This window comes from Pinus tabuliformis, chromosome Q, assembly GCF_031772625.1.
Source record: "Pinus tabuliformis cultivar Carrire ecotype Pingquan chromosome Q, CPIR1, whole genome shotgun sequence".
NCBI classification, from domain to species: domain Eukaryota; kingdom Viridiplantae; phylum Streptophyta; class Pinopsida; order Pinales; family Pinaceae; genus Pinus; species Pinus tabuliformis.
In genome coordinates this window covers 284,266,561-284,338,649 of record NC_142296.1, presented here as the reverse complement: position 1 = coordinate 284,338,649, position 72,089 = coordinate 284,266,561, and positions in this window count along the sequence as shown.

Sequence of the window (72,089 nt, the reverse complement as noted above, 5' to 3'; positions counted from 1 at the left end):
CTAACAATTGGCGTGTGGATGCAGGATATGTTGATATGAAGCCTAAGGATGAAGTTGCTAATGAAATGAAAAATGATCATTAAATGAATGAGTCAAATGTCAACATGAGAAATATTGCAACAGAACTAAAGTTCTTAGAAGAATGGTTGGACAATCCAAAGCTAGAGTGTGATGCAAAGCAAATTATGATGGATTACAACATGCCTTCAAATTGACAAATTTGGTGCAACAGAAGCGTAGAGATCGACAACAAAGTTCAATAAACAAACAATAATGTGCAACTAAAAGACAAATTAGATATCGAAATTAAAGAGATGAAGAAGTTGATGTTGAAATAATCTCAGGAAATATTCATTAAAGAAAGAAAAAGAAAATATGACCATAGATTACTAATGACTGAACAATTATACATCATCAGAGAGGGAGGACAACTACAACATAAAGTTTGGAAGCCGTGAAAATTTGCGATCTAGAAGGTTTTTTTATCATCACTGATGGTCGGGAGACCATGATTTTCTTTTACCCAGGGAATCTAATGCAGGTGCGTCGAACCTAGATCAATTGTTTCTTAGAGGAGTTAGTTTGTAAAGTTAAGATTTAATTAATTAAAGTATTTTCCTATAGTTTTCGGGAGAAAATGATAGTTCTTGTCAATAGGAGAAGATTCGAGAGTATTTTGAAAGGTTTGAGAGATTTAAAGGATAGTTGGCTTTTATTTAGGGATAAGGGATTGGATGAGAGACTTTAGGGATCAAAAGAGAAATTTTGGGAGTTAGTTTAGAAATCTAGAACCCATTTTGTGTTCTAATCCATTTGTATAAATGGAAGTGAACTATGAACCATGTAAAGATGTATTGTGTGAATGAGTATGAAAAATGAAAAAACCAATCATTAAGGCAATAATTATTTTGTAATTATTTTATTTTTTAATTAATTATTTCAAAGATTTGGTGCGCATTTATATTATCTGGAATTTTTAAAATCATACGTGTGTGAATTAGAGGCAGAAAACATTTCAAAGAAATAGATTCGTTGCTGCTCGTATTAAAGTGGCTGCTAGCTCAATTACTCGATATGCTCGATATTGGATCTTTTACTCGATATGCTTCCGTTATTGGATCTTTTCAACCAGGAGAATGCTTGAAATGGTGGCCACACTAAAAAGCTCTCGTGTGGTCATTCACCAATATATCGTTGATAGTATGAAGGACAACGGGTCTACGAGACCGTCACTAACCTAACATGGCATTTGTATCAACTTTTTCATATATATCTCCTCTTTCTAATACTATATATATATATATACTTACTTTCTAATTCGATGTCACTATCCCATGCGTCTCCTCGCAGTTTTAATACGAATCCCTGTCTCTACATTGTACTCAAATGGGTATATGGTGGTTTTATTTTTCTTACGTTATTGCTTTCTTTATCGGATCAAGGCAGGGATTATGTTTATTTTGGATTAAGTATACAAAGGATTTTTTATTTTAGTTTTCTAGTTTTGTGCTTTTATCATTCCATCTTCGGCAATTAGGGTAATTATGTACTTAGTATTAAAAAGAAAACATATATAATCTTAAAAGTGGGAATATTTGGAGTAATCACTATATGAGTAATCATTTTAGGTATATTTCATCCTATTAAATTTGATTATTTATTATATATATTCAATTTTTTTTTAAAGAAAGTGTTGATGCTGAATTTTTTAATAATAAATTATATAGCGATGAAATTATTTCACTAACACACATATATATAATTTATTGTTTACTTTTATTTTATTTAAAAATACTATATATTAAATTCAAATTAGATTTATGTAGTTAAGCACATCCAAAATCCAACACCGTTTGTTTGGATTCAACAATAAACCCAAAAATAATATACCATTTTCATATATGTTGTTATATATTTTTAGTTGTTGCATTTTTACTATAATATAATGAAGTAGTTCATATTTATTAATAAGGTTAATAGTTGTGATGCAACATACATCAAGTAGAACCACATCTAGATCTACTTCATGAATAAAATAATCACTGAAAGCAAACATAATTTTACACGGTATTGTTACCTTCATCTTTGCATCCCTATGTACCCATCCTTGCATCCTTATGTACCTATCCCAGTGGATATGGATTTGGGTGATCAAAAACTTTCAACCCCAACTTCTTGACTAGATTTACTGCAATGATATTTTCCTGTGATCCTATGTCAAATAGAGGAGTACATCTGAGTTCTTTGGAGAGATACCCAACATTATAACCATATTTATGAATTTTGTTGTGTACTCCTGTACGCTTTGGCCCAAATTTTACCTAAAGTAATGCCATTGGATCCACTGGTCTTCCACATACTTAATGGGATAAAATTATGACTTAATGAGGGCCTTGAAATCCTCCCACGTAGTCACTAGAGGTTCTCCCTCCAACCTTAGGGTTTCTGTGTGGCTGTACCACCAAGTCAGTGCATGGCCCTCCAATTTCAGCCGCACGCAAGAGATCTTTTGCCCTTCCTCTATCTGATGGACACTAAAATTAACTTCCAGTTGTTGCAACTAGTGTTTCAGCTTTAGAGTGTCAATCGTGCGGTGGTATGGCTTGATATTGACTTTTTATTCCACTTTAAAGAGGGATTGGTTCACAACACTCGAATTAGGTTGATCTTTTCCAAGTTCTTTCTTTAGTTGGTTAACTGTGTCTTCTTGATCTCCTGATCCCCCTTCTCAATTCTCCTCTGCATTTGAACCCCCTTCTTCTCCAACTATCCCCAACTTATTTCTTACGGCCACCATGAGAAGGTTTACATTGCGGTTTATATCCGCGACTTGTTCTTCGAGCCACCAAAACCTCACCTCTGCAAGATCATGAAGTTCATTTACAAATTTGTCGCCCATGATAAGGGTTTACGATTTTCGGCCTCGCCAATATAGATCCCTGCAATCGCCACATGATACACCAAAGAAACCAGCTCTGATACCAAATGATCTGTAAACTGCCATGGATATTCCACTAGATAGTTCCTCACAACATGTTTGATAATATTATATTAAAAATCTGAGATTCTACATTATTATAGTTTTATTTAATTTCTATATCTATAAAATTCACTGTAATTAGTGCATGAATGTAAAATTAAATCAAACAGAAAAGTATAGAACGACAAAATAAGCTCTCACACACATAATACACAAGATATGCTCTCTGGGTAACCCTTTCGGGAGAAAACCCAGCTGGAAGGTGAGGCCGCTTCGCTCTCCTTCTCTATCTGGAAATATGGCTACAGATATAAAGAAGTAACATCTGTGGCCCATGGCCTGCTATCATGCACATATACTCTCTATGTGCTCTTCCTCCTATCTCTACTAACTATCTTTTCTAAACTATGGAATAAAATATTCTTGAAAGAATGGAATATCTCTTCCTCCTAGTGGCCTGGTTATAACACAACTCGATAGCCGACTAGTTGTTAATTTTGACTACATCAAGTCTTAACTAGAGTCACAAATAGACTCTTTTAGAGTCTTTTACATCAAAAACATGTAGCTAGCCCCTTTTACATGAATAATTGGGGTTGACACGACATCCTCCCGAGCTATGGTGTGAAAACAAGAAGGTCAACTTCTAAGTGGCATAACGTTTGCATACAAACTCCGATTGATGCGATTCTTGCACCATTGGAAAGATTTATGTGTGTAGAATAGCATGAAAAGGTGCAGCACCTAAGCGGAAAAATTTTACCCCAAAAAAACATCATTTGATGCCTCAAATGATCTCAAAAGTTTTTAGACTCGTTTTTCCAAACTGGGTCCCGCTAGTAAAAATATTCCTGTGAGCTGATTCCTCCACTTTTTCCACTCCAAATGCATCATGATGGATGACAAAAAATATAGTGATCCAATTTCGATCGATGAATGGTTTATGAATGCATGGACTAAATTTCTTTATGGAATCTATTATGAGAGGGAATTTCACCTTCTTGGTGATTGTAACATAAGTTTCAGACTCCTATGATCATATATGCATTCATGACCTATAGCATACATGTTCACCATATGTTTGATGAAATGAATGTCATGGCTAGGCTTTGTGATGTCAATTTCTTGTTCAATTTTTGTATGTTTAGCATCGTCCTTGTGTTATTTATGATACTGAGAAATTTTAGGAAGTTATGAGTAGTGATCTAGAGGCTAGCCAAAACTTTGGCTCATATCTCGAGACATTAGGAATGGAGCTGCAAAATTTGGGTCAAAACTGCATCCATGCAAGCTTATGACTATGGTTGGATGCACTCAACCACACGGAGCCCTTGTCATGCATTTGGTTAGGGGTCAAGTTGCATGAAAAATAGCCCCAACTTAGGGTTTGGTCACCTACGGTGGTTCTATGGCCCCCGAGAGTCATGTAGCCATGAGGGATGAGGTGAGCTGTCAATTTTTGGTTAGTTTTTCAACCCCACTTACTTAACTGGAGATGGAAGGTCGGGTCATGTCATAGTAACTCTTCATCTCATGTTTCTCTGGAAGGTCAGTGAAATTGGGTAAATGTGGGAGGGGTGATTATAGATTGGTATCAGATCATCTAGGGTTAATACTTAGACTCGATGGGTGGAATATGCTTGTTATGAATGCATGTACATTTTCCATGTGTTTGTTATGCATGCATGTTGATAGTTATTGTTGCAGTTGTGTCATCATGTAGGGGTTGATGATGTTTATTTTATGATGATTTATATGTTGATTTCTTTTACATATGTTGTGCTAATACAGATTGGTTGTGTAAACAAGATAGCCTCCCATGGCCTTCACTAAGGTATGTTGATTACGTTTATATATCATTTATCTAACATGGTATGTTTGTAGGAAGAAGAAGATCAAGATGACTAGTAGAATGGAGGAATATAGTTCACATGATTCTCCCTATAGATCAAATGAGAAACATGGTGATGAGTACTCCCTTGACATAGAAGATACATTGAGAAGTTTGAAAGAAGAGATCAGAAGTTGCAAGGAAGATAATGATAGAATCATTCAGTCACAAGAAACACTTTTCATAGCATAGGAAAATCAAGAAGAATTTAATTCATTCATCCTTCAGAGTCTATGAAATTTGCAGAGACAAGGATCGCTTAGTATCAATGAAGGATAAGAGGAAAGGACCAATGGGGAATATAGAAGTAGGTCTCAATCAAAATACAAGTTTGAAATGGGTGAAACAATCAGAGATGGTAGGCTATTGGATACACATGATAGGAGGGGTAATGACCATGGGTTCTATTCTGGTCCTGGTTTAGAGATAAATCATCATCATCACTTCCACCATCCATATAGGAGTGAGAAGTAGTACTTTCCAAAGGAGTTCAAGAAAGAAAATATTCCTACATTTGATGGAGAAATGAAGAAGTCACAAGCTTGAGAATTTTTGTTTCTTGGGATGAATAAGTTTTTTAGATTGCATGATTCTCAAAAAATATGAAAGTGAGGATAGCTACCTTTCGTCTTAAAGGAAAAGGAGACATTTGGTGGGAATATGTAAATAATGGCAGAGGCATTCGTGAAAAGGAGATAACTTGGACTAAGTTCTAGAGACTTTTTAGGAATAATTATCTATCTAAAAGATACTATGATGACTAGGAAAAGGAGATCTATGAGTTGAATATGGGATCTATGACAGATGAGGAGCATACTAGTAGATTATTGGAGTTGTTGAGATATGTGCCTTATCTTAAAGAGAAGGAAGCAAATATTCAATGTATCATCAGTGGGTTGTTGATATCATTCAAATATAGATTTGAGTTTCATGACTCTAAATCATTGGAGGAAGCCATCAGAAAGTTGAAACAATATTATGAGTAATCAAAGTGAAATATTGAGTATAAGCATGATTGGAAAGGTAATGATAATAATAAAGAAAAGTGGGCTAAGAAGAGAGAAAAACCTCAAGATACATGTGACAAGGAGAATGAAGCATTGTACGTGAAATTCAATGCAGTTGACAAAGGACAGGGATTTCAAATTAAGCAGAAGAACAAGGGTGATGGAAATAATCATTTTCAGTGTTGGACTTATGGAAAGGATCATCACAAGAAATATTTTCCACAGCATCAGGGTGGTAGACCACAAATTTATAATTCTTAGGAGGAACAAACAATTGGGGATGTTGGATAGATAAATCCTCAGATTTATGCAACATTGGATAATAGGCATGCACATCATCAGGAATCTATTATCAATATGCAAGGTATGTTTTGTAATCAAATTATTTCTATTTTGATTGACCCTAGATCTAAGTATAGTTGTATTTGCCTTGACCTGGTCAATAAATGTTTATGGAGTAAATAAGTGCATGCAGATTCTTCGTTGGTGTAGCTAGTTACAGGTACCAAGAAAAGGGTTCATCATTGGGTAAGATCTTGTGAATTTGAGCTTAATGGTATGTCTACATCAATGCATCTAAATTTTCTTTCGCTGGGATCATACAATATGTTTTTGGGTATGGATTGGTTGCATATTCACAACTCTAAGGTAGATTGGTATGATAAGCCTATTGAGTTCTTGGATGATGATGGAGAGAAGAGAATATTACAGGGTAAGAAGAAGACTCCATCGATGACAATCGTTACAACTATGCCGCCAAAGTGCAGTAGCGGGATAGGGTTTGTATTGTTTGCAATTCATATTTCCAGTGATAAAGGGAAGGATGTTGAGGATGTTGAAGTCTTGAAGTTGTATCTAATTTTTAGGATGTATTCCTAGCAGAGATTTTAGAGCTACCGACTCATAGCGAAGTAAACTTTTCTATTGAGTTAATGCTAGGAGAAACACTAGCATCAAAGGCACTGTACAAGATAAGTACTCTGAAATTAATGGAATTAAAATTTCAGGTTAAGAAAATTCTTGAAATAGGATACCTTAGGCCATGTGTATCACCTTGGGGTGCATTAATGTTGTTTATGAAGAATAAGGATGGTATTCTCATGATGTGCATTGATTACTATTAGTTGAACAAGGTGACGATCAAGAATACGTACCCTTTTCCACAGATTGACAATTTGTTTGATTAGTTGAAGGGAGCAACAATTTTCTCAAAGATTGATTTCAGATCAGGATATCACCAGGCACGCATCAAGGAAGATGACATTTACAAGGCTGATTTTTGGACTAAGCATGGGCATTATGATTTTGTTGTAGTTCCTTTTTTCTTGACTAACGCTCCATCTACTTTCATGTGTTTGATGAATAATGTGTTGTGTCCTTATCTGGACAAGTGTATGATAGTATTCATTGATGACATATTCATATATTATAAGAATCTGAAAGAGCATGCAATACACCTATCAAATGTGTTAACATTGTTGAGAGAGTGCCAATTATATTCCAATCTTAGTAAGTGAATTTTATTTCAAACAAAAGTTCATTACTTGGTACATGTTGTTTCCAAGTGTTACAAATCCATTTGAGCACATCAACCCCAACTTACAGATCAGTAATATTAGGGCCCATCAAACCCTAATTCAGTTGTTACATGCCCTAATGAATTCAACCATCAGAATGCCTCCTTCCTAAGAGATTCCATGATTGAAATCATCCAAAAACTGCCTCTAAGAAGATCAGCGTAGGCAGGCCTTTATCAGGGTGCAATACAATGTAGCCTAGTACACTGCCAAGGTGCATTGCAACATACTTGAGCCCTCTTTGGCTTGCGCTGGGAAAATTTGAGCGAAATATGCATTAGGGTTTGGAATATTCTTATCTATAGGATGATTCTAGAAGTTTCCCAAGGCTATCCACTCCTTTGGGCTTGAAATTGGACGAGGGAGGAAGTTAAGGAACATCAATCCCTTTATCCCTTCCTCCATGGAACTAAATCCTATGTTTGGGAAGGCATTCATTGTCATCATTTATGGCATAAATTCCTTCATTCACCTATAAAAAGACCACTCATCTAAGTGATCAAGGGCTGGAAATCATTAAATTATAAGGAGATGTTGTTAGTATGAGACTTGAGTTGGTTTTAAGTATTGTAATGATGTCAAAATGTATTGCTTGTCATGAGGAGAGGATGGGATTGAACTTGAGGAGTGGCACTAAATCAAGCAAATTAGGTTGTAACTCTTCCTTTTTCTAATAAAGTGTTCAAAGCTTTTTCCATATGTTTGTATTGCTTATTGATGCTTTCGTATGTGTATTATGCACTTGATTCCATTTTATTTTTGATCAATAGAATATTATCATATGCTTTTATTGGTTTTCGTCTTCTGTCTGTGTGTAGGTACTTTTCAAGTAGATTAAGTATAGAGAGGAGAAATAGAATTGTTCAAGGGAGATAAGGAGTAAGAGAAAGCTTTAGGTAGGCTTCTTTACTGTCTTATTTAATCCATTGGTTATAGAAAAAGTAGAGAATGCTTTGCACTGTTGTTCTAGACTTAGCTAGGGGTTTAGGCGTTTATCCATAGACACTAAAACTTCTCAAAACAAATTGGTGACTCTGCTAGGGATCGATTATCCATCTTAGTAGCTGATCAGCCTCTTAAGATATTTTTTACATACTGTACTTGTGGTCGTTGATTGAATTTCAGTCCTATTTCATTGAAAATTGAGTCAAAACTGTGTCAAATTGCCTTCAGAAATGGATTACTGTCACCAGTGCAGCCCAGTGAAGGACATAGTGCATTGCAATGCACTTCCCACATATATCCACTGCACTAAAGTGCACTGTCTCTCACTGCAGCCTGCGTTGATCCCTTGAGCGTCAGTTTCCCATCTAGGAGCTAAAGTTTTTTGCCAATTTTCTCCTGTTTTGAATGATTTGCTGAATGCAAATGATGTCTTGTCTTTGAAAATAGTTTTTCACCTCCTTAGCTGGCCCTAATTAGACTAGGATTTATAAATGTTTCTTATGTATTTACTTTGTCATTTTCAATCTATAGTCGAAATTTAGTTTTTTGGTCGATTGGTCTTTGTCGAAAGAAAGTGTCGTAAAATTATCTTTTCCTTCGAAAATTGAATTGTCGTAAAGTCTTCATTCATGAAAGATCAATTGATTGATGTGTGCATATGATTAGTCTTTTCGTTGAAAGTGTCGTAATTCCTCATTTCTTTGAAAACGAAAGTGTCGTAAAGTCTTCATTTCCTTGAAAAGAAATTGTTACAAAATCGTCATTTTTATGAAAAGAGTTTATTGATCGATTGTGCATTAGTTTTCCTTTTTGTTCATTCACATTAAGGGAAATCAAAAAGAAATACATGCATGTTGCATTGAAAAATTTTGTGTGTGCTGATAGGAATAGTGTAGGGAATTTGCATTTAGATTGTGCTCTTTTCTCTTTGATCAAAAGGAATCTGATTTCTCTATCCCTAAGTAGCTAGGATTTTCATTGTTAAATTGAATGGAAAAAATGCTTATCATGATAGTTGCATTCCTAGGAATTTCAGAATACATCACGTGGTGAGATTGAAAGGAAAAATCCTGAGCAAGATCAACTTAAAATAAACATCAATTTACCTAATGAAGCATTGTCATTAACGAGAACATTTAGTGGTTCTAGGCTAGAGACGTGTTCAGGCGTGGTAAAACAAAGTAGTTGTCACTAACATGTCTGCAATACATCCCGAGTGTGATACCTCATTCCACGTACGTGAGTATATTGTAGCTCGTCCATGTACCTTCAAGTATATAGGGCGGTGTTACAATACGTAAACTATATGGGAATGCTCTCACTGTGTGGTTTTGTATTAGAAAATGCTTATATGGATTGGGCCTCCACGTACTTTCGGGTATATATGGGAGGACAACACTAGGTTGCTATCCATCCTTAGGTAACCGAGTTAGACACCTTGTACATTGTGATACACCGAACACAGTATTCGGGGAGATTGCCTGCCCGTACTTCTTGGTTTGCCACGAGGTATTCTACAGTTCACAGTTGCTTAGTAAACCTTTTGCCTAGATTATCCTTATTTTGTTTTGTTATGTTACTTTGATTAAAATAAAATTAATTGACCGCGGATAACATCCTCAAAGCTCACTCCTTAGTTGGTCTTAGGTTGAAACATATGGCGACAAATCTGGAGTCCACTGATAAAGGAATTTTTTTTGATGGGAATCTTAGTCCTTTTCTGCCTTTTGGAAATATTGGTGCTCCATATATGGCTACATTGTTCCTTCCAAGATTTACCATTGGCTTGCCAGTATGGTTGTTTTCAACCTCCTTGGTTCAAAATGTTGTGATTTCTCCGCAATAGAGTACTCCTCCAACTGGAAAAAATTAACCTCCAATAATGATCCTAAAGTTGACCCTTTGTCTTCTTCCTCGATTGTTTCTTCCTCCCCTTCTTCCTCTTCGCCTGGTGAAAGTATTGGTACTAGTAGCTAGGTGGCTAAGAAGAAGAAGAAAAGGAAGAATAAGACGAAGAGGCAAATTCATCAAAGGGGAAACCAAGCAACCATTGCTTTGAATGCAAAATCTGATGAGAAATCGTCCATCAAGACTCACAAAGTTCGATATCCATGAAAAATTGTGCGGGATACCATCTTCTTCAAAATTGTCCCGATATTCTTCAGATCTTTGAAGAATGGTCTTCTCGTTCACATCATCCTATGTCATTAACTTCTAGAAATCATGTTGGTTACACACCATCAACTAGTGGTAGTAAAGATCATGGAAATAAGGGTAGAGTTAAGTTTCCTTGTAGGTTATGTGAAGGGAATCACCCCATTCACCTTTTTCCATATCTAGACAAAGCCAAAAAAGTGTTGGATAACCGTCCTACTTCACCACAACGACTTCCATCTGGTTATCGGAAACTCTCCCTAAATCCTTCATTAATTGATGAATTTACTGACTCAAATCAACCATCGGTCAAAGCAACTCTCTCTGAAAGTGAATCATATGAGTCTATACCCGACCCAAATCAACAAGTAGAGGTAATAGTTGACCCAATTTCACCTTCAGCTAACCGTACCTTTCCCGAAGAGAGTGAATATGATACCACTGAAGTTCTTTTTGTTTCTTCATATTCAGATTCTAATGAGCTTGGGGGCAGCCCTCGTGTTCCATCAAGATAGGAGGACAATCCTCCTACTCTCATAACTCAAGGGGTTAATTCTCCCATTTCTACGGTACCCCCTCCACGTAATCTGGTCACTTCCTTTGATTGGAATCGACTGGCTGGATTCCATCTTCCTTTTTATGTGCCTTTCCAGATCATAGTACAAGTTTGTAATATGATTGTATATGGCACTATTATATATGAAGGTGCATCAGTGAGCATCCTTTCCTCAACTGCTTGGCAAGCGCTCAGTTTGTCGTCGCTTGTGCCAGTTACCTAGAATCTATTGGCTTTTATTAGAGGAACCAGTCAACCATTAGGGATCCTCCCTCGGTTACGCATTACTTTGGGAGGAGAAATTGTTTATCTGAATGTGATGGTAGTCCCAGGCCCATTAGATTACAATTTACTTCTAGGGCACAACTATGTTTATGATATGGGAGCTATTGTTTCAACACTCTTTCGAGTGATTTGTTTCCCACATGAAGGAAGAGTTGTCACCGTTGACCAAATTTCATTTCCCAGTCCAAATATGGCTTCCAACCAACCATCTTCCCTAAATGGTCCTTTTTTACCAATGGTATCATCCCCGCCATGGGTCAATCATGTGGCAACATGTTCCATTCCTACATCAAATAACAATCAATTCAGTGATGTTGTACATCATGTACTGGGGGAATTGGAACCAAAGCTCTCCTTCATGACCACTTATGAGTTGTGATCGAAAGAATATGAGGATAGTTCTTTTACTGTGTCAACCTCATTAAAAAATGAAACAGGCCCATGAGGACAGTTCCTTGTCTTGTGTCAACCTCGTTAAAAAATGAAACAAAGGATTAGGAGGACAATTCCTGGTCTTGTGTCAGCATCATTAAAAAATGAAACCAAGGATCTGAGCATAGTCCCTTGTCTTGTTTCAAGCTCATTAAAAAATGAAACAAGGTCCCAAATGAGCATTTGGAACCAGATATCTCTTTCATGACGACTTATGAGTTGTGATCGAAAGAATACGAGGATAGTTCTTTTACTGTGTCAACATCGTTAAAAAATGAAACATGCCCATGAGGACAATTCCTTGTCTTATGTAAACCTTGTTAAAAAATGAAACAAGGGAGTAGGAGGACAGTTCTTGGTCTTGTATCAACCTCATTAAAAAATGAAACCAAGGATCTAAGCATAGTTCCTTGTCTTGTGTCAAGCTCGTTAAAAAATGAAACAAGGAATCAGAGCAAAGTTCCTTGCCTTGTGTCAAGCTCTTTAAAAAATGAAACAAGGAATATGAGTATAATTCTTTGTCTTTTGTCAATCTCATTAAGAAAAGAAACAAGGTCCCAAGTTCCAAGTCGAGTCTTTGATTAGATCTCGTAAAATCCCAGTTGAGTCTTTCACTTAATCTCGTAAAACAACCTTCATTCCATCCACCTGATAGACATGAGTAGTCTACTTAGGTGAATGTAATGAAGCTTGGGGGGCATGCACCTAATCGTAAAGTTTCCCTGTAGGTTATGTGAAGGGAATCACCCCTTCACCTTTGTCCCTATCTGGATGAAGGCAAAAAGGTGTTGGATAACTGTCTTCCTTCACCGCAACGACTTCCATCTGGTTTCAGGAGACTCTCCCTTTCATCATGCTAGGGGCATGTAAGCCAATCTCAAGCATAGTTCTTCACTTTGAGCTTGTGTAAAGATGAAATTGAATCCAAGCATAGTTTTTCCTCATTTCAAGCTTGTGTAAAAATGAAACTAGTTCCAAGCATAGTTTGTCATTTCAAGCTTGTGTAAACATGAAACTGAATCCAAGCATAGTTCCCTATGGTTCAAACTTGTGTAAAACTGAACTCATCTCCATTTTAACCCTCATGATTGCCGTTCTATCAACCTCTTTCGTTAGATAAGCCTTGGTTGTTTTGATTCTATTGCCACCATCCCTTTGATTGATCATACACTTTCACTTGGTTGTTTTACCCTTTTTGAGGAACAGTTGCAATGAGTGGTCTTATTAGCCAGCCTCTTCACATAAATCAACATGTTTTGAGAAGTTCCAAAATCACCAGAACTAGTTGCTATCCTAGACACCACTCGTTCCTCAAAATGGAGTCCTCTTTAAGCTCTTTTCACACTCTCTAAATATGAAAAGATTATCGAGCGCTTGTCCTTTCCAGCTCGTTAATGGATTGGAAACGATATCTCTCCTGTATTATTTTAAGCTCTTTTTGGCTTGAGAGATTAATTTATGAAAAATAACTTGTGGAATTTTCCTTTTGTACCTTCTCAAACTATCTAAACATGAAAAGGACCAGGTTATCTTTGTCGTTAAACTCGTTAGAAACATCAAATAGCGACAAACTTGTCCATCTAGACAAGATCGAGTTTCACCTTTGCTAGACTTGTTAAAGCATCAAATAGCAATGGATTCACTCGAAGGGTGGAGTTATACAACAAGCATATGTTATCCTCCTCAATCTTGATAAAAATAAAGAGGTACTAGTCAGCAATGACAGGGGAAAATGGGAAAAAGGGGAGAACACTTTATGGTAGCAAGTCGCTCTTGAACATGACACGTTCACCTCATCACCATGACTATGTGGGTTGGGTCATCTAGCTTGATGGTTATCACACCATTGGTCTATCATACCATCCATTACTTTGTTTTGGGTCAATGCTACCAATTCATTTTAGTGTCGTCGACATGTTCAAGAGAAGTCATTCAGTTCAAACTTCATCCTTTTCAATACCGTAAACCTTCATTTTCATGACCGTCATTCCTGAACCTTCTGTCGTCAATCAATTTTCATCTCCAAAATCATTTACCTCATTTCGTGTCGTTGATGTGGGATACATCAAGGCCTTCCTACAACGTGTCGCTTCTTGTCAACATCAGCACATTATCCAAGAAGTTTACTTAGAAACACCCCTTCAGTACCATGAGGCTTGCATACATCAATGCCAGGTTTCTCGCTTATGGCGATAGGCTGACATCATTGGCCTTCGACCAAAAGACTTTGTATGGTGTTCGACATCAAATCATTTTTTCATACCATGTGAAATGTACTATAGTACTTTGAGGGTCATTATCATTATCGGTGATTCCTCTCGCATCTATTAATGGATTACATCATTGGCTAGTAATCAGACGATATCTTCCCATGTTTGACTTCAGATCATCTATTCACATGGTTAGACTTGTACTTGAGCGAAAGGTTGAATGAGATTGAAGACCCCAGATCTAGTTTCATCCATCCGGGCTGCGATATTTTCAGGAGTACTAAATCAAATGTACAATGGCTTTACATTCATGGTCATCCATTCATGGGTCTATATTTGTAGACGACTATATTTGTACATGTAATGAAAGTTTATAAGTTGAGCATGGGAAGGCCTTCCCTCAGTAAGTTCATGAGAAAAAATCAAATTATCATGATATATGTATTGTAGTTGAGCAGGCCACCTTCCACTTCGAAACCTCCTCTCCAGATAGTAAAGTATTTCACACGACATACATATTTATGACTTCATGCTCTAGGGGGAAACTATTACAGATCCATTAGGGCCCATCAAACCCTAATTTAGTTGTTACATGCCCTAAGGAAGTCAAGCATCAGAATGCATCCTTCCCAAGAGATTCCATGATTGAAATCATCCAAAAACTACCTCTAAGAAGATCAGCATAGGTAGGCCTTTATTAGGGTGCACTACAGTGCAACCCAGTACCCTGCCAAGGTGCATTACAACACACTTGAGTGCCTGCACTAGCTGAATCTGAGTGAAATATGCATTGGGGTTTCAAATATTCTTATCCATAGGATGCTTCTAGAAGTTTCCCAAGGCTATCCACTCCTTTGGGCTCGAAATTGGATGAGGGAGGATGTTAAGGAACATCAATCCCTTTATCCCATCCTCCATAGAACTAAATCCTAAGTTTGGGAAGGCATTCATTGTCACCATTTATGGCATAACTTCCTTCATTCAACTATAAAAAGACCACTCATCTAAGTTATCAAGTGTTGGAAACCAATGAATTATAGGGAGATGCTATTATTATGAGACTTGAGTTGGTTTCAAGTATTGTAATGATGTCAAAATGTCTTGCTTGTCATGAGAAGAGGATGGGATTGAACTCGAGGAGTGGCACTGAAGCAAGCTAATTGGGTTGTAACTCTTCCTTTTACTAATAAAGTGGTCAAAGAATTTTACATATATTGTATTGTTTATTGATGCTTTCATATGTGTATTATGCACTTGATTCCATTTTATGTTTAATCAATAGAACATTATCATATGCTTTGATCGATTTTTGTCTTCTGTTTGTGTGCAGGTACTTTTCAAGCAGATTATGTATGGAAAGGAGCGACATAATTGGTCAAGGGAGATAATGAGTAAGTGAAAGCTTCAGGTAGGCTGCTTTACTGTCTTATTTAATCCATTGGTTATAGAAAAAGTAGAGAATTCTTTGCACTATTATTCTAGACTTAGCTACTAGTCTAGGGGTTTAGGCATTTATCCATAGACACTAACACTTCCAAAAACACCAGGGAAGGCATAATAGTGGACTGAGAAAAGATTAGAGTTATAATGGAATTGATAACTCCTAGGAATGTGGATGAGGTTAGATCATTCATGGGTTTCATAGGTTACTATAGGAGGTTCATAATGAATTTCTCATAGATTTCCTACCCTCTTACATCATTCCAAGAAAAAGTGAAGAAGTTTGAATGGATAGAGGAATGTGCTACTAGTTTTGAGACGTTGAAGCAATTTCTTACAAATGATTCAGTTCTAAAGATTTTAGATCTAGATAAAGTGTTTGTGGTGTGTACATATGCTTGCAAGAGAGGACTTGGTGAAGTTATAATGTAGGAAGGATAGGTAGTATGCTACAAGTCAAGGAAACTAAATGAGAACGAGCATAATTATATGACACATGATATTGAGTTGAAAGCTATCATTCATGCACTAAATATGTGGATGCACTATCTTCTTGACTGGAGGTTCATTTTGATGAGTGATCAAAGTGAGCTGAGATACTTGTTTGACTAACCTAATTTGAATTTTGGGAAAGCTATGTGGTTAGCTATGATCAATGAGTTTGATTTCGATATAAGGTACATTAATGGTAAGGCGAAAGTGGTTGCATATGCTCTTAGCAGAAGAGTGCAGATAAATCAGTTGGATAGTTGGCATCGTCTAGATGGCTAGTGGCAACAAGTGTGTTGGAATTGATGTTAGAAATCACACTAGGAGATATGTTGGGCATTTGGAATTGTCTGATAGTTTCGAGGATTGTTGGCATTGATGTCAACCAAACTAGCATGGATGTTTGTGGTAAATGATGTTGGCTATGATGTCTACTAACCTAGATGTGATTGTAACTGGGATAGCATTGATGTGCTTGATGTTTGAATCTAAAGGGGAGTCCCATGGTTGTTGTAGTCTCTTGTAGAAAATCATCATAGCAGAAGACTTATTAAAGACGCCATAAAATGATGACTACGGTCCTTGGGAGTCCCAGACTTTCAAGGAGGTTCTGCCTCAAGAGATCAACTCAAATGCTCTTAGAAGTGGCATGATTGGATAATGCTTGGAAATATGTTTTGAAAGGTATGCTAAAGTTTTGAAATGGCCCCCTAGATCAAAAAAATTTTCTAGTCAAAGTTGAGGTGCCCAAAAGTTATATGGAAGAGTTAAATGTGGCCTTGGGTAAAAGTGGTGACCAAGTTTGGTAGTCAGGTAGAGCTCGCGGAGCCTTGTAGCGAAGTTGTTAAACGAGACTTGGGTGGATCTGGCATAGAAAACAAAGAAGTAGAGAAACCGTTTCATTGTTCATGGGCAGAGCCCACCTAACAACTTGGCCCAACGGAGTTACCCCAACGGTATAGTTACGGTGCATAAGTTAAAGCATAGGGATGAAATTGAATGGGCTGATAAGGAGCACAATAAGTGTAGTGAGAAGAATTTTTACTATCCAGCAGAGGCCCAACTTGATAGCCTGGCCCAACGAAGGTAGCCTGATGGTACAACCTCGAAAAATCCTTAAGAATTACAAAGCAAAAGTGCTAAGAGATATGGCGTCGAGACATAGTGGCAGTAAGGTTGGCAACAAAAGCCTGTGATAAAGGCACCAGGAGGTCCCCACAGTGACAAAAAATCCTACAAAAGCTGGCCCGAAGGAAAGTTAAGCAAAAAAAAATGGAAGCACCAGGAGATAGATGTCGGGCCATGCCACAAAATTCTGACATACTGATAGAGGGATGTCTTATGAGGCCTCGAGGTGCGAGAAGTGTTTTCCCACATAATTTATCACACAAATCAATGATGGAGAGCTACTCTAAGGGTATCCCTCCTAGAACCATAATCCGTTCAGGACTGGTGCAAGAGCCAGAATTTGCAACCTAGTAGTTTTTTATTATAACATAGGTTGGTTGCAAAACAAGGCCTCGGAGGACACCTTCTCTCTCCTCTGAGAGGACAAGTGGCATAAATTGACTAGCCTGGTTGAAAGTGGTAGATGATGTTATCATAATGTGGTTGTACAGGGGACACGTGGTAGAAATATTTGATGTTTTTGGGTGGCCTAATGGGCCAAATGCGGTGACATGTGTCACCACTCATGGGGAGCCACTTGAGACAGATGATGTAGGAATGACATCATCCCAAAAGAGCTATCCTAGAAGGTTTGAGAGGTGTACGCAAAGGAACCAGTAGGCTAACTGGGCATCAGGAAAACATGGTCGTGTCAATGCACAGGAAAATGAAAAAAGCGTCAAGCGGACCCCACTTGGACAATTCCTCCTACTAGGAAAAGCCCAAAAGTTTATTAATCGTGCATAGAGTGAATGCACCGGGAAATATGAATCAAGACACGTCATTCAGGGAAATCATCTCAATGGGGCATTTGATTAACCAGAGAAAGTGTGGGTAGATGTTACCGAGAATAGTGTTTATGCAAAACTGCTAATCCCACTAAGGCTGGTAGCTATCTTAGAAACAAACAAACTTAAAACTACTTTCGTTTTCCTTTATGAAATATAGATGAGAGAAGAATAAAGGAGACCAACCTCTGTCTTGCACTTGGTTCCTTTCTTGATTCCTCTCTCTTCTGATAGTCCTTTGCTACTTGCTTGCCTGTATACCCAGCTTCACAGAGTACCTGTAGAGTCAAAGCAGCATAACACTATACGAGAACACATATCTATTATCATAAGAAATATAGGATCAAATGTATATTAACCATACAAATGCATAAAACATAAATCACGCAAGAGTATGGAGGAAAACTTGAATAGCTTTATTGATAATCAAGAAACACCCAAGAGAATTACAACCAATTGTTCTGACCCAGCATCATCCTCTCAGCAAGAAGCCCTTCTTCACCTCATGAAAAGCTTAGATCACCCAACACTATGATATTGCACCAATAAACCAGCAGCACTTCCTTACAAGATACAAAATTCCAGCCTCTGGATCTCTGGGATGAGGGATCCATATATAGATGTCTGCAAGGGAGGTGAGTCAGCTTTTGAGATTTGACTAGTGTCTCCCCTCTGATAGTTCTTGATTCCACTTGGAGATTGATGATCTCTTACTCATCCCTGGTCGACTTCAGAGAGGCAAGTGTCACAGGAGAAGTTCCTGGAAGATTCCATGCTTCTCCACCTTGCGGATTGACCCTGCCATTTGTCCCTTCTCGCCATCGCACCCCATAGAAGGGCTTTCTGAAATGCAACGCACCTATTGTGTGTATTTAGGTGGGATGCAACGCACTTTGCCTATGGAGCAGGTGAAATGGTCTAGTTTAGACTAGTTCTGAGTAGTTTTTCATGGAGAACTTCTGGGAGATGCTGTAATCAGTTGACCTTGTTATTTTAGGGGTTCGAACAACACCTTTAGGGACTTAGGAGCCCTTGTTTTAGGGGCATTTATGCTTGGGGCTGCAGTGCCCAAAAATGTCTATAACAGTTGCCCCTAAAGCATGAGGTCATTAATCTTTTTGATGTCGGGCGAAATGCTTTATCATGAGGATCTGAAGTTCTTTCAAGCTGGAAGGAGACCTGTAATAAGATACAATACAATACATTATCTTCATAATATTTTCATGATCTAGCTTAGGTGGGCATTCCCATGCTCAGCTTTATAAATTCATTTTCCATGTACATGAGACAGACAATCGTCTGAGTGTAGACTGATGATTCTGGTAGAGCCATCATCCCTTATATTGGATTATTATCTGTGCAGCAATGATGTACATTTGATGTCTTTATTTTCCTAAATATATATCGCAGCCTGGATGGATGAAACTAGGTTCGGGGTCTTCAATCTCATTCGATCTTCACTCAAAGTACAAGTTGATCCATGTGAGAGATGTTCTCGAGTCGAACATGGAAAGATATCGCCTGATTACCAGCCAATGATGTAAGCTGTTAACAAGCGCGAGAGGAATCACCAATAATGATAATGATCCTCAAGGTACTGCAGTACATTTCACGTGGTGTGAATAAGGGACTTGGTGTCGAACACCACACAAAATCTTTCGATCGAAGGCCATTGATGTAAACCTATCGCCAGAAGTGAGAAACTTGCCATTGAGGCATGCAAGCTTCAAAGTACTAAAAGGGTTGTTCCTAGATCGACTTCTTGGATAATGAGCTAATGTCGACAAGAAGCGATCCATCATAGGAGGGCCTTAACGAATCCCACATCAATGACATGGAATGGAGCAAATGATTTTAATGGAGGTGAAAATGATCTGGTGATATAAGGTTTAGGGTGGCGGTCATGAAAGAATGGAGCGTAAATGTATTGCAGTGGGTGAGACACAGGTGAATTGTCTAAGTGAATTCTCTTGAACATATTGGCGAAACTGACACGATGGATCAGTAGCATTAACCCCAGATGTGGATGGTGTGGTGGAACCATGGTGATGTGAATAGTGAATGGAACAACCCAAGTCAACTTGGATGCGGAGTGAAAGTGTCATGTTCAAGAGCAACTTGCTACCAACAAAGTTTCTTCAAGTTTTCTTCCTAATTTTTCCCGAGTCATTGCTGACTAGTACCTCTTTATTTTTTTCAAGCATGAGGAGGATAACATATGCTTGTTCGATAATTTTCCCTTCGGCCAAACCCATCGCTATGTTTTAACGAGCCTAGCGATAGTGAAACTCGTTCTTGTCTGTTATGGACAAGTTTGTCGCTATTAGGTTTTAACGAGTTCAACAACAAAGATAACTCGGTCCTTTTCAATTTTAGAGAGTCTGAAAAGGGACGTAAAGGAAAATATAAAAATCCTTTTTCGTCATCTAATCTCTTAAGTCCGAAAAAGTATAAAACAATACAGAAGGGATGAACTTTCGGTACTTTTGACGAGCTGAACAAAACAAGCGCTCGATCTTTTTGTGTAATAATCCCTCACGTCCAAAAAGATTAAAATCTAAAGGAGGGATAGCACTTCCGGTCACTTTAACGAGCTGGAGAGGCCAATGGCTTGACAATCTTTTCATATTTTACGAGTCAGCTGAAAAGAGCTTAAAGGAGACTCGTCTTTGAGGAATGAGTGATAAATTCGGGTAGCAGCTGATTCCAGGTAGGGTTTGGAATTTTCCTATCACGGCAGTGTCACAAGGATGGCTAACAAGATCACTCTTCGTAGCTATTCCTAAAAAGGGGTAAACAATCAAGTGGAGGTGAATGATCGGCCAATACAGAGTGGAGGTGATGATGAGAACACGACCAAGGCTTTCAAGGCTGAAGTACTACATTCACAATGGTTATTTACCGGAAATTGGTTCATTTTTTAATGAGCTTAAATGCTAGGGAAAACACTTGCTCATTGCTTATGTTTATTTTTTAATGAGCATGAAGTCCACGTTAAAACTGCTCGATCCAGTCGTATAATAAGAATATCTCATCTAAAAACGGCATTTTTCAAAGCTTTGCCCCGCATCCTTTCTTTATGCAAGTTAGGAAATGACCAATCCAAAAAAAAAGATAAATGGTCGCTCTTTGCTTGCATGCCAAAAGGTTTGCATGCCCCCTGTATAGTGAAATAGAGTTTCGAGGTTACCCCTCAATTTGTAGACAAAACATTTGTTTTATCGAGAAAACCCTACCTCTTTCAGGTTACCAAAGATTGTTCTATTCGTACCACAAAGAAAACACTTCTTCGGCGATGTCTACCAAAATAGAAAAAGGTGAGTGGCACAGATGCCTCCACTCACATAACTTTGATGAGGGAATCTTATTCCAGTCTAACCCCCTTTTCCTAGACAGACGGGAGGGTCAAACTAGTCAGATATCCTTCGCGGAAACCTATCCTATACCTGAAGTTTTCCTGTTGAAACAGGCTAGGGCACATGCCCCCTGGGTTTAAGTCATATCCTCTGAATCACTCGCGCTCATCAGGAAGATGGATTGGGGATTGATGAGACATTCCTTGTGTGAAAAGACCATTCAGGGTTGGTATATGACTATTTGCTATGCGTGAACTAGGGAATGAAAGCTGGTCTACGAGCTTGACCACTCTTCCTTCGTGCAGAAAACACATTACTCTAAAGAGTGAGGAGACAATGGCCTCCATAAAATAAATATAGTCTCGTCCAAGGAGTATATTATAATCCAGGGGTCCTTGGACTACCATTACGTTCATGTGAACGGTTTTCCCTCTCAATGTTATGGGCACATTGGGAAGGATCCCTAATGGTCGACTAGTTCCTTTGTCAAAGCCTGTTAGATTTCTCATTTCAGGCAAAAGCGATGGCGAACCAAGCGCTTTCCAAGCAGTTGAGGAAAGGATACTCACAAAAGCCCCTTCATCTATCATGGTACCAGCCATAACCATTCTATATATTTGAGCAATGATTCAGAATGGTACACTAGCCAGTAAACGAGGTCTGCCTAGTAGATTCCAGTCAAAGGAAACAACTAGGTTGCTTGGAGGTGGGACCGAATAGATGGCCGGGTACGACTCTGACAAACTTCCTTCCTGCGGTAAAGGAACGGGTAGACTGCCCCCATGTTCATCGGAGTCTGTGCTTACGAAAAGAATTTGGACAGTGTCATCCTTGTTCTCTTCGGTGACTGTATCATCTGAAGATGGAACCTCTGAAGGCAAGACAGGGTCAATTGCCGCCTCGACCTTTTGACTTTCATCTGGTATGGATTCAGATGGTTTTTCTTGAGTGATAGATACTTCGGCCGACCACAAGGGCGTGTCGGTTGGATTTTCAACTAGTGACGGACTCGGCAAGAGTTTCTTATATCCAGGAGGAAGCCATAACGGTGAAACCGGACGATCGTCCAAAACTCTTTTAGCCTCATCTAAGAAGGGGCAACGGTGGATGGTGTGATCGCCTTCACACAGTTTACAAGGAAATTTGCATTTTCCTTTTTGTCCAGGGGCTTCACTTTCACTAGTTGACGGTGTGTTTTCAACGTGATCATCAGAGGTTGACGACACCGGGTTGTGCAAATGAGGAGACCAGTCCCTTAAGATCCGAGGGATGCAAGGACAATCTCGATGATAGTGGTCTCCTTTGCAAATGACACATGGCGAATTAGGCCTGGTCGGTGCAGTGTGTGGATTTTCGCTAGACGACGCTTGGTTGCCCCTTTTCGCCTTTGGCTCCTTCTTCTTCTTTTCCTACTTCTTCTCAGGTACTTTATTTTTGGCTTTACCAGCTTCATCAAGCGAAGAGGAAGGAGGAGAGGAAGAATTAGACGAAGTAGAGGGTTGGGGGGTAACTCTGGAATCATTTAGTTGCTGACTCGATTGTTCAGGAATCACGGTCTTCTGAATGATGGAGGTTGAGAAAAGCCATACGGGCAAGCCAATTGTCAATCCTGGAAGTGACAATGTGGCCATATGGGGTGCACCAACATCTCCCGAAGAGGAGAAGGGACTAGGATTTCCTCCAAGGGGAACTCCTTGGTTGGTGGACTCCATTTTCCTCAACCTAAGACCAACGTAGGAAAGGTGATAATTATTCCGTTTAAAATAAATTTTAGACGCTTTGAAACAACTTTTTTTTTCAATTTTTAAGAGTCGAGAAAAAACAAAAGATGACTCTAGTCGCCTTTGATTTTTAATGAGCCTAAAGTGACAAGTGCTCAGATGGACCTTTTCCGTTAAGGAGTCTGAAAAGGAACGAAAGGGACTTCTCTGGAAATCTAGACAGAGGGATTACCAAACCAATCGCAAAACTGGAGAATATTTTTTACAGTACGGCAGTCAATCTTCCCAAATGCTACGTTCAGTGCATTGCGATCGATGGGGCGGCAGACACAGCTTCCTATGGATAAAGGATTAAGCCTATTGTGGTCTCCTAAAATATACTCGACGGTACGTGGGAGCACAAGTATGTACTGGAACTTATCGTCTCAAAGTGGAGGAATCACCCAACCAATAGTGAAAACAATAGTTAGCAGGCTTTACGACACTGGAATACGTCTCTAGCCTAGACTTCTAGATGTTGTGTGTTAGGTTCCAAAGCGTTTTTAGATTCATTAAATTTGTTTTATAGTTGATCTTGCTTAAGAAATTTTCCTTTCAGGTTCACCGCGTGATGTAGATGTACAATTCATAAAATTCAATCTAAGATGATAAACAGTCATTTAATCTTCTTTTCTGCAAATGAAAATCCTAGCTACTAAGGAAAGAGAGATGGCGTTCTTTCAACAAAGAGCATAGAGCACACACTATATGCACTGTCCTAAACCAAACCAACAAATAGTCTAAATGCAAATGCACATGCATTTATTTGTTTTCAACCTTCTTAATGTGTAAATGATAGAAAGAAAGCTAGTGCACAAATCTGAATTATTTTTCAAAGCGACAATTACTAACAAGCTTCTTTTCAAAACAAAATGAGGACAATGGCAACACTTTGCGATTCAGAATTGAAAACTTTCTTTTTACACTAGAAAAACTACTAATTCAGATCAAATACAAGAGTAACAGGGTAATCGACTATCAAGAACAATCAGATTCTCTTCTATGACTGAAAATGACACTTGCGAGACTTTCAAATCAAGAAACGACAGTACAATTACGCTACTTCTTTGTAAAGGAGAACTAAAAATGACTCAAAAAATACATAAAAACATTTACAATTCTTTGCACAATGGAGGCAGAATATCAGATCAGAAAAGAGTGAACACAGAAACAGAAATTTAGGAACAAGGCCTTGTCTAATGAGCACACCTGTAACACAGTGAAACTGAAATGCAACGCACCTACTACACTCGGGAAGTGCGATGAATTTGAAGTTCATAGAACAGACAGTGTGCTGGACTAGGGACGAGACTTTGATTGGGTTCCGAGTCACAGTTTGCAGTTCAATTCAGGGATTTTGGCCGAGCAAGTGGTAAACAGTAAATCAATCACAGGGGTAGATCTAAGGAGGTTACTAGAGCCACTACAAGGGCAATTAGAGAGTTTGTAAATCAATTGTTTAATTCATAAACAAAACCCAGAGATTGACTGAAGCAGCGTTGATCTACTTTGCACTTGCATAGCAAATGCAGTTCGAATGCTAGCTGGCTTGACATCAGGCTCCGTCTATAAGTTTATAAAGTAAACAAATGTATATGAACAAAAAATCTACTCGTTCCCCAGTGGAGTCGCCATTTTGTTACTGGGAATAGTGTCTATGCGGAACTGCTAATCCCACTAAGGCTAGTAGCTACCTTAGAAACAAACAAACTTAAAACTACTTTCGTTTTCCTTTATGAAAGATAGATGAGAGAAGAATAAAGGAGACTAACCTCTGTCTTGCGGTTGGTTCCTTGCTCGATTCCTCTCTCTTCTGATAGTCCTTTGCTACTTGCTTCCCTGTATACCTAGCTTCACAGAGTACCTGTAGAATCAAAGCAGCATAACACTATACTTGAACATAGATCTATTATCATAAGCAATATAGGATCAGATGTATATTAACCATACAAATGCATAAAGCATAAATCACGCAAGAGTATGGAGGAAAACTTGAATAGCTTTATTGTTAATCAAGAAAGAGCCAAGAGAATTACAACCAGTTGTTCTGACCCGGCATCATCCTCTCAGCAAGAAGCTCTTCTTCACCTCATGAAAAGCTTAGATCACCCAACACTATCATATTGCACCAATAAACCAGCAACACTTCCTCACAAGATACAAAATTCCAGCCTCTGGATCTCTGGGATGAGGGATCCATATATAGATGTCTGCAAGGGAGGTGAGTCAGCTTTTGAGATTTGATTAGTGTCTCCCCTCTTATAGTTCTTTATTCCACTTGGAGATTGATGATCTCTTACTCATCCCTGGTCGAATTTAGAGAGGCAAGTGTCACAGGAGAAGTTTCTAGAAGATTCCATGCTTCTCCACCTTGCGGATTGACCTTGCCATTTGCCCCTTCTCGCCCCTCACACCCAATAGAAGGGCTTTTTGAAATGCAACGCACCTACTGTGTGTATTTAGGTGGGATGCAAGACACTTTGCCTATGGAGCAGGTGAAATGGTCTAGTTTAGACCAGTTTTGAGTAGTTTTTCATGGAGAACTTCTGGGAGATGTTGTAATCAGTTGACCTTGTTATTTTAGGGGTTGGAACAACACCTTTAGGGACTTAGGAGCCCTTGGTTTATGGAAATTTATGCTTGGGGTTGCAGTGCCCAAAAATCTCTATAACAGGAGATCCCACGGGATAGCTAAGCACGCCAAGAGGATCCCAAAGGCTTTTAAAGAGAAGGCATGGAAAGGCGTTAGCTCTTGGGAGCTCTCGCCTTAGTGCTAGGCCTTTGTCATTTCATGTAGAATTGAGACTAATGGCACAAACTTGTTAACAAAGGGAATTCATCCCGCGAAGGGAATCAAGGGACTTAGTTCCCAAAGGCCTAGTTAATGGTCATAAAGACCTAGACCTATGGTGGAAAAATAGTTAAATGGCCTAAGAAAAAGGGGCTATAATGAAGAATGACTAAAAAAGCATAGGTTGAGCTAATGAAGTCATTATTGGCTGTAGAGATAATTGGATCAAGGAAATGAGGACCACAATTTGTAGAGAGAATTAATGGAGATCAGATCAAGCTCAGAAAGTTATTCCTACAATATACTTTGATCTTAGTGGGAAATTAAGAAGGAATGGAGAGCCATGTTATGTGTACAGGTTTAATAAAGAATTAATTCTCAATATAGGAGGAACACACAGGTGTCCATCCTCATGTCTAATGCAAATGTATTGACCAAGAAAATTACTGTTACATCAAGAAGCACAGAGAGCCTTGTTGTACCCTGCATGTTGACTAAGAATTAACTCCTAGTATGGAGAAATGCTCAAAATCCCATTCTCAATGTTTAATGTGGGTGTAGTCACCAATTCTTAGATGCAAAAGAAGAATGGAGAGCCATATTGAGAGTACGCTCTCGGGCAGTGTTGATAGAAACAAAGAAAACACCGTTCCATATGTAGTAGAGGAACAAAAACCATCATTTCAATGGAGAAAGTGGGGGGAAATGCAACATTGTTGAGAGAGCAAAGTGAAGAAATATGTGTGTGAGTGATGCTAAGAAGAGGAAAAGTGTGCATGGGTTGCAGAGAGAGGTTGGGAGTGCCTATGCTAAGAAGAGGCCAAGTGTTACAGGGCTACAGAGAGAGGTCGAGAGTGCCAATGTTGAGGACAAGCCATGTGTGCCTGCATTGAAGAAGAGGGTTGAGAGTAGAAATATTTGTGTGAGGGCTTCAAAGAAGGTGGTGAGTGAGCCTATCCTACAAGGAAGAGGTCAACAGTTGAGTGTATGTTGTTGAGTGCAAAGGGCTAAGAATAGTGGGGTGTTTCATAGTTAGAAGATGACAGAGGGTTGTGTGGGCTAAGTAGAAGAAATGCTACAAAAGAGAACAAATATGATATTAGGTAAAGTAGTTGCTAGTTACAATGAAAATTAGTTCCCTTTTGAGTGTGGGTTGGTTCCTACATACAAGAAGTTTGTGGTTCCATATTAGTAGGTGTGTAAGGAAGAATTTGGGTTGGTGCCTCCTGCAAGTCAATGCTTGCATAAATCCAAGGAGATGAAAGTTGGTGATTGCAACAAAGTTGGAAAGTTGGTGCTTCACATGGTGCTTTTGGTAAGTTTAACAGGTATCTACAAAAGGATGGATTTAGTGCTTCCTACTAGTGGGTGGTAGAAAAAAATCAAGGGGGGTTGGTGATTCCTATGAGTGGTGGCTAATAAACAAAAATTTATGTAGTAAAGTAGGTTCTCTTATTTACATCATAATAACAAACAAGATTTGGTGAGTTTTCTCCTAGAAGGATTTCCATGTTAAACCTTTCTGTCTCACATGATTGTTGCTCATGATGTGTATGCTTGTATTCATTGATATGGCTATTGTTATGGTTTTTTAATGGTTTCTCTCACATAATGGACTCCAAGTCTAAATGAGTAAAGATAAATTGGCATAAAAGCTTAAATTAGCCTTAATATTGATTCACCCCCCTTCTCAGTATTAATATTGTTTCCAACAAAATCACATTACAGTTGTGATTTCATATGTGACAGATTTACAAGGCTGAATCTTGCAGACGGGACAACAAGATGACATGTACCAAAAAATTAAGCACATGTTACAACATTAGGGTACATGTGATCAAGATGTGGATTATCATCTCACTGAAGATGGTTTGGTGATATTTAGGGGCAGGATCTACGTGTCAGACAACAATGAGATGAATAAGCTTATCTTGAGGAATTTCATGTTATGTCGTATTCAGGTCACTCGAGATATCAAGAGAGTTTGAGAGTTGTGAAGAAGTTCTACTATTGGGTAAATCTAAAGAAAGAGGTGGTTTAGTTTGTATCAAGGTGCTTGGATTTTCAATAGGTAAAAGTAGAGTGAAAGCATCTTGGTGTTTTATTGAGGCCGATTCTGATTCTGGAACAAAAATGGGAGGTAATTTCCATTGATTTCATTATAGGTTTCTTGAATACATATAGGCAGCATGTTTACATTATGGTTGTGGTTAACAGGTTGATAAAGGTATCTCACTTCATTCCAATTAATTCTACTAACCCAGCTAACAAGGTAGCTCATACTTTCATTAGGGAGATAGTGCGATTACATGGTGTTCTTAAGAATATTATACTTGATATAGATGCCAAGTTCTCTTCTAGGTTTTGGAAATAGTTGTTTGCAAGTTTGGTGCCAAAATTGGCTTTCAATATAAGTTATCATCCACAAACAGATGGACGGACAAAAAGGGATCACATGATTCTTGAGGAGGTTTTTAGGATGTATGTCATGCATCAACAATAGAAGTGAGAAGAGTATCTACGACTAGTTGAGTTTGCGTATAGTAATTGGTATCATGAATCTTTGAAGATGTGTTTATCTGACACATTTTATGGGCAGAGTTGTAATACTCTAACCACCTGGACTGATCCAGTGAACAGGTTCTTGATTGGACCGAACATGTTGTAAGAGATGGAATAGGAAATATAGGTTATGAAGAAGAATATAAATGCATCACAAGACATGAAGAAGGCTTATGGAGATCAACACATGGTATTTAAGGAGTTTTAGGTTAGGGAGGATGTGTCATTGCACATCAATCCCAAGAAGAGCTCCTTGAGGAATGAGCCATGTGTGGAGATAGCACCTCATTATTATGGACCTTTTGAGATTCTTGAGAGGATTGAACTAGTGGCCTACAGACTTGCACTCCCTTTGAGAGTGAAAGTCCATGATGTTTTCCATGTTTCATTGCTTAAGAATTATGTCCACAATGTTGATCATGTGATTGCATTAGGGGAATTTTGAGGTCTAAAATGGGCCTCCTAAGAAAAATTCACAACCAAAATCAACTTTATAAAAACTAATAGGATTTAGGATGATGATGTCAACCATGGGGGATGATTCATCATTTTGGAGTAAAAAGGTAAAGAGATTAAAAAATAATAAAATAATAAAACTACTTTTTCAACTCGTATTTTCATCTTATCTTTGTAAATTTTTACTCAAATTTCAAGTGGCAGTACTCATTATATGAAAAATTTAATTCCTCATCCAAGGAGTAACCATGTTGCATAATTTTGATGGACGATGCTACATGAAGAAAGAGAAATACATGAAAAAACATTATTGCAATAAAAATTTTTCATGTATTTCTCAGTTTTTGTGTAGCAGGTTCCATCGAAAGTATGCAACATGGGTACTCCTTGGATGAGGAATCAAATTCTGCATCCAACAAGTGTTGTCACTTGAAATTTGAGTAAACCCATAAGGAGATAATTTGAAAATACGAGTTGAAAAAATAGTTTTTTTTTTTTTCCCTCTAAAATTTGATGATGTAATCTAATCTTATTTTATTATTTCCACTATTATTTTATAATTTCCTTAGGAAGCCCATTTTAGACTTCGAAATTCCCGTAATGATTGTTTTGTATTTCAAGTGGAGCTAGAGGGAGAATTCCAACCAGAACCACAATGTATATTGTAGTGGAAACAACTCATGCTCGAGAATAGAGCAGTCGATAGTGTTAAAGTGCAGTGGAAGCACGTTGGGCCCAATGAAGGTACATGGGAGATCATTTATCATATACAAGCTATGTATCCTTCTCTATTCGATAGTTGAGTGAATGTATTCTGATATATGTGTTTTATGTTATGTTATGGTCATGTCTGTATATATGTTGTAAATACCACATCGAGCTGTGTTATAAAGCTCCATGGGTAGCATGTGCTTTTGTTGGTTTTATAGGTGTCTTTGAACATCAAGGACAGTGTTCCACCAAGGGGGAGGGTTTTGTAACATCACCTAGTTTATTTTCCATGTAAATAAAATAAAATGAAGGTCACGGAACACATATTCCAAGCTAAATGTTGAGGAAAACATAGTGATGGGTAACAATAGTGATTAATTAATGGCTATGGAAATTTGCAAAGTCATTGGCAAAGGAAAAGTGAAAATAATTTGGATTTTATTTATGAAATAAAGGAAAATAGGAGAAAAGGAAGGTGAATACTCAGATATTTTCATCAGAGAAAAAATGAGGGAAAAATGAAGGAAATAGAAGAAAATAGAGGCCTCAATAATAAAAGGGCTTCTGAGGATTAATTTCTAGCCTTTTGAAAATATTTGGGTGGAGTTCTCTCCTATTCTCTCATTCTGTCATACTCCTTCACACTTAGATAATTCTTGGAGCATCCTGGGAGAACTCTAGCATTCACTTGGATTTGGAGAAAGAAGGCAAAAGAAAGTAGGAAAGTGCAAGGGAATAGGTGGAACAACAACTATACCTAGATTTCCTTGAAGATGATACATTGCATGTGTGATTTCATTGTTGATTTATTGATGCATGGTATATGCATGTGATCTTTTGGTTATGAGTTATCACTTGCATGGAGATTTGCCTAGATTTATAGTGGTTTTAGCCTTGCCTTGCCATTTCCTAGATAGCCATGGTGTTGTGGGTTTTTCCACTTGATTGTTTCTGATTGGTGATTATAGTTCCTTATCGCTATGGGTTATAACACACACTCTGGAAGCCCTGGAACAACTTGGGTCAAGTTACTAGACCTAGATCCTAGGTTGGGATAAACACTCTAGAACCCTTTATGGGTTTAGTTACTAGTCCCTGGAGCCAGGGTGGACAAACGCTCTCGAGTCGTGGAAGGTTGTGGGTTGACTTACTAGTTCCTAAAACCCTAGAAGAGTTTCATAGAGACCGATCTGGTTCGTGTTAGTGATCTTTGATTGTGAGTTGGAATCACTGGTTGAGGGTTGAGGTGGTTGGGCCTATGGAAGCCCTGATTTGGTTTTATTTTATTTATTCCATGAGATCCCACATTCATGCTTGAAATATGGCACAGGGGTGATTGACTGAAAGAGAAATTTGGCTCAGCCAAATCTATGGTTGGGTGGTACATCGAAGTAACTGACTTGATTGGTATTTTTATATGTTAATAGGAGTTATTATTTGATTCTGATTCATGTATATTTGTAGCGATTATGTTTGCAATTATATGATTGAGTTTCCATGGTTTCTATGTTCGTTATTTTCTAGTTATATGCTATTTATGTGATGTATATTAAGTATTGCTCTAGACATGCTTTGATGAATGTATGAATGTTTGATGAATGCATGGACTAAAAAATGTTATGGAAACTATTATGAGAGAGAATTAGATCTTCTTGGGGATCCGGATAAGTTTCAAACTCCTATGATTAGATATGAAATTATAACTTTTAGCTTACTAGTTTGCCATATCTTTGATGAAATGACTATCACAGTTAGGCATGGTTAGTTCAAGTTTTGTATGTTTAGCATCATCCTTATGTTATGTTTCATCCTGAAAAATCTCATGTACTTATGGGAAGGGGTCTGAACGCTAGCCTAGAATTGTGTTTTAGATCTTGGGACTGCAGGCACCAAAATTGAGCAATTTGGGCCATAACGACACCCAAGCATGCTTCTAATTGCAGTTGTAGTCCTTCAACCGCATGGATGTTAGCATCACTCTCTTAAAAATCAATAATAAATCCAATTATTAAATTAAATAAATAAAATCATGAGAATTCCTCAAACTAAAGATTCTAGTTTGGATGAGAGATTCTCTCCAACTAGCTATCCTAAATTAGTGTGTAAGTTGAGGAATTGTCTCTACCAAGTGAGTCTCAGTTAGACGCACTATCTTAAGACAACTTACTCATGTATTTAAATATATTATTAAATTTTTTGAATAATGAGAATTACATGAACATGAGAGACCACATGATGGCTCTCTGCATTTTCCGCCAGTTTAATTTTTGTGTGTTAATTTGTTGTCCATATGGTTATATGGCTTCGTGGTTCTTCTTCATGTGGCTTTTCAGGTTTTGACCTCTACGTAGAAAGGTATGGATATCTTCTCTTGAAGGGGTTGAGGTCGATTTGAATCCTTTGTTTTATTTCTTAGCAGAGAAATATTGTTCATCAGCTGTGGTTCCATCACTTCCCTTGTGTACTACTACAGTCAAAGGCGACTCTTGATTAACATTACTTTTTGGAGAGAACAGAACAATATTTAATCGAGCATTAAGTCTCACGCTTCTCCTAACACTTCTTGTTATGGAACCACTTGTGGGAGCCAACATAACATCACCACTCTTTGATAACTGCTCACTTCTCTGCAATTTATTGATGGAGTTTTATCTTCAGAACGTGAAAGTGTTAGTGTTTACGCTGAAAGCAAAGGCCATATAAATGCTCTGTCAATGAATTCTGTGAAGAAAAATAAGAAGGTTGGGAATGCCTTTACATTGTTATCGTCAAAAGCTTGATACCAACTTCATTTGAATTGCTGGAAATTTAAATCGGATGCTGTGCGACTAGACCACGTTTAATAATTTTCATCCATAACCTGATAGCAAGGGCTGAAAATAACAAAACTTATGTTGCCGTTTAGAATTCTCCAGCTTTCATCAAGCTCAGCAAGAGTTGCATCTCTTTCCAATCACTGTTGCGGCTACAAGGCATGCAAACATGCTAATTGCCCCTCTAGTGAATCGAGAGTGTCTCGAATGTTTATGAGGCTGTCGACATCAATCTCTCCACCCATTTCTAGCCATCTCCTCTGCTCTTCATTGACCTTATCATGTTCAGACATCTTTTCTATGGTGGTTCCACTTCCTCCCTCAGATATGTCATCGTCCTCGTCTTGTGCAGAGGCCCTCTCGATGTAATTGTTAATCTTTGACCGCAACTCGAATGCATCGAAAGGTATGTGAGTAGAATGAAGCAGCCCATATTCTTTAGAGTCAAAGATTAAAAAAAAAAAATTCAAAGGCCTCAAAAACCGGCATAATGAATAGATCGATTTCACAAAGCAAAAGGTTGTCAAATTCTAGTTAATTTATTTGTTTTAATGGGAAGCATGAAGTTCCTTTGGAAGGAGTGATTGGTAATATGGAATGATGAGTGATTTTTTTCTTAAGGGCGGCTTATTATTGAAATCCAAGAGTAGCATTTTACTTTAAGGTAGCTTAAATTCATTTCAATGTCAAAGTCAAAGTTAAATTGTAATTGAGAAGTCACAATCACAAGTGAGAAAAGTGAGGATTGATGTGAAAGAGAGATAAAATAGATATTAACGTTAACCTTGATGCTAGAGCTTGGCATTATCATTGTTTTAGAGTCATTTTTTTAAGACAATTTGATGCCAAGGATTTCTCAGTCTGTGCTTGAGACGCCTCACAGAAGACATTGTGATGATGATGTATCTTGAAGGTTAATAAACACATATCTTTTTGTAATGATCGTGTCCTAGATCCGCCCGAAATTGAATAAGGGGATCATAGGTACACTCTATGTCGTGAATGTTATTACATGATTTGAGTCAAATTTGTAAAACACTCTCTTTATTATGCTTAAACAAAACAACTACATGCACATAATAAAGTTTACATATATAAGTCATCGATCAAGCTCCAGAAATGAAAGCTCACATAATCAATTAAGTTCATGAGCATAAAGCGTCACATCATCGACTTGATAAAATTAATATTCTTCAACAACATTTCACAATAGCCAATTCACGACATCAAGTTAAGGATGCTACAAAATTAAGCATTTCAAGCCAAGACGACATCAACATCATCAACACTTTTTGTATCACTTGCAGATAAACATTTTTTAAACTGAATTTTCCAGGTGCATTTTCGGTTATAACCAATGTCACCCTCATTTGATTTGTTACAGTGAATACATTAACTCATGTAATTCTTCCACTGAGTCATCAAAATTGAACTTGTCATTTGTCTCTTGGGTGCATTTTCGACAGTTTTTGACACCCTTCCTTTTTAAAAATTAGCACATTCAGTGAGTACATTCAAGAAAGCACAAAGTGTTAGTAATAAAATCTAGCATGTTCAAGTGAGCATCAAATCAAGCCAATGTTCAAACAATCAAAGCAAGCAAGTGTGAAAGAAAGCGAGCGTGCAACAATCAACCATCAAGTGAGCAAGTTCTACAAATCCAACAAGTATTAAAATCAAGCGAGCATGAATTCCAACAAGTTCACATGGTGACAAGTATTCAGTTGTTAAATATTCTTAAAAAATTTATCCTCTCAACTAATGAAGGTATGGTACAAATCAGCAAAGCAACTCTTGCTGACATTCAAGTGCATATTTAACATGCACATGAAATGATTGAGTTCCTTCAACTAGAGTCGCAACTACAGAGAAATGAGTTGCAAGAGAAGCGTGTTGCTTCCAAGTCTTTGACCACTCTAGAGATAGATAATTCGACTTCATTCATCCAGCCAGCTTCAAGTGTTGAAGTTGTTCCAGTTCAACTTTCTTCCAAACCCATCATCAAGCCATGGGAAGAAATTCAAATTAATCGAAATCAATGTGGCTTAGGATATGTCGAAGATAATGACAACTTACATATCCTTGATTATTCAAAGACCAATCAATTCGTGAGTGCCGGATTACTTGAACAAATCACCTCAGCAAGTTCTCACCAACTTTCAGACCGACGTCAATGCACACAAACTGAAGTTGCAGACAAACAGAAATGCACACAAACTCAAGTTGCAGACAAACCGAAATGTTCTCATTGTCAAAGAACTGGTCATCTGGAAGATCAGTGTTTTGATCTCCATCCTTGTCACCATTTTGGCAAGAAGAATCATACATCAAAGAAATGCTGCAACCAATGACAGTCTCCCAGATTGAGATAAATTATGCATGGATTGATCCCTCGGAATGGTCATCCACAGTGAGAATATTGTACAAGTTTTACAATCGGATTCACTCACACATATTGTAGCCAATAGTCAAATGAAGATGGTACTCTCGTGCAGTTGAACGGGGGAGTACACCAGTGAAATACTCCTCCACCTACAGGGGGGGAGTTTAGATATATTTTGGAGAAGATTGTCTCTCCTTTCAGCTGACAAAGGGGGGAAATGTCAATGAAATTGACAAGTGGTTGTCAGACTGAAAGTCTTGACAACATCAACGAAGTAGCCAGTGGGCATCTCCATCAGCCAGTGGGTGATCATCATCAGCAAATACACCAGTGGGCGATCATCATCAACAAATATGCAGTGGGCGTTCATCAAATTGTGTCAGTGGACACTTATTGTTGTTTTCAAGCAAAGGATAGTTGGATCCTTTTGTGGCTTGGCACATGATGGAGTTGTCAAGCAACATTCAAAGATGAATCATTCATGTAGCTGACTCATGGTCTCTTCATATTGTAGTTTCCTCAACATCTAGCTTTGGCGGTTTTTCAGGAAAATGTTTTTTGAGGATTAACTTGAGGACTTGGAAGATGGTTCCTTGTTCGTTTTAGATTTATCATTGAGGGGGGGAATTTTAGCCTCACTCTCTTAAAAATCAATAATAAATATAATTATTAAATTAAATAAATAAAATCATGAGAATTACTCAAACTAAGGAGTCTAGTTTGGATGAGAGATTCTCTCCAACTAGGTCTCCTAAATTAGTGTGTAAGTTGAGAAATTGTCTCAACCAAGTGAGTCTAAGATAGACACACTATCTTACGACCACTTACTCATGTATTTAAATGTATTATTAAATTTTTTGAAAAATGAGAATTACATGAGCATGAGAGACCACATGATGGCTCTCTGCTTTTTCCGCCGGTTTAATTTTTCTGTGTTAATTTGCTCTGCATATGGTTATATGGCTTTGTGATTCTTCTTCATGGAGACTTTATCATACATGAAGTTGGTGGTTATGTTGTGTTAAGAAGAGCCCAATCTGAGTGTTTGCTCATCGGGGGTGCTTCTTTGGCCCCTGAGAGTCCTGTAGCCCTGAGGGATGAGGTGAGCTATTAGTTTGTCATTTGTTTGTTGCCCCACTTCCATAACTGGAATTGGGAGGTCGAGTCATGTCATGTTAGATATTCTTCTCATGTTTACCTTGGTTGGCCAGTGAAAATGGGTAAATGTGAGAGAGGTGATTATATAATGTAACTACTATACAAAATAATATTCCTACATCGTTATATGAAGCCCCAGACTTTGGGGTCCCAATTAGGCCTTAGAGCAATACCAAAATATGCATAGATGTGTAGAGTTATTATTGCACTTCCCCAATGTTTTGATATCATGTATAATTTCACTACTTATTTCTATCATTTAACTGTCCTTTCCACTAATTATACTATAGGGTGACATGAAAAAGGTATGAAAAAAATAAAACATATGAGTAACATAATTAAAGTTAACTTCAAAATTAGTTTCCCTAAAGTGAGGTATATATAATGTCTCATATTTCGAATAAAAATAAAAATGAGTAATAAATACTTGATCATGAAATCAAATAAGTTTTATTAATGTTAAAATAATAAAATTAATATTGATAGTAATGAATAGTAATAATAGCATTCATAACAAATAACGAATTTATTATAAAATAAATAGTAAAACAAGACAAACTAATAAAATAACATTTTTAGAAAAGATAATTGAATAAAAGATTAAAACCCACATACTTAAGAGGTAGTGGATTTATTACAAGTCCAACCTATTAATGGGTCTATTTTAACATAGCGATATGATGAACTACTATATAATTTGTTACCAGCCTATTTTACCCCTTAGGTAAGCGACCCTCAGTACTTGAGCTTAACTGACTTTTTCCAGACTCATGACTCTTCTTCTTCCACTTTGACCCAAAGTCGCTCGCACTACAACCTATGGGAGTGACTATAGTCTCCCAGTCACTCTCAAGCCTCCTCTATGGGAGAAATCAGGGACTTTTTTCCCCTTTCAGCGCCAGCAACCAAGGATGTCTTCCAGACTACCTTAGTTCCTAAGAGATTTGTTCTATTTCTCATCTATTCGAGCTCGCCATGACTTATCTCTTAGAAATTTTTATGACTTCTCTTTGTTTTGAGCATCTAGATACATCCTCCCAAGACCTCTCTTCTGCCTATTTATACTAGACCAGGGTTAGCTAGTTTTTGAGACTCAGATCTTGAGATTATATTTCTATAGCTTGTGAGGAGTTTTTCCATTGGTTTACTTCTCTTCATGCTTATTTCTTGGATATAGTAGGGAAACTCTGCCAGATTATGAAGAAGAGGCTTGGAGGTGAAAGTTTCACATTGTATTATTTCCTTTCATAATTAATGGAAATCTATGTTCCCTTACTTATATGAATTTGTGTTCATCATGTTATATGATTATATCTATTTCTTTTGATGTAACGATCTTCCGAGTAAGATCACATATTTTCCTTGTTTAGTTGTGATTGTGTGCAGGGATAGAGATCTGGAGTGGGCATGTTAGATCGGTCGAGTGGAGTGTAATATCTGCATCGAACTCAAAACCCTTCCCCGACATGTGAGGATTCCAGTTGTGATCTCTTATTTTTATAGCATACATCTGAATGCTTGCTGCATGATTGGGCATTTTGGATTGGGATTAATTTATTCTTCCATTAATTATGTTCTTCTCTCTCTCATGATTGGATTTGGACACAAGATCACAGAGAAAAATATGCTTGCAGATTTACCTGCAATAGAAGTGGTTCTTTCAATGAGAGTATACTTTATTTGTGTATGTTTTTCCTTCATATTTGATCAATTTCTCTCTATCATGTTTTTTTGAGTTTTTATGTTTTTTTCGACATTTCAAGGCTATTTTTAGGGTTATTTCTTGTGTTTTTCACTTGCTTCTGGGCCTGAGTGTGATAGTTTATGGAATTTTTTAGTTTTTTCCTCGGGCACTCTCATAGAGAGTCATCCGTCCAACCAGGGTCCCTCGTCGCTCTCTTGCTTATGTTCTGAGGCATCCCTGGTCACTCTGACCCATTTTTATGCCAGCAACCACGATTTTAAACTGTAGAAAAAGCCTTGATCTATTATGTGTTTCTTCACCCATGTTCCTTCTCAGTCTTGTCCCCTATTCATCTACTGGGTTTGGTCCAGATCTATTATGGTTTGTCAGTTTCCCTTAGATCAATCACTTGTCATCAAGGTGGGTTTTTAATCTTTGATTGGGCTTAGGATCTCTTCTTATTTGCTTATCAGATTAGAGGTTTGTGTGATTTATGGTTTTATGTTACTGATCAGTGACTAAATGTATCTGGTCTGATCTTTTTTGTCCAAAGTTTTTCATTGATTTTTGTCCTCTAAATTGACTTCAAAGCCTTTTTTGGATTATTTGGGTTGAGGCTTGGTTTTCACCTCTAGGTGTCACTTTCATTTATGATTGGATATTATCAACGACTGTTTAGGCCTGATCCACACCTTTTTGACATGATTTTGGCACTTTGATTCATTGTTGTTGTCCCTTCTTGAGAAATTTTTCTCTTCTTTGGGTTATTTTCATCACATTTGGTGGTGTTGTGACTAGTTGTGCATTTGTCATCTAAAAACGTTCTCTTGAGTGTGTTTTAATTGTTTTTGTAGTTCCCTCATTTGATCTTGTTTAGGCCTTTCTGCGTCTGAGTTGGGTAGTGACCTTTGTATACCATTAGCCTTGGTTAGGCCATTGTACTACAAACCATTCTTGATGACACTGCCCTCAGCTTGGTAACTTTCAGCTTTTGATTTGATTGCTTTTAGTGTGTTTCTTGATTGGGCTTCGTTTTCCTAGGTGTGACGTTTTTGGAGTGCTTTGCGTTCTTTCTTTGGAATCCTTTTCTTTGGTTCCTTTTCGGTTGATTTTGGTTTCCTTCTTGGTTTGTTTTGGATCATTAATTCATAAAATTTGGGATAATTTTAATTTAAGAAAATTTAGTGAAGAGGTGCATCATAATAGGCATTGGTGTGTTAGAAGGCTCTTTCCTTCCTCTAGTTAGCGCTCATCAAAGTAAAAATTGAAAATTTTATATAGCTGCATTAGGGTGAATAACTAAGAGTCATTCACACCATCTCAGTTTCATGTTGCATCCCACTTGTGTCAAAAAAACCCACTAGAATCAACGTCATAGTAAAATTAACTAGATTTGTCTTTTATTTTCACTAGTAGTACACTAACACAAGCTTCGACTAGAGTCTTGGAGACATGAGTGTGATTTAACTGATCTAATACTTCAAAATCAACTTAGTAGCTTGGGATAGGGAGTCAAATCCATTTGCAGTATTAGGATCTAGGAATCCCTTCTGACAAGATGGTTAAGCATGAGGTCACACTTGGGCTAGGTGGGGTGACATGACCCCTTTCGCTTAGTTTCAGGTGGTGTGATATAGCGGAATCTCCACGCATACAAATGGTGTCATTATCACTTGGGGACCACTTGGGAGGCAACTCTCAAGGGGATTTCAGCATTAGCTCCTTTCTTGGGGTTAATTTTCTTTCCGTTGCATGTCTATTTGTCTTGCCACTGGCCCCCCAGGTCGTGTTATTATACATGGTGACCATAATGGCCTATCTTCTTAGGGATCATACACTGGTGCAGGGTTAGTGTCATCTTCTCTCTACCTAGGACATATATTATTAATACTCTCTTAGTCCTCTCTAAGGGTGTCCCGCGGCTAAGAAGGGAACTTGCACCGATTTCGCAGATAAAAGGGCTAGGAAGCAGGTTGCTAGTATAACTATTCCACCACTAGCTTCTTTTTATTTTTGTTTGTGTGTGCTATCTTTTAGGATGATTCTAGTGTGTGACTTTTGGTTTGAGTCAGTAATTTTGGCCTTATGGTGTTTTCACTAACATAACTGTATTTATATTATAAGTTATCACCATGGTTGAAATTTTTCATCGACGGTCATGTTGTATTCACAGTTTACCTCCTGAATGAGGTGGACTTATTACTCCAACATGAAGAGTGCCTATCAGTGGTAAAGACTTAGACAAACACATAGTCGTGGACTCTATACATGGTCCTTCTGGTACTGGTTTGGTTCCTATGAAGACTTTAGCAAATGATTCTACTACTCTTGCCAAACCACCTTTGATCGATCCATTGTGACCTGAGTTATTAAGGTTCAACCCTGATGGTTCTACACTAGCCTATGTACACTTACGTTTCTTTTTCCATACTTTACCCTATGGCAGAGTCTATGATTTCATTACCTTCTACATCAGCAGCATCAGCCGCCATGACATCATTTCCACCTCTTAGTGTGGCTATACCTACTGCTCCATCCACACCTCTCACTTCTTCTTGGGGCATTCCACTAATTTCTTCTATGACTCCTACAAATTTCTCAAATGTTTCCATCCCCCCGCCCTCTCCTATGCCTACCATGGCATCTTAGCCCAGTTAGCCAGTAGGTTCAGGAATCTTCACACCACCATTTTCCCAACAAGTTATTCCTTTCCCTCAATTAGGCATGGTTACTTATGGTAATATGTGGGGGTGAAAACCAATTTTTCCTGGTCAACCTAGGAAAAATGCCACTTCTAGTATGTCACAAGCTTGGTACATTTTTCTCTTTAGAGGGGCGACACCTAACAATACTTTTACTAGAGGGGTTAGTTTACTTGGGGGAAACCCCGCTGCCAGTATCATTACTCACACAAGTTATCTCCCTTATATTGGTCCTACTGCGTAGAGTGGTCCTTCTTCTATTTGTGGGTACAATCCTATCAGCAACCATGATTTTTGGGGGTCCTTCAATCTCTAGTTGTACTACCCCGGGGGGAAAAATCCATTTACCAGTGATGTTGACCCGCAACAATCTTCTGTTGGGGCGAACCCTTTTCTTCACCAACAAGTGCATCATTCCACTCCTTATATGGGAGAACCACAAGGTTGGTTAAGAGATTCTCTTGTTTATGACCCATTTAGTCAATTACAAAATCCATTTTTATCTTCTCTCAATTTATCGGATTTAATGAAATTGACTAATGACTACATCCATCAGGATCCCTAGTGGCCACCCATGCCCACCAAATTACCATATGATATTCTCAATTTTGAAGGAAAGTCTGGGGAGAACCCATCCACGCATATTACTACTTATCATTTGTGGTGCTCGTCAAATTATTTAGTAGATGATTATTTTAAAATTCATTTATTCCAATGTACATTGACTTGGGACGCTGCAAAGTGGTACATCGAGTTAGATACCACATCCTACAATGACTTTGCCTCCCTAGCTCAAACATTTTTGACACACTTTCAGTTACCCACTCGATATGACATTGATTTTGACCTCTTATCTAATTTTAAGCAAGACGATGCCACATTAACCTCTGATCATATTCATGAGTGGTGTTGTCGTAAGAGGTTGGTGAGAACCAAGTTCCCTGATGCGATATTACGTAAATTGTTCATCTGATCTCTCCGAACTCAGATTGCTAAGGGTGTGTCAATGTTTCGAGTTGTTACCGAGGAACACACCATTCAAGCTGCCCAATAGTTGGATCTTATCTATTCACCATAGAGCACGCTCAACGAAGTGTTTCCTAATGCCCCGAGGCCTTCTATTGACACTTCCAAACTTGTTCCTGGCCCACATGTTGATGGTGTGATAGGGTCTATTTCTAATTCCATGAGCCAGCTTGTTGCCGAATTTGGGCAATTTATTTTTACATCTCAAGCCCTAGCAAGTGTGTCTAGCTCTGTTAAAGCACCCCTCCTAAGTAGTCCACCGATGTTCTCACGGTGAAGTCCAATCAACTGAAGAACAACTAGAAATTAGGTGGTAAGAACAATAATGAGATAAATAAACCAAAAAATAAAAATTTTCAAGGGTCCCAACCCAACCCTCTGAGTTAGGGAGGGGGAACTATTAAACGTTGTTGTAAATTCAAGTTCCCTTGTAAAATTTTTCAAGGTGAACACCTTACTTACGAACACCCTTGAATGGATGAATTCCATAGGCTTCTTTCACCATCATCTACTTAACAACCTATTATTTTCACTCATCCATTCACTACACAACCCTAGCAGCAGATGGTCTCTAAACCTCCTTGTCCTCTGGAAGGGGGCAATGAGGGGTCATCTTCCCATCCTCCTCATAATTCATCCGTCTTCATGTGAAAGGAAGATGTCAGCGTGACTACGCGAGCTAAATCTTACAATGTTCCTGAGTCTAGTTCTACCTCTAACAACTCATCAACTCCATTATCTTTCACTGGACCTCTCACATTGGATAAGCCTATGGAATTGGTTTGTCGCCCTCCTAAGGGTGTTCTCCAGAAGATGACACACAATCCTTCTGTTAGTGCTCCTCAACATTACAGTATTGTTGAACATCTTTCCCATGCTCCTTGTGTCGTGTCTGCCTTGGAGGCCTTACAAAGCTATCTTCAACAACACAAAGCCTTGTTGTCTACCATTAGTGGACTTGACTTGTCTAACTCTAATCTCATTTCTTTTAACATCGATATAGTCGCTCTTCATGTCTCCCATCAAATTTCTTTCCAGATCATTGTGCGTATTTTCCATCGGAATATTCGTTGCACTTTGGAGGATGAGGGTTCTTACACATGTGTCATGTATGTATCTTGCTGGAAGGCTATTGGCTCTCCAGTGCTCACCACGTCCAACACAACTCCCCAAGCTTCTGACAGAAATAACTTTGTACCAAAGGGGGTTTTTCCAAATATTTCCATTGAGTTAGGTGAGACAATTGTATATGTGGATGTCAAATTCGTCGATTCCACATTAGATTTCAACCTACTCCTTCACCATAGTTGGTTTTATGTGATGACCGAAGTCATCTCATCTATTTTTAGTGTAATTTTATTTCCTAATGAAGGAAAAATTGTCACTATCGATCAAATTGACTTCTATGTGTCGTCAGCCTAAATTTCCACCACTAGGAATTTTGTACCACTTGTGGGAGATCACCCCGACCAATTTCAATGTTGGAGCTGGACTCTTTAAAAGTTAAACTCTTATGGGGGTTTTTCCTTACCTTCCTCCGCCCAGCACTCCTTCTACTTCTCTGAAATCTCCTATGCATATGATCTCTTCCAAAACCTATGGATCCCATAGACCTCCTAATCCTTGAGCAGTGTGCCCTGTTATTATTGAAATTGATCAAGCTAGTGAGCACCCTTTGCAACCTATTGTGGAAGATATTGCATCTTCGACACCCATCAGTACCTCTTGATCCTGGTCAAAAACTCCATCCCAATATGGAATATGACCAGGATCCTTTTCCCACACAAGCCACCCCTCTACCTGTTCCACATGAATCCCTTGATGATGAACCTCTCTGGTTTTTCAACTTGGAGGTCATAGATCTATCCACTGATAATCATAGGGAGGTTATGCTGATCCAGGTGGATATTGGTGGCCACCCGCTAATTCCACTTGGATCCCCTCTAGTGCTTCTTACAATTTTTGTCAGTTTCCTTAATTATAGCACAATTTACTATTTTTAGCAGTTTTTCGGGTCCTAAACTTCCGGAGCCGTTTTGAGGCCCTAAATGACATTTTTTGGGAAATCTACCACCAACAATTTTTCTATCTAAAAATTGTCTTTTCCATCGTAGTCCTCAGGGAGATCTTTCCAACGGGCTATCATGCACGTCAAACGGAGATAGTACGACCAATTCGCGACCCCGGGAAGTTGATGTACCAACTTACCCAAACACGGGGCCCACAATTTGGCGTTTCATCTTCTCGGGTTAGGTTTTGGAATGTGAAGGGTTTTCCATTGTTTCTCAACAATAAATAGGCCTTCGAGCCTCATTGTAGGACAGTTGAGAGGCATGTAGCCACCACATCTCTTCTCAGAGATAAGATACCATCGCCCTAACTGATTTATTTCCATTTCTGTTTGTAAGCATATTTCAACATTTTACAGTAATGAATTGAGGTATTATTTCTGTTGCATATCTGTCTTTATGGTTATCTCTGTATTTTATTGCGTTCTTGTTTAAATCCGAATCATATGCCTCTTTCTCCCTCTATTCCTCCCAATTTAGAAAAGGTAGAACTTGGCATCAAAAATCTTGATTTGGCCCACGGGGCATCTCCTCGGCCTTCCTTGGAATTTCCACCCATGGACAGAGTAAAGTCTTGGGCCTCTTCTACCAAACTTTCCAAAAAATCATCAAACTCCCTACCACCTGTTGAAAAGCGTCTTGTACCCCCTTTACGTCTTGATCCTCCTTTATGTTCCCAGGTTTATCTCAAGGGTGTGACTATGTTAGAATATCTATGGCATGGTCAACCTTTCCGAATTGGGCAGTTTGAGTTCCTTTGGCATTGCCCCACACTGGTAATCCATATGGTTAACTCATCCTCCATGAGTTCAAGTATAGAAACCCTCGGCATGTGCCTGACTATGGGCATAGTTTAGCGTGACCTACTAGACTGAAATGCACTTCTCCATATTATACATAGGAGTGTGATTGTTTTACGTTTTTTTGGTTTGGTGTGTGATGCGACTATTTGTCATGCCTTATTTATGCCAAAAATACAAAAAATTATAAAATCAAAAAATATATGGTCCTTTTTTTACCTCATGCATGTTTATTTATTTGATTATGTAATTTAATCATGGGTCTAGTATTTTTGGACAATTTTCACAGGATAGGGTGGAATTTCTATTGCGACATCCATTAGGTCTGATGTATGTTTCCTCTTAATGACATATATGGGTAGGCCATTTTTTCTGATATTGAATTTTGACCATCAATGTTGTATTTATGCCCTAGGTCTGACACCGTCAAGTTGCGACCTTTGCCAATTCCTTTGTGTATGTCCTAGCTTGGCGATATGGCTTACCTCCTCATGGATACCCTAGTTAGCACCCTTTTTTTTTCATCTTGGTGTCCATACAGTCATTTTTATTCTCTTTTTGGAACTCCTCCTTCTGGCCCGTCATGACCTAGCATTTGAGCCACATGTCCTCTTCTTTGTCATATTTCTTGCTTTAGCCCAAGAGGATTCCACCACTTTTACCCCTTGTGATTGCCACTTTCTATCAGCCTACTTCTGCATGATGAGCCTTGGTTTCTTTCATCATCATCATCTACTTTGCCTATTATTCACTTTCACTTGGTGTTTTACCCTTTCTTGGAGGAACCGCTGTGATGAGTGGCCCTATTAGCCAACCTGTTGTCATCTTAGTCCTTCTTATGTCATGTACAGTTCCATCCTTACTGAAAGTAGTTGCTACCCTCTATACCACTCGTTCCTCGCAGGGGATATTTTTTTTAAGCTCCTTTTAGACTCCTTAATTTAGAAAAGATTGTCGAGTGAACTTGTCTACTTCATGCTCGTTAAAGTACCTAAAGTTTCGTCTACCCAGTATAATTTTAACCCTTTTCCGAACTGGGATAGATTAGTTACGGAAAAGGAATACCTTAGTCTACTAGTTACGGAAAAGGAATACCTTAGTCTACTTCGGCTAGGAGGTTCTCCCTTATATAATTTTATCTCTTTTTCAAGCTTGGGGGAAAAATTTACGAAAAAGGAACTTATAAAAAATAGAAGGGAGGGAACATATTTTTCCATTAATCATCAAAATGGCAACACAAGTTGCATTGCCCTTGAACAGGGAAAATTTTAAGAACCCCCCCTAAATTTATAAATATAATAAATGGGCGAATCTCCAAGGTATATAGGAAAAATGGAAGGCGATTTTATCAATAATATAATATGTATATATAATTTTTTGGCGAATCTCTCACCAGGCATGGCGAATATTTTACTCAATTATAAAATCTTGTAAGATCTTGGCGAGTCTTTCACTAAATAATAAAACTTTGTAAAGTCCTAGTGAATCTTAGCATAGGCTACATGATGGTTTAACTCCCCCATTTAAATAGGTTACATTCCAGGTGAATACCATGGGTCAATACCATGTGCCATTTTGGTGAATTCCATGGGTCAATACCATGTGCCATTTTCATTTTTATTAATTCTAATATTAGGGTTAATAATGGTTTTTTTGCATGGTATTAATAATAATCTAGTCCATGGTATTTGTCCCATAGTATTTTGGCCATAGGTTTCACCTAAATATAACCCATTTTTTGAGTGTTTGTAAATATAAGGTGACTTATGGAGTAAATATAAAAAAATGTTTTATTTGTTTACCATACCTCTCGTTTATTTATATTTTTATTAATTTACCATACCTCTTTTACAAATATGGTATTTGGCCCATAGGATTCACTTAAATACAACCTCTTTCTTGAGCCTTCATAAATAGAACTAGGGTTATGGACTAAATATAAAAAGAGGTTTTATTTATTTACGATACGTCTAGTTTATTTATATTTTTATTTATTTACCATACCTTTTGAGTAAGTTCATAAATAGAACTAGGGTTATGGACTAAATATAAAAAGAGGTTTTATTTATTTATGATACGTCTAGTTTATTTATATTTTTATTTATTTACCATACCTTTTGAGTAAGTATAAAAAGACGTTTTATTTATTTACCATACCTCCACTTTACTTATATTTTTATTTGTTTACACCTTTACATGTATATAAGGTGACTTATGGAGTAAATATAAAAAATGTTTTATTTATTTCCCATACCTCTCATTTATTTATATTTTTATTAATTTACCATACCTCTTTTATAAATATGGTATTTGGCCCATAGGATTCACTTAAATAAAACCTATTCTTGAGAATGGGCGAATGGATTTACTTAAATACACCCTATTCTTGAAAATGGGTGAATGGAAGGTTGTAAGTCGTAATTTCAAGGGCTAAATTTACCTTTTTTACCCTCTCCCTTAAAATAAGGTGGGCTATTTGAGGTGATTTGTAAAAATGTACTATGATACAAAATATTCGCCCACTAAAAATTTAAAACCCCTTAATTATCCTTGCCCTTGAACATGGGACCTGTCTGTTTCATTATCTCATAGTTGGGTTTTAGCTTGTCTAGGATCCATACCATCCATATGAGTCTCTTTCCCCCTCCATCTGGTTACTCTTCCAGCCACATGGACTGTTCTTCAATGCCGACTGCATCGTTCAATGATATCACATGATGCTCATTAGTCATGCTGCCAAGCCACTCTTGTGTCATGCCACTATGTGTTCAAGGGAAGTTTCAGCTAATGTGAGACATCTGCAGTAGCCTATTGACCTTTTTGAGTTGGCCATCCCCATGTCAGTTGTACTTGACCGCTTCATAACTTCTTCCATTCATCACATCATCTTGGCCTCTTTCGTATTCATTGATGGGAGATACATCAAGGCCCTCCTTCGACAAATCTTCTCCTATTGACTTCAGCTAATTATCCAGGAGCTTGATCTAGGAATCGGTATTACCTTTGAGCTTGCAGACCTTAGTGGTAGGCTTTGTCGTGATTGACAGTGGGTTTACATCATTGGATCTTGATTGATCGAGTTCACTGGTGTTCGACATCAACTACTCTATTCACACTTAGGGGACTGTAGTAGGTACCTTGGGGTCCATTTTCATCATTGGTGGATACCCTCACATGTGTTGCTGGTTTACCTCATTGGATGGTGATCAGGAGGTTTCTACCATGTTTGACTTCAACTCATATATTCCCATGGTGTAGATTCATACCATTTGGTTATGTTGAAGAACCTCGGTAAGGACATTTCATTCTTATATGGCATCCTTCCTAGGCTGCGTTGGAGTTATGTATCATTTATGTACTGTGAGGACTATTCGGTACACCCCTCTGTCTGTCATGTGTCCATAGTCCTACAGATCTATATTGTGACATAGAACCATGATTGTATTTGTTAGTGGCTATGCTCTATCTGTTGCGTCACGTGGATCCACTATGTATGTCTTTGTGGCCATGTTCTAGCATTTCATTTCATGGATCTGCAATATATTTTATGGTAGTCATGTTCAGTATTTTCTTATGACCAAGCATAGGTATGCCCGCCTCAGAGATGTTATCAGCACATTTGAGACTTCAGCTCCAAATTTGTCTAATCCACAGTCCTGACTTTGTTTCCTCACTCGCATTTTACCTCTGAGTTTTATCATAATGTATTTCGGCCATTAGCTTCTCTTCTAACCTCATACATTAAAGGTCATCTATTATCAGCCTATCTTACCCCTCTTATTTAGTAACCCTTAGTACTTGAGCCTAACTAACGTTTTCCACACTCAAGATTCTTTTTCTTCTAGTTTGACCCAATTTCACTCACACAATAACCTATGGTAGCATTTATAGGTTCCCAGTTTCTCTTAGGCCTCCTCTATGGATGCGACTAGGGAATTTTTCCCCTATTAGTGCTAGGGACCAAGGATGTCTTATAGAGTGCCTTAGTGCCCAAGAGATCAGTTCGATTTCTCATCCATTCGAGCTGGTCAGGACTTATCCCTTAGAAGTTTCTATGACTTCTCTCTTTCCTGGGCATCTAGATACATCCTCCCAGAAGCTCTCTTTTGGCTATTTATATTGGACCATTTGGGAGGGTTAGCTAGTTTTGGAGAGCTAGGATTGAGACTTAGATCTTGAGATTATGTTGTTATAGCTTGTGAGGTCTTTTCCCATTGGTCTACTACTCTTCATGCTCATTTCTTAGATATAGTGGGGAAACTCTATCGGATTGTGGAGAAGAGGCTTGGAGGTGAAAGTTTAGCATTGTATTGTTTCCTTTCATAATGAATGGAAATCTATGTTCCCTTCCATATATGAATTTGTGTTCAGCATGTTATATGATTATATTTATTGTTTTTGATCTAACAATCATCCGAGGAAGATCACCTGTTGTCCTTGTTCAGTTATTATTGTGTGTAGGGATAGATATCTGGCGCGGACATGTTGGATCACTAGAGTGGAGTGCAAGATCTGCATCAAACTCAAAACCCTTCCCCGACATGAGAGGATTCCAGGTGTGATCTCTTATCTTTAGAGCATAGATCTCACTTCTTGCTACACGATTGGGCATTGGGATTGGGATTACTTTATTGTTCCATTGATTCTATTCTTCTTTGTCCGACGATCGGATTTAGACACAAGATCACAGAGAAACAAATCCTTGCATATTTAGTTGCAAGATAATTAATATGAATAAGGCATTCAAATATCTTTTGCATCAAAAATATTATTTTGCATAAAAATTATCCAGGAGGGCTCTTAGTTAGTTAATGGTTGGAGGGCTCTTATTTAGGTTGAATAAGAGATCAATTAGGAGGAGATTCATAATCCATAAGTGGTTATAGTTGGATGAAGCAATACGGTTTTACATTAACCCAAAATTTAAGAGAGGTTATCTTTTCATATTTTAGATGCAAATGTAATAATTTGTTCCTCATGTTTATTATGTAATAAGAAGTGATTTGATGAATACTATTTTTGGTTTTTTGTGTCTAAAGGAATCAATGAAAATTATGGGTTTGTAATCGCATGCCATGGCTTTATTCCAACTGCTACCACTATAACCTCTAGGTGAACCCATATGGATCCCAACAGTGATCGCCAATGAAACTACACCCTAGCTAGAAATTTAATAGATATTATTATCTTTTATAGATGTAGTATACCTAGGGGGGATAGTATAGGGTATAGAGGGAGGTACCCAAGGGAATAATGTAATAATGGGTAAATAAAGTGGTTAACCCGCATCATGTAAGGGACAACAAGTAGTTAGCAATAATGTGATAAGCCCATGGTATTAGATATATGGTATTGAGAGAATCATGGTAATGATCCATGGTATTGTATGTATGAATCCTATATAGAGGCTAGAGACTCCCCATGGAGAGATGTGAAGGAATATTGTATGGACAAGCTTATGGCTTGTGGAGTGTTATCCTTCCTTAAGGAGTGATTGTATGGTGTTTCCCTACCTTAAGGGTTTGATCAATAAATAAGCATTTCTATATTCTGTGTTTGTAATACTCTTGCGATTATTTGCAGTTATTGGGTATAATGGCATCATCTCATATATTTACAAGTCATATATATTACAAGTGGTATGAGAGCACTTTCTTGGGCAAAGTGGGGAGAAATTTGTTTTATTTTTTGCAGGAAATTTTTGGGGCAGCGAGTTTGCAGATCAAATCTGAAACTTCTGGTGCAAAATTTTCAGAATCAAATTGAAGATATGGATTATTTGTGAAAAGATACCCAATTTCAAAAAACAAATCGTCCGAATCAGAGTCTGGATGAGGGAGATATCGTTGATTTAAAAACCAGCTGTGTTGTAGAAATGTTTTAACGAAAATTCATGGAAGGTGGATCTCCAATTACCTTTTGTCATTTTTTGGGTGAATTTTGAGAAATTAATTTCCGATCTAAGAGCCTCCTGAAAAATTGCCCAATTTCAAAAAAAAATCAGTCGAATCAAAGTCTGGATGAGAAAGATATCATTGATTTAAAATCAGCTCTTTTTTCTAGAAATTTTTATGAGAACGGGAAAGTTGCAGTGCCAATATGAAATTTCAGAGTTCCTAGATCGAGATTTTTATCACATGAAAAGATGCAGAATGGTCATTCCATTTCCAAAAATAGGTCATAATAAGGATTGTAAGCAATATTGACTGAACTGTGGCCATTTTAAATTTTTGCCAAGTAAGTTATTTTTTCAAAACCCTCTTCGTGGTTTCTAGCAAGATGTTTATTACAGGAAAGTATGATGGCCCTACTATTGAAGAATACAGAAGAAGGAAAAATTCAACATATGAAATAAATTGGAAAAGTTTCATATTGCTTGGTTTGAAAGATGAGGCTGCCATATGGTGGCACTCAGTTGACAATAAGAAGTTGTACAAACTTCTAGATGAAGAATTTGAAAAATTCATTTTAGACAAATGGTCTCATACTGGAAAAAAAGATAATGAGAAACATGTGGGGTTATTTTCTACTGGCATCTCCTTATTACAGCTTCATGGATGTATTCAGAAGGAGAAGATCATTGTGTCTATAAATCCTAGTTGCAGGAAAAATCTTATAAATGTTAATTTGACAAAAAAATTGCAAGTTCCAACAAAACACACAGGTTGATAATGAGGATGTTCGAGTTTATAAATATTGAAAGATTTCTATGGATAAGTATGTTTTGCATTCTGATTTTTATGCTTCAGATATGGATAATATGGATGTCGTTTTAGGATACCCTTGGATGGAATCTGTTGGTACTATCAATATTAATGTGCAGAAGAGATTGTCGAAGCTCTGGTATAAAAAGAAGAAAATTACATTATAGGATATTTCCATCAATAAACAGGTAGAGTCCAAGGAGGCTGAAGCAGAAAATGCTACAGGTACTGATACATCAGATGAGAAATCTGTGGTTGAAGTAATATTGGAAGATAAGTAACGCAGGGGCCACAACATGTACCAAATACCAATCAGGTTCCATTAGGTGGTGAATTATAGAAAGATACACCGTTGGTTAAAATTTCAGCATATCACCACCCAAATCACCCCGCAAGAAAACAACCAACATGATGGCAATACATTAGCGACAAAGACAACAACTGCCACACGACAGATAGTGAGGGGCAACGATCCACCCACAACACATCAACAGAGAAGAGACGCCAGGGTCAACTTCCATCTCAAGTGAGTGAGGCACCAACTAGATCAAGGGTTCATCTTTATCTTAGATGGATAGATGCACACACATGGTACTAGTGGACTACTCTTTTGAGTAGATCTTATTATTTATGTTCTTCTTATGTTTTGGGGATGAAACATGTTTAAGGGGGGTGGAATATATTATACCTAGGGGGGATAGTATGGGGTACAGAAGGAGGTACCCAAGGGAATAATGTAATAATGTGATGTGCCATAGTTAATAAATAAAGTGGTTAACCTGCATCGTGTAAGGGACTACAAGTAGTTAGCAATAATGTGATAAGCCCATGGTATTAGATATATGGTATTGAGATAACCATGGTAATGACCCATGGTATTGTATGTATCAATCCTATATAGAGGGTAGTGACTCCCCATTCAGAGAGGTCAAGAAATATTGTATTGGCAAGCATATGGCTTGTGAAGTATTCTCCTTCCTTAAAGAGTGATTGTATGATGTTACCCTACCTCAAAAGTTTGATGTTAATAAAAATCTGAAGTTTATCTATTTCTATTTTGTTATTTCTCAATATATTCCCATTTTCATATTTTCAAGTCATATCTATTACAATAAATATTGGTATTTTTTATGCTTAAATTTATTAGTTTGAGTATTACATAGAGATATCCACAACAATGAATCAAACATACATAAAAAAATCAACATTTATAGAATAATAATAGTAGTTATCATTTGATTATTTTTGAATGATTTATGAGAATATTTTGGAAGATTAGAAAAATAAACTCATTTACATTTGATATAAATATAAAACCATGAAACTCTATCTTTTTACTCTAGTAAACTATAACTAAATGTGGATGACTTTCCTCTTAACTAATCTCCAAATCAACACAACGAAAATACTCTAACCTTCAATCAAATGCCTATCATCCCTTGTATTCTTTCCCTCTCGACTATTTCCAAGACCAAGATAAATATCTCAATATCTTATATGTTTTCATTAAATAGTTATTCTTCTTATCCGTGCATAGGCTCCACTTTTTGTCTTTTTGTTAAAAAAAAATGACTCTTGATACTACATTTTTTGACCTTTCCCTTTATTGAATAATTATTTATGTATGTATTATGACTAACATCATTATTATAATTATTTTATTATTGTCGTGTTACAGTTATTATTTCTTTGGGAACACGTTTTTATGTAGTATCTATTTCTTATTCCCGCTCTAATTCAAAATAGAAGGTATTATAGTGCGTTTGGGTGAAAAGTATGCATAGGTGCAATGAGGCTGCCGGTGGAGTGTCGGCTCTACTTTCGCGATCTAGTACAAAGGATTTGGAGGCGGAAAGCGTGAATCGTAATGCGCCATTCTCAATGGCCACTTAATGTATTGACATATTGACCTTTTACGCTAAATGGCCACTTGACATATATACTTTTTACCCATCGAAAGATGCCACCCATCCATGTAACAAAATCAAAAGTACATGCATAATGTACAAAGATGCCACCCATCCTTGTAACAAAATCAAAAGTACATGCATAATGTACAATTGCTTAAAGTTTAGAATTTAAAATTTAGTAGAAAACACCAAAGAACTATAATCTACTAGTGGAAAATTGTTTGGAGGATGTTGAATAAAGGAGAGTTTGGAAAAGAACAAAAGGATTTCGATTGAACAAAAGGATATAACGTTCTTTCACCAACCATAATAATACAACTATAACTATATCTATATCTATGACAAAATATAAATTATTAACTATAGTATATGCATTGACCTTAGATTATTCAATTTTTGACAAAAAATTAAAGTAGGCTTTAGATTTTTTTTTTTTTAATTCTATTTATTTACTCTTTGATTAGTTTAGAGGGCTTTGTTAATGTATAATGTTTATGCTATTCAAGTATTCAACCATCACTATGGTCCCTTCACTTGCAAAGAAAAGGAGTAATAATGAATTCTCACATTGTTGCACACTCTACAAAATATACATGTGTGTGTGTATGTGTGGGGAAGGGGGAGGATCATGAAAGTGAAGTATATCAAATAAGCTCTCTAACATAGTTGTGTATTCCATGTTTAAGTGTGTATTGTTTTTGCGTTTCAAATTATTTTTTTTTTCTCAAATATATATTTAGTTGAAATATATCATAATTAAAATTAATAAATTAGTGTAGATTAATATATTACTAAAACATGTTATAATTAAAATTAATTAAATTTGGGTAGATAAATATGCTTTTTATTTTTTTGAAACAATAAAATTTATTACAATTAAATTGTTAATTTATAATAAATAAACCATTATTATTAAATATTAAGCGTAAATGAATTTACATGTATTATTATTATTCATAAAAAAAACTATATTATTTCAAATAATTTGTTTTTAATTTATATAGAAAGTTGATTTCTTTTTACACATGCAATATTATTAAAATAACAATAGTAATAACATGTGACCTGCTAACGGGTGGATCCATATGGTTTTGGTAGCATCATGCATTAGATCCATCATGTTATGGTCGCATCATGATTTTGTGTCAAATGTGAATAGGTTGTCTTTAGAGTTGGATCATGATCCATATTGTAAGGACCTCGCAATTCGGGCAGAAGTGCGACAGGCAAACACTCCTTCACACGACGGTTGAGCAGTGGGCACAACCCAGGTAGGCGCGCACGACGGTGGGTGGGCGCCCTTGCACGATGGGCGGGTGCCCCGTGCATGGTGGGCAGACACGTTCACCCGATGAGCCAACACCGGGCGCAGTCACCCGACGAGTTGATGGTGCGGTCGCGGGCGTGCACGACGACCCGGCGGACAGTGCGACGAGCTGGTGCGGGCGCGGGCGTGCACGACGACCCGGCGGACAGTGCGACGAGCTGGTGCGGGCGCGAGCGTGCACGATGACCCGGCGGACAGTGCGACGAGCTGGTGGGGGCGCGGGCGGGCACGACGACCCGGCGGACAGCACGACGAGCTGGTGCGGGCGTGGACGTGCGCGACGACCCGACGGACAGGCGCGGCGAGTTGACAAGAGGGGACACGACCACACGATGACCGGGTGACCCGTGGGCGACCCAGGTGGGCGACCCGTGCACGATGGGCGGGCGACCCATGAACAACGAACAGCAATGCGACGAACAGTGAACAACAATGCGACGAACAATGCGACAACAATGCGACGATCATTGGGGAGCACTTAACAAATAATGCGAAATGTAAAGGAAGGCCGAAGCCTTATACTTGGCGTAGGGGAGGCTTGCCATGGGCAAGGGCCGACCTACAAAAATGTTAAGGCAGGGGCTTGTAAAGCTAAATTAGGGGGTCGGCTTTAAAGCTGACACCCCTTCACCATATGGCAGGCTAGCGTATAAATACAAGTGCGCAAAGCCTCATTTGGCATCAACGAATTCGCTCTTCTCTCTACATTCGAGCTAAGGGTAAAGGGAAGGCGCAGAAGTGCGCATATCTCATGCGTCCAAGAGAAAAGTGCGCAGATTTACCAAGGAGCTGTTTGTAGGACGACGGTACACGGTATTAAGGCAGTTTTGTGCAGAACTGATTTGGAGGAGTTCTAGTGGCTCGGGTGAGCACGCTCCTACCAAGGGAGGTTGGTACATGGTTGTAAAGGCTGTCTTGCCTTGTTGTAAATTATTCTAAGTGTTGGCCTTGGATTCTGCCAGGCACACTTGTATGATGTATTATTGAAGATTTTCATAATATATTGTTATCGGGCAAACTTGTTCGGGAGTTGCCCCTCCCTTTACACTTGTGTGCAATTGTTGTTATTTTGGTTCATTGCATATCGGTTAATGAATGTGTATGGGCTTCACTAAGTGTAAGGATTAATGCTTTTTACTTGGTTGAGAAAAATAAACTAAGTATGATAATGAGAAAGGCGTAGTCCATGTGCAGGAGTATTGTTAAAAAGAAAGTGTACGGTGGTGCCACACCTCCCTGGACACGGTTGGAAGACTACCGTAGGCCTGGGGGCGTGACAGGTGGTATCAGAGCAGGGTTGCTCGTGGAATAAGGTTCTTACAGGTGAAGTTGTTGAATGGTTGAAACTAGGTCGCAGAAGGGTAAGAAGTTGGGAATGGAAACTAATTCTCAGGCTGGGTCTAGTCATACAATGAAGGACACCGTGAAGGATACTACTCTTGGGTTCATGGAAAAAGTGATTGAAAGGATGGAGACCTTGGAGAATTCTTGGAATCAAGATGTGGACTCACTTGCTAAGGAGCGAGAAGCCCTCTTGAAGGTCAAGGAAGAACTTGAAGAGATCCGAACACAGCATGATGAGCTCAAGACACAGTATGAGTACACTGATCTTATGTGTACACGGCTTGAAGAAAGGGTCAAGGAGGTTGAAGAATCAAGGGATCAAGGTCTTGCAGAGATCATGAACTTGAAGGGAACCCTTGACAAAGTAAATAAGACTCTTGATGATGCCAAAGATGAGATTGCGGTATTGAAGAGGGCCGTGAGACATAACTCAGGTGGAGGAGTGCCTCAGGTGAAGGTCAAAGAACCGGAATCTTATGATGGTACAAGGAGTGCAGCATCACTTGGCAACTTTCTATGGGATATGGAACAGTACTTGGAACGATTGAGTCTACCTGATAGGGAGACACAAGTCAAGGTAGTTGCTCAATTCCTGACAAAAGATGCTAAGATGTGGTGGCGAAGGAGGGTGGATCAGATTATCAATGGTAATGATGATGACATCACTTCGTGGAATGACATGAAAAAGGCTTTGCAGACTCATTTCAGTCCTAAGGATGAAACGTGGGAAGCAAGGATGAAGATTAAGTTCATCAAACAAACCAGAAGCCTACAAACATATCAGCAAGAGTTTTCAAGTGCAGCTCTGGAACTTCCCGACATGACAGAAAGGGACAAGGTGTTCAACTTCATTATTAGGTTGAAGCCTTGGGCACGCAATGAGGTGAAGAGGCAGAAGATCAGAACACTTGAGGAAGAATTTGTTGCGGTTGACAGGTTGGTGGATCACTATGATGAGACTTCTAATGAGAAGAAGAAGTCCAACAAGCCAAAAGAGAAGAAGAAGGATGATGCTTCGAAGTCGGATGATAGTTTGAAAGCAAAGAAGCCTTTGAAGTGTTGGATATGTGCAGGACCACATGTGGTGAAGAATTATCCCTCCAAACCAAAGGTGGCCACTGCTGCACAATCTGATGAAGAGCATGATGATAATGCTTCGGTAGGAATGATGCAGATACTTGGTGCCTCTGCTACTATGAAAGTAACTTCTAGGAGGGATCCAGAAAGAAACAGGTTGGAGTATGTTCAGATGAAGGTCAGAGGTGATGATGTACTCACTATGGTGGATAGTGGGGCTTCACACAACTTCATGAGTGAAGATACTGCGAGAAGGATTGGGCTGAAATTTGTACCAGCGAAGGCACAAATGAAGACAGTGAATTCTCCTCCTATGGCAATTCTTGGTATAGCTGAAAAGGTGGACACTACACTTGGTGAATGGACCAGAAAGATGGACTTCACTATAGTGAGGATTGATGACTATGAAGTTGTATTGGGGATGGAGTTCATGAAACAGTTTGAGGCTATGGTTGTACCACATTTGAGGAAACTCTTCATTTATGATGGAAGGGAAGATGTGCCCATTGGTGTTCCAACCATTGGTGTAACAAAACCTAATCATAAGTTAGGAGGAATGCAGATGGAAGATAAGGAGAAGATGAAAAAGCGGTTGTCTACTATTGAGACAAAGCTTGTGGAGCAGTCATTGGTCATCCGATCACTTTCAGATAGCATCTTGGACTTGTCAAGAAGGCTAGAGCTGGTGGAGGACGATGATGATGATGTTGATGAGGTATATGTGAGGCCGAACATCCAAAAGGAAGATCGGGAGGCATATCTACAAAGGATGGAGGTTGAGGATCCTGATAGATGAATTGAGTTGATTAGTGAGGGAGAGCCTTCAGGCTCTCCTCCCTCCACATCTTCTTAGATGATATAGAATATGGGGCTCATTGTTAAGCTGCTCATAGCAGTGAGCCCTTAGTATGTTTGAGCAGGTATGACTGATGATGCAGGGATGGCTTGGCATGAAGCATCATGAAATGCGGCAGAAAGATGGGGTTTCCATGGATCTGAGCATGGAATTATAGTGATGAGTGTTAACACATGGTTGAGGTGTGTAGCACTTGTTGGCATAACATGGGCAGTTTGGCACATCGAGTTGATGACATGATGATGGAGCCTTATATATGTTGCAGTGATGTTTGCCTTATATGGAGGAGCCTACATCATGGCTGATGATGATCTTGGTGGAGAGCTACCGAGATGGTGTGTTGTCAGGACGACAACGATTTCGGGTGGAGGAGGATGTAAGGACCTCGCAATTCGGGCAGAAGTGCGACGGGCAAACACTCCTTCACACGGTGGTTGAGCGGTGGGCACAACCCGGGTAGGCGCGCAGGACGGTGGGCGGGCGCCCTTGCACGACGGGCAGGTGGCCCGTGGACGGTGGGCGGACACGTTCACCCGATGAGCCAACACTGAGCGCAGTCACCCGACGAGTTGATGGTGCGGGCACGGGCGTGCACGACGACCCGGTGGACAGTGCAACGAGCTGGTGTGGGCGCGGGCGTGCACGACAACCCGGCGGACAGTGCGACGAGCTGGTGCGGGCGCGGGCCTGCATGACGACCCGGCGGACAGTGCGACGAGCTGGTGCGGGCACAGGCGTGCACGACGACCCGGCGGACAGGGCGACGAGCTGGTGCGGGCGCGGGCGTGCACGACGAACCGGCGGACAGCACGACGAGCTGGTGCGGGCGCGGACGTGCATGACGACCCGACAGACAGGCGCGGCGAGTTGACAAGAGGGGACACGACCACACGATGACCGGGCGACCCGTGGGCGACCCGGGCGGGCGACCCGTGGGCGACCCGTGCACGATGGGTGGGCGACCCGGGCGGGCGACCCGTGGGCGACCCGTGCACGACGGGCGGGCGACCCGTGAACAATGAACAAGAATGCGACGAACAGTGAACAGCAATGCGACGAACAGTGCGACAGCAATGCGACGATCATTGGGGACCACTTAACAAATAATGCGAAATATAAAGGGAGGCCGAAGCCTTATACTTGATGTAGGGGAGGCTTGCCATGGGCAAGGGCCGACCTACAAAAATGCTAAGGCAGGGGCTTGTAAAGCTAAATTAGGGGGTCGGCTTTAAAGCTGACACCCCTCCACCATATGGCAAGCTAGCGTATAAATACAAGTGCGCAGAGCCTCATTTGGCATCAACGAATTCGCTCTTCTCTCTACATTCGAGCTAAGGGCAAAAGGAAGGCGCAGAAGTGCGCATATCTCATGCGTCCAAGGGAAAAGTGCACAGTCTTACCCAGGAGCTGTTTGTAGGACGACGGTACACGGTATTAAGGCAGTTTTGTGCAGAACTGATTTGGAAGAGTTCTAGTGGCTTGGGTGAGCACGCTCCTACCAAGGGAGGTTGGTACATGGTTGTAAAGGCTGTCTTGTCTTGTTGTAAATTATTCTAGGTGTTGGCCTTGGATTCTGCCAGGCACACTTGTATGATGTATTATTGAAGATTTTCATAATATATTGTTATCGGGCAGACTTGTTCGGGAGTTGCCCCTCCCTTTACACTTGTGTGCAATTGTTGTTATCTTGGTTAATTGCATATCGGTTAATGAATGTGTATGGGCTTCATTAAGTGTAAGGATTAATGCTTTTTACTTGGTTGAGAAAAATAAACTAAGTATGATAATGAGAAAGGCGTAGTCCATGTGCATGAGTATTGTTAAAAAGAAAGTGTACGGTGGTTCCGCACCTCGCCGGACATGGTTGGAAGACTACTGTAGGCCTGGGGGCGTGACACATATGGTTTTGGTAGCATCATACACTGGATTCATCGTGTTATTGTCGCATCATGATTTTGTGTCAACTATGAATAAGTTGTCTTTAGGGTTGGATCATCTACCCAATCATCTAACTGACAATTAATTCCCTTGAACACAAAATTATTTCGTACTACTAATATGGGATGCCTATCAACTTCAATTCAATGGCTTTTCGGTTAAGTAAAAGCTCTAATTGCAAAGGTAGATTTATAATCCTTGCAGAGTCGCAATGAGGAATATTGATAACGAAGGTTTTTTTTTAAAGTTCATGAACAATTTCGTAGGTCAAAATCCTACAGAAGCCTCGAGTCCAACAATATGCACTAAATATCAAAAACTATTTAATATTGAAATGATGAGATTCAAATTGATATCCAAAACAAATTGATATCCAAAACTTTATGTATATACTTTATACATATATTTAGAATATAATCTATACATAGTTTTATATCTATCCTCTACACACAAATAATTTAAAATAAAGTTTATAAATTATATTTTTAATTTGAAACCACAAAAATATGATTATTGATGCGTTGGTCCCTCTTTATGAATTGTACAACATGGGAGAACGATGATCTTTCCTGCACAAAGATCTTGGTCCCTTCCTTAAAGGTGTTGGTGGTGGATTTTACTAATCTTTACCCTTAAAAGAATGCTTTGCTTTTCAATGACAGCATGGGGAGGAGACAACATGGATCAATTGATAATGGAATAGATTCCTTCGAACCAAAATTAAACGTATAAGTTCAGGGCAGGGTGTACAACAAATTTCAATGAACACTGCACGGGAGGCGTCTTGTTCAATGAGTCGAATCCAGCTGCAGCGATTGATGAAATCAACGTTGCACAACGTCGTACTCAACGATGCCAACAGCATAATGAATTGAAGATAGTACTTCAGTGATAATGGCACAATAAGATTTAGATTTGGTGGGCTAATGAACGTCCAGATAAATAGAATTAAAAAAATATATTATTTTTGTCTATAAAATACATTTTACAAATAGCTCATTTAATTTTTTTTTTCAAAACTAAGTTAGTTCATATTCAACGTAATATCGATCACGTTATTACTTGCTCCACGGCAAGAATAATAATGGAAGCACACTGTTCTAGTTATCTTTTTAACAGCGGAAACATAGTTTTAAATTTTTTATACTTAATCCACTAAACATGAATAAATGTGAACAATTCTATATAAGCGAATGAATTATGTATAATTGTATGAATTATGTATAATTGTAAGGAAGGAAATAAAAATCAATTTTATTAAATATTAGGATTATAAATCTATTTTTTTATTGTTAGTTTCTTATTAATTATATATTAGCATTCTTTTTTATAATTGAATTTTTTTTATTTACTATGTTATTCGTGGATATATGAATTGCTTTTGTACCATTATAATTAACAATATATTTTTTTGAGTTTTGAGCGAGCTTTTTTCTCAATTCTTTTCCAACTTTATGACCATAAAAATTGTGAAATATCTAACTTTTTAAATTAAAAGGATGGTAAATTTTTGTTAATTTTTTACTAATAAATTAAGAAGATAGTATATATATAAAATGATATTACATATTTTCCTTTTCGTGAACGGATGCTTCTCTCATGAGAGTCGTTTAAAGAATCTTTTTCCTAATCCATTACATTGATTGCTGGATCCAAAGATTCTCTAAACTACAAATTTTGTTGAATTAATTTCAATAATAATACAAATCTATATTCTAGATTTCATACATACCTAAATAGATTATGGTTTTTTCCAAATACCTCAACTTGTAACCAATTTATTAATCAAATTTTTATCATGTGACCAATTTATCAATCAGTTTTTGATAAAGAATGCGAGGTTAGAAAATAAGGAGAGATCAAAGAGCGATTACACACAATACAAAACACACAAGGTTTATTGATCACATAAAGCAATTACATATATAAGAATTAGATCACTGACTTCTAGATGATAAGATCCTCAGAAGGTGGATCTATGATTTATAGACAACTCACACACATTAGGAAATAAATGCTTCTAGAATCACACAATGAAAACTCACAACAACACATTGAAGCATTACTTTCAACACCAATGACAACTCACAACAACACATGGAATCATTACTTCCAATACCCTCTCAATGCTTACATGGAAAACATTGAAAACACATATCACAACAAAAAAGATAATTTTTGTCCAACTATGGAATCTCACAAACACCGCACTTTCACCACAAGATCTTCGAGTTATCACTTGACCTCCATTTAAAACGTAACCGCCTCTTACCATGGTTGATTAATTTTACAAGATCAACAATATTGACACCTCGGCTTGTCGGAGCTTCTGTGATAAGAGTCATCAAGTAATGAACCATCCTATGGACCAACCACCCTCTGTCGAATATTTCGCTTTCGACTATCCGTCAATTGCTAGGATATAGATTTGGATATTGAATGTGTTAAAACATTTATCAAACAATTTGGCCTTACTAAAACACAAGAATTGATGTTTTGGACACGTGGCTTCCAGTTTAAAAACCACCAACCCTTTTTATAACCAATATAAACACACAATAATTGGTGTTTCAGACATTGGGGCTTCCAGTTTAAGAGCCAACAAGCCTTTTTATCACTAATAAAAAACACACAAGAACGAATGTTTCGGACACTGGGGCTTCGAGTTTAAGAACCACCAACCCATTTTATAACTAGAATTGAAAGAAGTAGACAACTACTTCAATTCACACAACACAATAAATATGGCTATTAATGTTTTCCATAGGATCTGCAGCCTTTGGATCTTGATCTCGAAAATCATGCTTGAATCGACCACCAAGAAAATCACCTCCATTGATAAATTGACGGAACCCCAACTAGCCCCTTATAGAACCATGAAACAATTCAAATCTACATAGCTAACAAATCTACTCACTTAAAAAAGTCAAGTCAATACGCGCTTTGATACCATGTTAGAAAAAAATAGAAAAAGATATAAAAAGCCATTATACAGAACTCCAAAACACACTTTCATATCTCTACTTATTAAAATAATTACAAATATATAAAACATAAAATAGAAAAAATATATATAAAACTATTACACCCAACACAAAAACACTTTCATATCTCTACTGATCAGAATAGTTACAAATATATCTCTACTGATCGAAATTATATTTATTTCAATCTTGAGATATTAGATGCAATCTTTTTTATTATCATCAACACTGAGTACATACAAAGTTTAGGATATCGTAGGTGGGACAGTCATATTGTACCTACCGCCTAGCGTCAAGGCCCGTTTACATTATCGTGTTTGAAGGATATTTGAAGGCAACATATGTTCTACGATCCATGCTAAGTTCTCGGGAATGCTTTTAAAACATGCCATCCTAACTAGATTCAGATAACTCTGGATCTATGGCCAGTCTGGAGCGATCGTAATTTTTCTGTGGGAGTATAGAATATTATCTATTAATTAATTGATAATTTTTTAATTGGAATTATTTTTTTTAATTAATTTTTTTTATATGATGTAAATTGAAATATATCAGTATCATATTTGAACAATAGTTGTTTTATTAACCAATATAATTAAAAGTAATAGCTTCTTCACATATTTAAATTACATGTTTAAACTATATTTAAATTAATTTTTTATAAAACATGATTAAAATTTTATTATACAGGTTGTTCATAACCAAACAAATATGTTAATTAGTGAAAAATAAACTTATAAAACATAACAAAAGCAACTAAACTTATAAAACATGCTATGCACTTTAAGGTGAATGGATTTTGAAACTTGTAAAGCTTCACATTCTCAAATTGTTCAAATAATTGCCAAGCTTTTTGGAGTTTTTATCCACTCGATTACCCGAATGTTTGGCTATGCATGCCATTCGAATGTATGCCCACTTTAGATGTAGTTATAGTAGATAGAATGTGATTTTATTAAATTATCCAGGTTGTCATGGGTTGAATTATTATTGTTCCAAAAAGAGAACATAAGTATTAAAGAGTAAGATTAAATTATAATATAGTGTTAAGTTTCATAATTGGAGTGTAAGATTAAATTGTGATACCAAGTATTCATAATTATTTCAGTACTAAATTGTTGATGATGGATTATATCAATGTAGAAATCAACATAATAATTATCAACACTCGATGAGTTATTAATACTTAGGTTAAAGCTGTCATTCTACTAGTGTATTGAATATTATCAATTAAATACATGGATAGGGTTTTATTAGATTTTTTGTATAATAATAATTATACAAGGTCAGGGTTTCATAATTATACAACTAAGGGTACAAGAAACAGAGGTTAGTTAAATTATTTTAATATAGTGCTTACTATATTAAATTATTAAAAAAAAATTATTATTATATTGAGTAATATTAAATATATTAAATTATTTTTTATATTATTATTTTATTAAAATATTTTATTTGTTATAGTATTAAATTATTTTATTAATTAAAAAATTAAAATGTTAAATATGATTAATCAAAGGATTTTATAATATATTAATTAAAACATTTATTGAAAAAGGTTTAGTAACATTAAACGTTAATTGAAAAATATTTAAATTAATATATTAATATTCATTAATAATAATATTAATTTATATATTTACTAACATTTATATATTAATTTCCCGGATCCGGGTGTCTGACGGCACTAAAGGCGCGTGGCCATTGGTATGGATGGGCGCGTGGATCCTCTGTACAGCCACATATCCTCTCGAGGCTCTGTTCATCACTTCTCACCTGCTCCATCTTAATGCGTCTTTAATGACGCCAGGACAGCCATTCACTCTGGCTAATTTCTTGATCATGGCACTACTAACCCGCCATAATCGTGTTTATCCTCTTCATCCTCTCTCAGGAGCAAACCAGGTTTTGGATGGCTGGAGGAGCTTCTGGTTCTACCTTCAAACCATCCTCTGTTCCCATTGCTCTCACGCTCACCACCCGCTTGCTGGCCTGAGCTCTGCAACCAAGTTAGTTTTCTCCTCTCTCTGCTTCCTTCGTCCTCCAAGAAGCCAGGTTCTTCCCGCCCCTCCAGCCATTCTGAAATTTCGAAAGCGGATGAGCTGCAGAAGAGGCAAATCTCGCGAGCAAACAGGGCGCCAGGCCACCTCCTCCATGATAGACTCTTCAACTTTCGGCCTGGACGTGTGCTCGGATAGATATCCCGCCACTCGGAGTGGACGGGGTAGGGGCAGAGGTTTACAGATTCCAGTACCAAGCTCATTCCACTCAATGGCCAATGCTGCTTGGCTTCGTTTCCCCTGCAGCCATGGCTCTTCCACCTTCATGGCCACGGTCACCATTGATCTTAGCGAGCTCAATTCGAGTGATGGAGCTAGCTCCCTCAGGGTGACTTCGGATAGGACGGTGGCAGACATTCTAGGTCCCAGCCAGGCAAACCCCAAACTGAGCAAAGCTTCAGGCTCTGGTAAAGGCAAGGCTCGCAGAGCATGGAGAATCCAGCGAGCTCCTCTGATGACAATGATGAGAACAAATATGGATGCCGCATCACCGAGGAGCCGCATGATCCCTCTCCAGATGCCTAAGAAGGTTGGTTCTTTTGGGTTCTGTTGGATTTTTGTCAGCTTGAGAAGGTTCACACGCACTAGCTCATATTGCCAGTTTCTTATATGCAAAGGGTACTTTGTCAACCTTCAGATTCCATTTTTGGTCGCAGACATATTCACCTTTGTTTTCAGCTATGGGTTGTCGTGTTGCTGGTCACAACAACCAAGTCTAGTCCTATTGTCTGAGTTGTCATTGTCTGGGTTGTCGTATAGATCCAGTTTAATTCCCAATTCCAAGTTTTGGTTGTCGTATAGCTCATGTTGTTTAACAATTCCAAGTACAACTATGGGGCTTTCTGTATTTCTACTTTACTCAGGAACAGGATCTCTTCAGTTCTGCATGGCAATACTCTACTTGATTTTGGCACGCAAAAACGCTTTTCTTGTAATCATGCCGCAATTTTGGGCTAGCTCCACGAGGTCATGGCCTCGGTGTAATATATTTTTGTATTAATATAGAAGTAGCCTTATTCAGAAAAAAATGAAAAAAAAAACAAAACAAAACAAAACATTTATATATTAATTATAGTAATAATATATAATTAAAAAAATACTTAATATATAGTTATTATAGTCAATCATATTAGCCAAATATAAGCACATTCACACTTGATCAATTTATATTTATCTTATTTGGAGTTAGTCAACTTCATTTCACTCAAATATTAATTAATTAATTAATTAAATTAAATAAAACATTAAAAATTACTTAAAACATTAATTAAAATATTTAATAACATTAATTAAAAAATTTCGTAATATATTAAATAAAATATTTGTTAATAACATTAATTAAAACTTTTAAATAAATATATTAATATTAATTAATAATAATATTAATTTATTAATACTGATATATTAATTATAGCATTACTACATAATTAAAAGAAAAATTACTTAATAGTCCATTATATTAGTTAAATATAGTCCAATACAACTACCTTCAGATTTGATCAATTTATATTTACCACAATAATCATTCTTGTTTACTCAAAATAGTCCTTCATTAATGTAATATTAATTAATTAATCAAAACAATAATTAAATAAAACATTAATATTAAGAAATTAATTAAAGATTAATAAAATTAATTGAAACGTTAAAATATTTAATAACATTAATTAAAACTTTGACCCTATATTAATTAAAATATCTATATATAAATATTTAATAACAATAAACATTAATTTGAAAGTGCTTAAATTAGTATATTAATAGTAATTAATAATAATATTAAATAATTAAAACAATGTCTAAAAGATTAAGTAAAACTTTTAATAACATTACATAAAGTGTTAGAGAATACTTAATTAAAATATTTATTTAAAAATATTTAATAATATTAAATATAAATTTAAAAATATTTAAATAAATATATTAATATAAATTAAATAATAATAATAATAATTAATTTATTAACATAAATACATGTTAGATCTAAGATTTTTGTGATTCATAATATAGAGAGCATCTTTCGGATTATTCACATAGTAAGGATTCGGTCGACGTTTCGAACAAACTAGTTGGTTCGAAATGTCGACCAATCCTTACTATGTGATTAATCCGAAAGACTACTCTCAACATAAATACATTCATATATTAATTAAAAACCAAATAAATAATATTAATAATAAAATATGATAATATTAGTATTTATATTAAATAATGTTAAAAATCATATTAATATTAATGTTAATTAATAACAATAAAATAATATTTTTTAATAGAAATAAACAATAAATTTTTTAATAGAAATAAGCATAAATTCAAAAATACTGAATTTAATATATTAATGTTTAATAATGACAATATTAATTAATTAAAATGTTTATTAACATTAAATAAAACCTGAGATAATATATTACTTAAAATTAAAATATTTATTTAAATATGTTTAATATCATTAATTTTTAAAAATTTAAATAAATATACTAAATATATTAATAATAATATTAATTACTTAATTTATTAAAATCGATACATTAATATATTAATTCAAGCATTACTATGGTAAAATTGTTTGATGCACAATTATTATAGTCAACTATATTAGTCAAACATGCCTAAATATGACTATATTCAGTCTTAGTTAACCCAATGTTTATTATATTTCACAATAGTCAACCTTATTTACTCATAATCAACCTTCTGTTTACTGTATTTGATAATGGTCTACCTTGTTGACTTAGTCCTCAGTCAATATAACTAAGCTATGTTCAATTATAGTCAGTCATGATTGACCAAAGTCATTCATTGTCAACCTTGATTAACTATGGCCATCCTTGGTAATTCACAGTCATGATTTAAAAATGTTTAATAATAACAATATTAATATTAATTCAGAGAATTAATAATAATTAACTTTAATAATAAAGTTAAATAATAATAATAATAATGTTGTGATGTTGGAATTGTACACAAATGTGACTACTGTTGCAATGTGACATTACAAAATGTGGTCAACCACATTTCATAATGTGGGTGAGTCTTTGACTATGTTTAACAATCAATAGTCAACTTTGGTCAAACATAAGTGCCTATTAATATTAATAAAATATTGATTTCAAATTGTTTAATAACATTCAACATTAATCATAAAATATTTAAATAAATATATTAATATCAGTTGATAATAATATTAATTTATTAGCATTAATACATTGATATATTAAATAACCCATTAATATATAATTAAAATCAAGCCATTAACATAAATTAATTTAAAGAAAAATTAATAAATTATCTAGTTAAAATGTTAATAACGTTAATTAAAACATTAAAATATTTAATACCATTAAACATTATTTTAAAAATATAAAAATTGATATAGAAATATTAACTAATATTTAAATATTAAATAATAATAATTAATATATTAATACTACTTAATAAAAATATTTAAAGTAATATATTAATATTAATTAATAATATTTAATAGTCAACCAAGAACATTTCATGTTCTATAGACTGCTAACAACCAACCATAGTCATCATTGGTTAGAATATTCGACCATGGTCAACCAACATCTATATGGTTGATTATGGTCACCACTGTGATCAATAAAGATATTTATGGTTGAATATGGTACAGTTCCCTATTGATGGTTAATCCATGTCTCTATGGTCAACCATGATCAACCATGATTAACATGGCTAACTATAATCAACCATGTACAAGGTATCTATTGTCAACCATTATCAACCATGATTAACGAAGGCCAACCATGGTCAACCAAAATCAACCCTTGCATAAATATTTGATGAAAAGAGATCTTGGTTATAGGCCAAAACCCCCTTTCTTAAATAAATCTCAACCCTTGACCTGTGGGTTATAGCCCACAGGCCTTATCAGAAGCGTTCTAGGCTTTGAGCCTTTTATAAACAATGGACTTACATTAAACTAGAGCCATGCCTTTATCAGAGCCTAAACACCCTTCGCAAGCATTACAATATATGTATTAAGCCTTAAAACCCCGCGACCACACATAATACGAATACACGGGAAAACAACATAAAATCCTTCTCCGAACCCTTGGCCAGAACTCAAAATTAATACACCCGCCTTTATAAATATCAGCGGGTCCGACTATCGGCCATCACAATAATCCCTTAACTCTCCTTCCCTTTTTCTCTGATGCGATAGTCACAATTCGCTATCGCGAGGTCTAAAGTGTTAACGGACCCGACCGCCCTTTATGCTGCTCCCCTATAACGATATCGGGTCCGGAATATCGGCGGTGTCGTTATCGTGACCTCTCCGGTTTGCGATGCGATGGGTTCTGTGGACCGAATGGCCCTTTATACTCTGCTTTATAATGATTTCGGCTCAGGAATGTCGGAGCTTACACTTCGGCGGTTCCAAAGGCAGCCACTCCTCTACACTCCTCCGATGCGATATTTGGGTCGGACCCGATATCGCATGAATCAATTTAATAAAGTTTCAATTCTGAAACAGTGTTCCGCTAAGGAATTATCGTGAATTCTTTGTGTAAATAGAGTTATTCACAGGTAGTTTACGCGCACCGATATAATGAAGACGAGCTTCAGTCAAGCATCACTTTAGTACTTCCCTCCTTTAATGGATTCAAAGCTCCCGTTCGATTCTTCTGAATCGCTGCAACTCCTCCTCCAAGGTTGTTTTGTCTTCCACTTGGATTCAATGTCCACAGTGATTCCTCTTAATCACTTCCGTCGCTGTGTCCTGCAAAATTTCTGTCTGCAACCTGCAGAGCCTACGAATTCATAGCAATTTATTCACGAAATACTTCTTAAATACATTGACACAGATAAGAAATAACTCAGAATATTTATTAATGGAAAAGCAGGGTTACATTCGAGACTCCTTGGTCTCGCTCACATGCATGCACAGGCACACAAGCCTAAATTTCAATTATGCAAGGCCTCCCACTCTCACAGGCTTGATTATCAACACTAGTGGCCTTCCTCCTGCCCGTATGATTACATATGGTTATATAGAACTGGGATTGGATTACTAATCCCATCCTTTCCCTAAATCACTCAAATAAAAGCTCTAAAGCTCTACATGCAATGCATACATATGACAAAAAGCCTCTTGAGGCTTTATTCCATCTTTTCCCTGTTTTAAAATAGAAAAGCATCCTTATGACTTAATGGACCACATCCATTCCTTTTATGCCTAAAAGCTCTCCCTAGTTCCTATGTTCTCATTTATTTATTTTGAGAACATCTAATTAAATCACACTCAAAAGCCTAAATATTAAACTGACTTGGAACTTAGGAAACTAATTCCAAAAATGCATGACCCCCTATGTCTACTATTTACAATGATTTTCCTTTGGCTGAATGATCCTACATCAATATTCAACCATGATTGACCATAGTTGAATTTCGTCAACTATTGTCAACCATGATTAAGGTCTCTTTGGTTCAATTTGGTAAATCATGGTTGACTATAGTAAACCATGGTTAACCATGATCAAACATCATCAACCATGGTCATAATGGTCAATCAATGTTTCTATGGTCAATTTTGATTTACTATGGTTGAATATAGTTAACCATGGTCATTGTATCTATGGTTAACCCCGGTCAATAATGACCATGATAAAAATCGTGAACCATGATCAACCTTGATCAACCATGATCAAGTTCTCTATGGTTGAAAATGGTTTACCATTATCAACCATGGTCAACAATTTTAACATGGTCATCATTAGTCAATGATAGTTAATCAAGAACCTTTCATGCTCTACAGAGTAGGAATGGAAAACCATAGTCAACGATGGTTAGAATGGTTGAACATTGTTAGCCAAGGATTCTATAGTTTATTATGTTCAATGAAGATATTTTACGGTTGAATATGGTCAATAATGGTCGACCATTAAATTGCAATGTCACACTAAATTGCAATTTATCCAACATCATAATGCAACATTGCAAAATGTGGTCAACCACATTTAATAATGTGGGTGATTCTTTGACTATGCTTGAAAATCAACAATCTTCAACTTCAATCAAACATAAATTTGTATTAGAGATTAATATTTTGACGTTTAATTGGTAAGAAAATCTATCCAACTTTGCAGTATGATAATCATTGTCACAATGTTATATTACATTGCAATTTATTCAATCTCATATTATCACATTGAAAAAATTGGGTTTAATATTCTCGTTTATGATATTTGGTTTAGGGTTAATGGTTTATTCTAGTTTATAATATTGGGTTTATAATTGCAGGGTTCAAATAATTGATCCCTTGCGTTGATAATATTAATCCTAAGGTTTATAGTACCTCGGGTTTATAATATAAATGTTAAAGTTTAATTTATTTCCTTGGGTTTTTATCACTTAGGCTTATAATATTAATCCCTTGGGTTTATAATATTAAGCTCTAATGACCATAATAATATATTAGGGTCTATAATATTAATAAAATAGTTTAATATTAATCCGTTAGGCATATAATATTGTGGGTTTTTAATATTTATGCCTTGGGTTTATAAAATTAATCCATTGGGTTTATATGCCTTGGGTTTATTTAGACCTTGAATATATAAAATTAATTTCTTGTATTTATAGTATTAATTCCCTGGGACTCAAAATTAGTCATGGTCAACCATGGTCATTTATTGTCAACCATTCCCAACCATGATCAACCATGTTCAACAATCGTCAGCCATGGTCAAGCATCATCAACCATGCTCATAATGGTAAATCATGATTTACCGCAGCTGAATATGGCTAACCATGTTCATTGTCTCTATGGTTAACCGTCGTCAACAATGATCAACCATGGTAAAAAATGGCCAACCATGGTTGATTGTGGTCAACCATGAACATGTATGGTTGAATATTGTCAACCATGATTAAGGTTAATCCCGACGATTTATATCGATACCTTGGGTTTATAATATTAAACCCTTGAGTAAATAATATCCATCCTCTGGGTTTATTAATCACAGGGGTTTATAATATTAATCTCTTTGGTTGATTAATTGCTTGGTTTTGTAATATAAATAATCTCTTGGGCTTATAATTTTAATAATCCATTGGGTTTATAATACTAAACTATTTGGCTCATTAATCTTTTGGGTTTATAATATTTATTCCTAGGGTTTATTGATACCGTGGGTTTGTAGTATTCATCCCTTAGGTTTGTAGTATTCATCCCTTGAGTTTACAATATTAATCACTTGGGTTTTAATATTAATGACTTAAGTTTATAATATTAATCCCTTGGGTTTATAGTATTAATCCATTAGGGTTTATAATCTTATTGCCTTTGGTTTATAAAATTAAATCCTTGGGTTTATTAATCCCCTAGGTTTATAATATTCATCTCTAGGGTTTATCGATTCCTTAGGTTTATAATATTCATCCCTTGGGTTTATTGATCCCTTCGGTTTATAATATTAATCACTTGGGTTTTAATATTAATGCCTTGTGTTTATAATATTAACCCCTTGGGTTTATAGTATTAATTCCTTGGGTTTATTAATCCCTTATTTTTTTAATATTGATCCTTTGGGTTTATAATATTTTTAATATCCTTGGTTTATTAATACCTTTGGTCAATAGTATTAATCCACTATGTTTAATATTGGATTTTATAATTTTAGGGTTTAAAATATTAATGCAAGGGTTTATAATATTAATTCTATAGTTTA